Raw genomic sequence first — 71,519 nt, 5'->3', positions numbered from 1 at the left:
GCTCCAGCGACTCCTGTGGCGGGCCGGGCGCAGTGCGTGCTAAACCAAGGGGGCCAGGTACACGGTGTTTCCTCCGACACATTGGTGCGGGTGGCTTCCGGGTTGGAGGCGCGCTGTGTTAAGAAGCAGTGCGGCTTGGTTGGGTTGTGCTTCGGAGGACGCATGGCTTTCGACCTTCGTCTCTCCCGAGCCCGTACGGGAGTTGTAGCGATGAGACAAGATAGTAATTACTAGCGATTGGATACCACGAAAATTGGGGAGAAAATGGGATAAAATGTATAAATAAATAAATTTAAAAAAATAAAAAATATCTGACATTTATCACTCGGCCCCCTTCATTGCCACACATCTCCCCCCTAGCTTTGACCCCCGAGGTCGGGCTACCGCAGCAAAATAGGCGTGCATGCGGGATAACCCATCCCCATTTCCTTCCCTGCTCTGTGTTTTAAATCAAAGTGAAACGGTTGGAGACTCAAAAAACCCAGCATCACCCGAGCATTCTTCTCTTTAGCCCTATGCATCCAGTTGAGTGGGGCATGGTCACTGATGAGGGTGAAGTGGCGCCCTAGCAGGTAGTATTTCAGGCTTTCTAGAGCCCACTTTACTGCCAACACCTATTTCTCAACGACTGAGTAGTAGTTCCACCCCTACTACGGGAGAGCACGGCTCCCAAGCCAACCTCTGAGGCATCTGTATGAACAACGAACTTGCGCTTAAAGTCTGGTACCACCAGCACTGGATTACAGCAGAAAGCCTCCTGTAATGTCTGGTACCACCAACACTGGATTACAGCAGAGAGCCTCCTGTAATGTTCTAAATGTTTTGGTGGCCTTTTCATCCCATTTGACCATGTTTGGCCCTCTGGCTCTAGTCATGTTGGTGAGTGGGGTGGCCACTGTGGCATAACTTGGGATGAACTTCCGGTAGTAACCGGTCAGCCCTAGGAAGAATCGAACCTGCTTCTTATTTACTGGTTTCGGCCATCCTCTAATTGCCTCGACCTTCTTAAATTGGGGTTTGCTTAACCCTCTTCCCACGGTGTATCCCAGATACTCTGTTTCCTCTAACCCCACGTAACACTTGGCAGGGTTTGCCGTGAGCCCTGCCTTCCTAAGGGCATTTAACACTGCCTGTACCCGGGGTAAGTGGGATTCCCAATCAGGGCTGTAGATCCCCACGTCATCTAAATAGGCTGCGGCGTAAACTCGGTGCGGTTTTAGGACCTGGTCCATTAGCCGTTGAAAGGTGGCTGGGGCCCCGAGTAAGCCGAATGGCATGACGGTATATTGAAACAACCTGTCAGGGGTTGCAAAGGCTGTTTTTCTTTGGCCCTGGGGGTCAGTAACCAGTAACCTTTGGCTAGGTCCAGGGTAGTAATGTACCGAGCTTTACTAATTTTCTCAACAGTTCATTTACTTGGGGTAGGCATCAAACTTGAAGATTTAATTTACCTTCTGAAAATCATTACAAAACCGTAAAGACGCATCGGGCTTGGAGACCATCAAAACTGGGCTAGACCACTCACTATGTGACTCTTCGACCTCTCCATCTGCCAACATTTTCTCTGTCTCTGCTCTAATCCGGCCTGTCGAGCCTCGGGTACCCGATATGGCCTCATGCTCACTTTTCTCCCTGGGAAACAATATCATGAGCCGTAACCTCAGTTAGGCCTGGTATCCCTGAAAACACATCTCTGTTTTTCTGGATCAGGGTCTTTACTTCCTGTACTTGTCCTGGCGACAGAGTAGGTGAAACATGCACTTCGGCTGCCTCCTGACTGTGCGTGCGGTACGTGACAATTAGTGTTTCTCCCTCTCTTCGTGCTTTTAAAGGGTTAATGTGATAGATCTGTTCTGGGGGCCGACAACCTGGCTGTCAGATCCGATAATTAACTTATCCTATTCTCTCCAGCACTTCACACGGTCCTTTCCATGCGGCTAGTAGTTTACACTCTATCATGGGGACCAGCACTAACACCTTATCTCCTGGTTGAAATTCCCTCAGGGTAGCCTGCCGGTTATAAGTGTGCCGCTGGTGCTCTTGTGCTTGTTTCATGTGCTCTCTGACGATGGGCTTGACTGTGGCTATCCTGTCCTGCATTGCAGTGACATGCTCTACAACACTAGTGTAAGGGGTGGACTGGTGCTCCCAGGTTTCCCGGGCGATGTACAAGATTCCCTGGGGGTGCCTCCCATATACCAGCTCAAAGGGTGAAAACCCCAGCGAGGCTTGGGGAACCTCACTAATGGCAAACATCAGATACGGCAACATGAACTCCCAGTTTTTCCCATCCTTATCGATTACCTTCCTGAGCATTGACTTCAGGGTCATGCCCATTTCCTGAAGAATTGCATTATGGGCCCTAAAGTACGGGTATAGTGTCCATTGGGTGTTTACTTCATATTTTGGCGAAGTTAGTACGACATCCGGGAACTTTTGCCATACTAACCATATCAATACTATATAGTCAATTCACATCACAAATAGTACGGTTAGTGCGGTTAGTATGGGTATTCGAACAGAGCTCATGTCCATATTATGGCAAAATAGCTCAAATAAGAAAAGATAAACGACAGTCCATCATTACTTCAAGACATGAAGGCCAGACAATGCGGAACATTTCAAGAACTTTGAAAGTTTCTTCAAGTGCAGTCGCAAAAACCATCAAGCGCTATGATGAAACTGGCTCTCATGAGGACCGCCACAGGAAAGGAAGAACCAGAGTTACCTCTGCTGCAGAGGATAAGTTCATTAGAGTTAACTGCACCTCAGAAATTGCAGCCCAAATAAATGCTTCACAGAGTTCAAGTAACAGACACATCTCAACATCAACTGTTCAGAAGAGACTACGTGAATCAGGCCTTCATGGTCGGATTGCTACAAAGAAACCACTAAGCAATGGACATTAGACCGGTGGAAATCTGTTCTTTGCTCTGAGTCCAAATTTGTGATTTTTGGTTCCAACCGCCGTGTCTTTGTGAGATGCAGAGTGGGTGAATGGATGATCTCCGCATGTGTGGTTCCCACCGTGAAGCATGGAGGAGGAGGTGTGATGGTGTCGGTGTGCTTTGCTGGTGACACTGAGGGTGTAAAGGCTATTTGACCAAGAAGGAGAGTGATGTAGTGCTGCATCAGATGACCTGGCCTCCACAATCACCCGACCTCAACCCAATTGAGCTGGTTAGGGATGAGTTGGATCACAGAGTGAAGGAAAATCTGCCAAAAAAAACAGCTGCCAGTAAATGTCAGTTTGCTTTTCATAGCCGATCATTCAGAGTATCTCTACCGCACCTGCTGTCTCTAGAGAGTTGAAAACAGCAGGTCTGGGACAAGGAAGCACGTCCTGGTTCCATATCCGTTCTGCCTGTTCCCGCAGGCAGAACAGTTGAAACTGGAGCAGCAGCATGACCAGGTGTACTGGGGAGTCATCAGGCCAGGTAGTCCTGAGGCATGGTCCTAGGGCTCAGGTTCTGAGAGAGAGAGAGAGAGAGAGAGAGAGAGAGGGAGAGAGAGAGAGAGAGAGAGAGAGAGAGAGAGAGAGAGAGAGAGAGAGAGAGAGAGAGAGAGAGAGAGAGAGAGAGAGAGAGAGAGAGAGTACTTAAATTCACACAGGACACCGGATAAGACAGGAGAAATACTCCAGATATAACAGTCTGACCCTAGCCCCCCGACACATAAACTATTGTAGCATAAATACTGGAGGCTGAGACAGGAGGGATCAGGAAACACTGTGGCCCCAACAAGTGCTCAGCATATGTGGGAACTCCTTCAAGACTGTTGGAAAACTATTACAGGTGAAGCTGGTTGAGAGAATGCCAGGAGTGTGCAAAGCTGTCATCAAAGCAAAGGGTGGCTACTTTGAAGAATCACAAATATGAAATATATTTTGATTTGTTTAACAGTTTTTTGGTTACTACATGATTCCATATGTGCTTTTTCATAGTTTTGATGTCTTCACTATTATTCTACAATGTAGAAAATAGTCATAATAAATAAAAACCCTGGAATGAGTAGGTGTATCCAAACATTTGACTGGTACTGTTTATAAAACATACCATTCTTTTTTGTTACCTAATGATTCTGGTGCTTAAAATCTCAAAATCTGCTAAAACTGCATCAAACCCTCAGATAAGGCACCGTATTCATGCCTTTCTTTCCATCTTTTCAAAACCTTTACAATCTTTGACGAGCCCGGCAGTTATTTACTCGTCACTTGTTAACGGACAGAGTCAGCATAGGTGTCGCTGCTTTCCCTAGTTTGAAGTAGCGGATTTCATATTTTGCGTGTATGCATATTGCCTAAACATGTTGTGTGGGTAATGCCTGGGGTAAGCTCTGCACATTTGGGCGTGTCTACTTAATTTGTCGTTCGCATTCCTTGAACTGAACAAAGCTAACTAGCTAGCAAAAACAACCTATCAAATCAAAAATGTTCCAAGTTGGAATAATGTAACATGCCGTATTGAGGGTTCGAACGGGGGACGTCAACTATAATGAAAGTTAAGAACATTGGCAGTATGCAGGAGCTGTACAAGACGTGGCATGACAGGCAACAACCATCTCCCTCATTGCTAACTGTCGGACAGGTGAACAGTGAGTCCTGGACTGACCACTTGTCTGAAACGTCATTACCAATGAATACCTTTTCACCCTGATTTTACACATCTTGGACATCTACTTGTACTTCGTGAACGTAGTGGGAGTGGGGCTTCTCACACCACTCAATACGGGCCAGAGCCTTGGCTTCTACAAGATGGATGTGACTAACCACGCTACAACTATTCTACGTGAGTGGCTGCATGGGGGCGCGTGAGGAGTCTGCTCTCCAACCGGCTTGAAGCCCTATCAGGGATCATCAACTAGATTTAGCCCCGGGCCAATTTGTTCTTCAGCGAATGGTTGGGGGGCGGAACATAATATAACAAAAAATGGACTGCAAATTGAATGCAAGAAGCCTAAACATATATAATATTTGACTAAAACATAATAATTTCAAATCTTGATTATATTTGGGAACATTGCCCTGTATAGGGTGCCGTCTTTCAGATGGGATGTTAAACGGGTGTCCTGACTCTCTGTCGCCACTAAACATCCCATGGGGCTTATTTTAAGAGTAGGGGTGTTCACCCGGTGTCAGGGCCAAATTCCCAACCTGGCCCCATTCCATAATGGCCAACTAATCATCCCCCTCATTCCTAATTGGCATATATCCCTCCTCACCTCTCCACCATAGCTAATGTGTGGTGAGAGTTCTGGTACAACAAATGGTCACTGTCCATCACTAAGATGTGTGCTACACATTGATGGTGGATGAGGTGAGTTCCCCCTACTATGTAAGGTGCTTTGAGTCCCTCAGTTGGTGCAATAGTGCTAGATATAAATCCAATAAATGATTATGAATTCTTATTATTTGTATACGATCACATATGTCTCTCTATTATGCGTGGGAATACTTGGGAACGGATTAACAAAATTAAAATCACTTTGAGCTGATTTCCTGGTGTTTTTACAGTCTTTTATGTCCAATAATTAAATATTTGTTTTTTTTAGCGCAGAAAACATTGGGGGCCAAATAAAACCACCTGCAGGCCACCAGTTGGGGAACCCTGACCTAATGGATGGAGCTGCCTACCTGTGTGCTGCGTGGGAGAACTGTGCTACTGTTTGTGTGCGTGACGTTTTGTGTTAGTGTGAAAACCGAAGGAGGCCTTGGAGATGCGTCTCCCACACAACCATGGGCCTGTTGTGTCCATGCAGAATAAAGTCATGGACATGTGGTTCTGCTGTGAATTCTACAACGCTGTCACTGAGAGGTTCACCCTGAAGGACAGATGAAATGACTTCATTTACAACAACGTAGGGCTGAGAATGCATTTTCCGTTGCAATTTTTAGGGTTAACATCTCTTTGAATGTGTTTGATTTATCAAGCCAAAATGTTGTTTTGATGAGAGACTTCCACGTTTTTAAATGTATTTTTCAGTCATTGATTGTTGATATGAAATGTAGTTAAACCCTTATTTATTATACAGTTGAAGTCGGAAGTTTACATACACCTTAGCCAAATACATTTAAACTCAGTTTTTCACAATTCCTGACATTTAATCCTAGTAAAAATTCCCTGTTTTAGGTCAGTTAGTTTATTACCAGTTTATTTTAAGAATGTGAAATGTCAGAAAAATAGTTGAGATAATGATTTATTTCAGCTTTAATTTATTTCATCACATTCCCAGTGGGTCAGAAGTTGACATACACTCAATTAGTATATGGTAGCATTGCCTTTAAATTGTTTAACTTGGGTCAAACATTTCAGATAGCCTTCCACAAGCTTCCCACAATAAGTTGGGTGAATTTTGGCCCATTCCTCCTGACAGAGCTGGTGTAACAGAGTCAGGTTTGTAGGCCTCCTTGCTCGCACACGCTTTTTCAGTTCTGCCCACAAATTTTCTAAAGGATTGAGGTCAGGGCTTTGTGATGGCCACTCCAATACCTTGACTTTGTTGTCCTTAAGCCATTTTGCCACAACTTTGGAAGTATGCTTGGGGTCATTGTCCATTTGGAAGACCCATTTGCGACCAAGCTTTAACTTCCTGACTGATGCCTTGAGATGTTGCTTCAAAATATCCACATAATTTTCCTCCCTCATGATGCCATCTATTTTGTGATGTGCACCAGTCCCTTCTGCAGCAAAGCACCCCCACAACATGATGCCGCCACCCCCGTGCTTCACGGTTGGGATGGTGTTCTTCGGCTTGCAAGCCTCCCCCTTTTTCATCCAAACATAATTATGGTCATTTTGGCCAAACAGTTCTATTTTTGTTTCATCAGACCAGAGGACATTTCTCCAAAAAGTATGATCGTTGTCCCCATGTGCAGTTGCAAAACGTAGTCTGGCTTTTTTATGGAGGTTTTGGAGCAGTGGCTTCTTCCTTGCTGAGCGGCCTTTCAGGTTATGTCGATATAGGACTCGTTTTACTGTGGATATAGATGCTTTTGTACCCGTTTCCTTCAGTATATCACAAGGTCCTTTGGTGTTGTTCTGGGATTGATTTGCACCAAAGTACGTTCATCTCTAGGAGACAGAACGTCAACTTAGTGTATGTAAACGTTTGACCCACTGGAAAAGTGAAATAATCTGTCTGTAAACAATTGTTGGAAAAATTAGTTGTGTCATGCACAAAGTAGATATCCTGACCAACTTGCCAAAACTAGAGTTTGTTAACAAGAAATTTGTGGAGTGGTTGAAAAACAAGTTTTAATGACTCCAACCTAAGTGTATGTAAACTTCCGACTTCAACTGTATATATGTGGGTAATAATATTATTAGTGTGTGTGTGTGTGTGTTTGCTTGCGTGTAGTGCAGTGCATTGTAAGAATTGTAAATCCCTTGTAAAAGGCTATGGGGTTTTAAATGTGCATATATTGGTATTTTAGTGCCACCTATCAGTTGTAACTGTGGATGCTACATAGGTCTATGGCTGAGCTGAGTGGGGTGTCATTTTGTCAGATACGAAATATGCTATCACTTGTATGTTTTGCCTACATTGATATTTACATTTGGTGAACATTTTTGTAAATTTTGTCACTTTGGTTGTTGGAGCTATCTGTTGTATGGGGAACTTGGGCTTCATCAAGGTTTATTTGTGAATAAATCTGGCTTTAATAATAGCCAGTGACTACCCATCCACCGACCTCACCACAAGTCACTCCATGCAGTCCATAAGCATCTATTGTACATTTCTCTGGGTATGCACAAACTATTCTAACATTTTATTCTGTGTTTTTCAAATGCCACCTCAGCAGCAGCCATTACAAAAAAAATACTATACGTGAATAACAACAAATGATTCAGAAGATGAACCAAAAGAAAAAACCTAACCCCACCCTTACTTTGTATTCTTACAGACAATAATTAAAAAACATCACGATATCAATGCACCACTGCATTGTGGTAATATGTCACTAATTGCTTCTAATTATTCAATACAGGATAGGGGAATATTTAATTGAGCACACGCCCTTTAAACTTGGTGGTGAATGCCTGCCACTGTGATTGGTCGGCAGCCACGAATGACAGCACCTGCGTAGCTACTTAATCAAAACTGACAAGAGTTGAGGGAGTTATAGGAAGCATCATACCCTCTCGGTACTCACTCTCGTCATTAATGCGCGGTTCCATACGGCAAAGATATCAAGTTGAACTTAATTCAAAAGTAATATTTTTCTAAATTTCCTTTTTTTTGAGTGCGTAATAGTGCAAATGGAGATGCTACTTACATTTTCTTTAGCGCTCTTTTTAATAGCGTTTCAGCAATTATTGGCGACAGATCCAATCGAATTTCACGAAATCCCTCAAGACATACATTTGAACCAGCAGAAAAGACGACTCTCACTGCAAAACACAGGTAAGTGAATGCTGCTATGTATTGCATGTCTAAAAAAAAAAAAAAAAAATACAAAAATCCCTGCTTGAATTCTGAGGTTCACATTCTGTCACGTTGTCATAAAATGCCATTGTGTTTTTGGCTCATGTCCTTTGGGGTAATTTAGTCTCATGTGGAGTAGTTTTTCAATGTGGATTAAACTGTCTTTTTACGAAATTGCGAACCCCCCCCCCCCCACCTGTGGTCGAAATGTGGTTTTATCATAGTCTCTTCCTACGCAGGTACCCAGTGATCTCTAGTTCTGTCACTTCACTGTAATTCCATACGCCTAGTGGCCAGCTCTTATCCAAGCACCTTCCCGTTCAAATGCCAACAAGCTCTGACAGCAAGCTGTTTTTACCCCCGGCGCAGGCACACCAGCAGCAATATGATAACAACCATTTAGAAATTGTAGCATTGTTATGATACATTTGCATGTCTTCGAATATTTTATTTGCGCCCTATATGACCTATAAGCAGTTTTGCTAAGAAACATAAATGCCAAGATGGTAGGTTGTGTAGACTACAAAGGAATGATTATATTGTTTTTACATATTTCTAACTATAGGATACTTGAATGTTTGCTATTGGGTTGATTTTTAAAACGCGCAAGTAGCCATTTGTGCGCAATTACGCACAAATACATTGAATGGAAGCCCATGTTTTATTTCTTTCAAAGCTGTTCTGACACTATAAGCAATGTACCTTTGCGTATCCCCTGCGTTTATGTAATCACCGATGCAATGCCACATGGCGTCGGGCACTCGGGAATGGTCCCAGCATTCCATCGTCCTACTCATCAACACTGGTCTAACCCTATTGTAAAAGCCATTTGCGTAATTGGCTACTAAATCATGGACATTAAAACATTTTTAATATTTACTGTATTTTGAACTTGATCATTATTTATTGAAAGTATCAGTAAAAATTAGGCCACTTTTTTCTCATCCCCCTAGCAACCACAACATTGGCACCAGGTCAACTTCTGCATTATTATTAAAAAGCTACTGTTCCCTTGTAGATTTCCCTTCTAATGAGACTACTAACATGTTCCCTCCATCAGCGGAGATCCAGCACTGTCTGGTGAATGCTGGGGATGTGGGCTGTGGCATGTTCGAATGCTTCAACAACAACTCGTGTGAAATCCAAGGCCTACATGACATCTGTATGACATTTCTGCACAATGCCGGCAAGTTTGACTCCCAGGTATATCCCACTTCTTCCAAACCTCCCAACTAACTTCATGGATTGTGAGTGACTCAGGAGTGTGCTTCTATCGTAGAGGGTGAAAAAGTGACCGTATCCCAATGCCCTACCACAGCCTACATACAGTACATGCTTTATGGAACTGTATAAACATGTGTTATGCTTATTAGTTATAGCACAACACAATTTGGAAATTGCCACTTCAGATGTATAGCTGTGACGATTATGGAAATTTGGTTTATGAATATTTGTCATGCAAATTGCCACAGTTATTGTCATAATTGCTGAAAAAGTGTGACCTCATAATGCTTCTTTGAAAATGAGCTACAACATACCTAGCATTGGGCCAGTAACCAAAAGGTCGCTGGTTTGACTTATTTGACCACTTGGAACTTTCGTAAATTAAGCTTCTCTCGACTGTGCCGTTCTGCTCGAAACTATTACGAACTTTAGTATCATCATGTAAAAATGAGACTGCTATTGGGTGAACTATATCTAATTGAAAATGAAGTTGAATCCCCCCTGCTAAAATACATGTAAGAGGATATGACGATTACAACTTTAGTTCACGGTTATTGTCCGTAATTGTCAGCTATACTATTGTGCAAGCCCTAAGGTGATGTCAACTGTTATGTTGAACTCTGAAGGGGAAGTCCTTCATCAAGGATGCCCTGAAGTGCATGGCCCACGGCCTGAGGCACCGGTTCAGCTGTGTGAGCAGGAAGTGCCTGGCGGTTAACGAGATGGTGTTCCAGCTGCAGCGAGAGTGCTACGTCAAACACAACCTTTGTTCTGCTGTCAGGGAGAACGTCAACGTCATGGTGGAGATGATCCACTTCCAGGACCTCTTCCCCAAAGGGTGGGCATGAGGCCTTCCATTTCATACTAAACCCATTCGGTGTAGTACGTTTTAATGGTCCAGAGTCCACATGCTCTGAATTAAATTACTGTAGTAATCTGCATTCAGAAATATAATTGTTCCTCTTCCTATGTCAGGCCTCATGTGGAGCTGGTGAACATCCTGCTGGGCTGTGGCGAGGAGGTGAGGACGGCCATAGCACGGAGAGTGAGGATGCAGTGTGAGCAGAACTGGGGGGCCCTGTGTGGCAGCCTGAGCCTGTGCTCCCTGGGCCGCTCAGATGACCCCCAACACATCACCATCCCTTCCGCCACTCTGCAGGGCAGGAGCACACTGCCCCCTGCTGGCCAGCTCTCCCTCCCCAACACCGAACAGGACCAACCAAGAACAGACCAGCAAGGAGACGAGGGGAGCCTTCACCCCTCAGAGTCTCGGTCATAATCCCCTGGATGACGCCACAGACCCTGGGCTCGCTGTGCCCAGTCAAGCACCCAGTACCGCCGTCCAGGGGTGAAACTGAGTGCAAGGTCCCTAGCCTGAACACACAACAGATTAGCCCCTAACCTCTGACCCACATTTCCCCTCAAGCAACCCTACTACAGACTACCTCTGACCCCCTTTCCCCTCAAACAACCCACTACAGATGACCTCTGTTGTAAACAAGGGAGAGTAATGACCCTGTACCATGCTTCTCCATTCCTACTCTCCTAAATGGTACAGGTGACAGGGTATGTTTGGTAAGATGTAGATTTGAGGCCTTGTTTTTCAGTAGTTCCTTAATTGTTTTAATTATAAGTGATATTTGAAACGTATTTTAAAATAACATTGATTTCATTTGATTCCTTTTAAAAGTAAATCATGGGCATATCAAACTTACAGTATAAACAACTTATACAGATTCAGGTATCTATGATTTCAGTAAAGATTTAAGAGTTTGTCACAGCAAGGACTCTATTGGAACTGGTGTGAAGTTGTCTTACACTTCTTCCCAAAATTGTGACTGCAATATTCTAGGTTTAGCTAGACTAACTTGGTATTACACACAAAGTTATGACTTATAGTTTGATAAAATAGGTTTTAAAGAGACAATACCCTTAATTAAACTCACATCTTGGATGGCTGACTCGCTCCAGGTCCTATTTTTCTAGGTATCCAGAAGTTGAGGTAAATTATAAGTAAACGGTCTATTGTGTTTTACATTCTGTCAACTAGTTTCAATACTGCATTTGTTTGAACCAAATACTATCGCTACCGTAAATAAACTTGTGTAGAGCATTGTGCTTACGCAAGCTGTCAATGTTTCTGCGGAAACTTTTATTTGCAGTACAACAGTGAACCGTACAACTCAATGTCACATCAACTCTGCAAAGAGTTGATCAGGAAAGCTCAGTATAAAGAATTCTCACGACCATAAACTCAAACATGGTAATGCGCGTTCACTCAAAGGCAAACATCAGGAAACCTCAGGTCAAAACAATGAGACCCATCAAAATGTATTAGTTAAATGGAATGTTGTGAGTCTTAGCCTGTTCTCACTGAGGCCTTCACTAATATGTATCAGGGTCTACTGCAATGCATTTCAACTTTTTTTTTTTCACACAGGATGACCACAGAATGTCTTGTCAAACATTTTCAAATCTGACACTTTGAATGTTTTTACTAGCTTTTTATCCAGCTAGCTTGTTTAGTAACCTCATCAAAAGTACTCCAAGGAACCTACCTCACCTCTCACCAGTCCCGCCAGCTCTAGAGATGTTTGATACTGGACACATTGAGGACATTGAACTGGTATGAACACAACAGACACTCCGCTATCTCACACGGTTCATTTTTTTTTTTTTTACACATTTTGTACGGTTGGCTTGTATGATGTGGATTTTCTTTTGGTATGTCAGTTGTGCATGTGTAAGATGAGCATCAACTGCCCTCTACACAACTTCTGTCAGTACTATCAGCTACATGTAATCAAGTGGATGACTGCGTTCACAGACTCTGTACTTGAAAACACCAACTTATTTCTTACGAAGTTTGTTTGTACTCTGATTCAATGTCTGTATTTAACTTGTATTTATTTTGACTACTTTTCTTAAGCTATGCATTACCTTTTTTGTTGTTTATGGTTAGGCCTTGATACAAGCGAACTACCATTTTATACATCACTTTTCATTTGAGTTATTTTGGACTTTAAACATTTCGGATACTTTGCCATTTTAAATCTATGACAATGCATTGTAATCATTGTATAAGCATATTGTTGAATAAACTAACAAATTCTACTAGTTGGCTTGAATCTCAACTCAGATTTCACTATTTGTACTAATTTAAATAACTCTGTTCTGCTCACGTTAGTGTCAATCAACAACCTTGCGCAAAAGTTGTACCGCGTCAATATTGTAACATTTGCTAAAATCAGATGTACATAGACACCATCTGTCATAATACTGTTGCTTACTGCCATCTACTGGTAATACACAGAACACATATTGGAGGAATCCAAAATGGACACTTCAGATAGCTCAAGATTTACTGAGGGAGGGACTGGTCACCCTCAAGTTGTCCTTGTTTTTTTTAAATGCACCCCCTCCCCAAAGTTAAATATTCACATGACCCTCCTAAATGTCTTTAACACCCTCTCATAGACTTGACTCATGTTTACGACCACAAATAACCGTAGCGACCCGGTTTATGAATATCGACTTCTGTGGCACAGTCGCTGCTGCTACGGGCAGGAAGGTTGAGGGTTTCCGATCACCACAGATGAGAACTCTCCCTGGCGCCTGTTTCATTACACTACGATCAGAGCCGGCTGCAGACAATGATCAGCTAGGGGTTAATCAGATTTATAGTTAAATAAAATAGATGCAACAATTTCCAAGTTTCTCTGCACCTACCAATAAACAAAGCATACCGACACTTCAATATCATGGTTTGCGTTTTCAACACCATAATAGACTACGTTAATCTCAAACTAAATGCATCCCTCCATACCTTGTAGGTTTACCCAGTATCGAAAGCTTGGTTGACATTTTCCGACTTAAACTTTTTGGTGTTTTGTAACATGTCGCTTTCCGTTCAATTGGCCGCTGCACAGTTTGGATTTATTTTATTTGTCAGTTAAATAATATTTGTATGTATTTTTAAACTGACTCGGATTGCATAAAATTTGTGACTTAATTCTATTGTGGTCCCTTATTTTTTTACATTTATACTGAACAAAAACCCAAATGTAACACACCAATTTCAAAGATTTTGACTGAGTTAATACTGTAAATCAATCAATTGAAATAAATTAAGCCCAATTATATAGATTAAACATGATTTGGGCAGGGTTGCAGCCATGGGTGGGCCTTGGAGGGCATAGGAACACCTACTTGGCACCCACAAGGGATTTATTACAAACACAAATACCCCCCTCATATGATCCTGCTGGTGAAGAAGCTGCATGTGCAGGTCCTGGGCTGGCTTGGTTACATGTGGTCTGCGGTTGTGAGACAACAGCTTTGGTAGACATTCCTACAGTTAGCATGCCAATTGCATGCGCCCTCAAGGGATGTAAACATTTGTGCAAAAAATGAGAGAAGCTTTTTGTGTGTGGAACATTTCTGGGATCTTTTATTTCAGCTCATGAAACATGGGACCAACACTTTACATGTTGCTTTATATTTGTGTTCAATGTAGATAGACACAAAAAATGATCTATGTAATGTGTATCAACCTCCAGATAAATATAAGGGGAGAGTTTAAGTACAATTCTTACAAGCTTGTTTGGGTGGTAACTTATTCTTTAGACGTTTGGGGCTGCTGATGAATCATGATGTGAAGGCATATTCAAAGTGACACTGGACTAGCGAGTTGCCGGTGTCTATAGCTAGGTTTCCTTCCAATTGGCGACAGATTTGTGAATATTCAAAAATCTTCATAAAAACAATATGCCATTTCAGAGTTTCCTTTAGGAAAATTTGGCACCGGACAACATGACAGGGAAGATTTTAATTTACTGGACAAATTACAAATTTAATGGACATCCATATGCATTCAGATCCAACACAGCTAGCACCATCAATAAACAAGGGATGTTTGCCAAGTGAGACACATTTACATGTCCTTAACAGCCTATGACAAAAACCCTATTCCTTGTGTTTCGATGTGTAGCGTATGCAAAACTTTATAGCCTATAACTTGGGGCGATTCCTAATACAATAATTGTCCACCACAGAGTTCAGGTCTCAGATTTGAGCACTAAATGTATCAGGGCACTGCATGCAAAGACCTACAGGCTTAGTTGTCTATTGTATGATATTCATATTTTAATAAATATATATAGCCTATATATAAACAAAGAGAAGCTTAGGCCTAACCCCAGAGAGATGGAGATGCATTTCTTAATGTCAGATGGCTACTGCATCTGCTATACAGATAGACATACAGAAGGAGGGTAATTTGTTAATTTCTCTGAATATTTTGTATAAAGATAAGCATTATATTATAGCATTAACTCTGGTAGGTCTGAAACTTCCTCAAGTTCAACTGTTATTTGGAGCGTCAGGGCGCACGGCCTTCATATCATAGGCCTGAGTAACTAAAGCTTAATAATAGCCACACCAAACGTTTCTAAACTTTATTAGGGTAAATGTATATCTGTCCCTATGTCATGTGAAAGTGGAGACAGATCTTTGAGCTAGTTAGCAATAATTAAAGAGACAAACATATTTGTTTATTCAAAATGTTGTAAAACAGTTGATTCTTTTATACAATAAGTAGTCTCTCTCACAACAATTTAAGTGTCCCTGCCAGCTATGAGCCCTTAAACAAGGTCATTCCTCTGTGGTATAGATAGATAATGCATGTCAGTCTGACACAGTTCTGGGCCAGTAACCGAAAGGTTGCTAGATCGAATCCCTGAGCTGACAAGGTAAAAATCTGTCGTTCTGCCCCTGAACAAGGCAGTTAACCCACTGCTCCTAGTCCATCATTGTAAATAAGAATCTGTTCTTAACTTACTTGCCTAGTTAAATAAAGGTTAAATAAAATAAAAACAGTCTGACAGTTCTGTAGACAGTCTGGGGAAGGTGCATAATGGAAATGCACAAGACTGTATGGCAAGAAAAACCCATTGAAAGGTTAGAAAGGCATGCCTGCAGTTATATTACAGACCTAGTTGTGGACAGAAATATCAAGGGACAAAAAAAATTTAAGAACAGGAAACTGCTCACAATTTTCTCTAAATGAATGGGAACAGCCTTTTTTTCAAAATGTACAAGACAGTTGCTAAAAACAAAGCTACTGCTAGAAAGATGAGTAGTTTGTCAGTCAATTCTCGTCTGTTATATTTTGAGATCAGTTTCCTTCCCAAATGTATGGTTCCTGTCATGGCTTTGAACTCTTCATCCGTTTCCAGGACTGTTCTTGAAGACGTAGCTACATACAGGAGAAAATGTGTACATAATGACTCATTTATCCTAGATTAGTAAGAGCGTTGCTGGCATGAATTACAATACGTGCTGGAAATGCAAAGTGTTCTAGACTAGTGGACAGAGCCTAGCACCAACAGGGACACTAGGGGCAGTATGCCAAAGGGACTAGGCTATGTGAATATTTGTGTGCTCACTTTCCAGCTATTTTTGTATTGTACTATAGTGTATTGACTTTGTGTATTTTGTATGTGAACATAACATACATTTTCAGATAAATGGACAATAAAGTTATATCTTATATTTGATTGGTTGTAGGTTCGATTCCCGGGACCACCCATTCGTAAAAATGTATGCAAGTATGACTAAGTCGCTTTGGATAAAAACATCTGCAAAATGGCATATATTATTATAGGTCTGCAAGCCCTAAACATTGGCACCCATTTTGTGACCGTTCTCCCTTCCCGAATGAGCAGTCTCTTACCCAGAGTGCCGATGGTCTCCTCGCTCTGCGACACCGACTGAGCCATCATACGACTGATGCTCATCAGGCTCTCTGTGATATCACCGGATGTCTGGACCAAACTCTCCTTAGTTGCTTTTCTGAGAGGACACACACACTGCAATTAATTCTAATGCAATTCCAACTTTCTGTCCCTGTCACCCTGTCAAAGGGGTATTTTTCCACTTGCACGTTAATAAGTTTCTTGAAAAAGTACAGAAGAATGAGGATTGCAGGAATAAGAAACTGGACATATAAATAGAGGGTTAATAAAGCAGCTGTGCATGAAGAGAAGAGCACCACACACCGTTGTCGCACAGTGGAGTCTCCACCATACAACAGCTCATCTTTCTCAAGGTTGTCAATGGACAGTTTACATGCCAGGTTTGCCTTCCTCCAAGCTGTCTGGTTACTGTAGAGGGAATATTTTGAAAATATTCAGTTAAGGAATTCCAAGAGGAATTGTGAGATCAATGACATTTTAAATAGGAATCTGGATTCCAGTCTCATACCTCAGCATCTGTCTACGATTACTCTCTGTCTCACTCAAGATGGCTTGTTTTTCTGTTTCTCTGTCTTGTTCCTTGGCCATTTGCTCCATATTCTGTGAATTGAATGTATAGTTCAGAAGAGTTTTATCTAGCTGATCACAATGAATGCGATGTAAAGTAAGTTAAACTACTGCATTGAATTACATACCTGGATTCTCAGTCGCAGCTGATTGAATCTGTCTTTTACTTCGGAGTTGAAATCCATCAACACACTTTGTGGCCCCGGACATTCTCTAATGTCCTAAGCAAGATAAGATACATACTTTTTTCAATTTAACTGACCATTCAATATAATCCACATTTGTTTAATAGTTTATTGCATTGCTTTCTCTCCACAATTACAGTAGCTAGCTAGCCAACATTAGCTAGGCTAGATTAGCTTGCCAAATGTACACTGACAAATTGTCCCCCAATCACAAATTGAAATTACACAAAATGAATAAAGAAAATATGTAAACTGTTATTAAAATATAGGTACCTGAATGAGAGCTTTAATTTCGAGATCATATTTGATTATTTCTTGTCCACAAATTCGGACGTGGACATCCTGGGAAGAGGCCATTTCTGTTGTTGTTGTACGGCAAACCACAAATCCAAAAAGCCCGTGCTATTTGAAGCGCGTTTTTAAATGAAAATATTGTCTGTTCAATATAAATGGGAAATGCATTATATGCAATATCAATATAACTAATGAACACATCGTATTAAAAATATATATAGAATAAGCACCAGTGCATAGTCTATATATGAAAATGTACTTCTTTGAATAATCTTTTTTTTTCTTGTGCATTTTGCTATTTTGCTATTTGCCTCATGACTCCTGCATGCTTTGTTGACTACAAACTTTCTTTACCCAACCGTGAGACAGACTATATTTGTTCCCACACTCGGGACTAATCCTGATAGATATCAGTCTTGTGTTTTCTGTAATGACCTTAGTGATCACTGTTTTATAGCCTGTGTTCGTAATGGCTTCTCAGTGAAACGACATGTCCTGATTTGTCATAGACACTTGCTAAAAAACTTTAATGAGCAAGCCTTCCTTCGTGAACTGGCCTCTGTAAAATGGTATAGAATCAGCTTGATCCCCTCCTTTTTTGATATTTTCAGTGTTATTGTTAACAAACACACCCCATCAAGAAAATGAGAATTAAAAACAGGTTCAGCCCCTGGTTCGAACGTGATCTTGCAGAGTTACTCCACCTCAAGAATTGCATTTGGTGAAAGGCTTGGCACACGCATACTCAGGCTGACTGGCTCTCGTTCAGGCAAATGAGAAATAAGTGCACTCAGGCTATCCGGAAGGCCAAAGTTAGTTACTTAAGGACCTGTTCTCTCTCTGTGGGTCTAACCCCAAGAAGTTCTGGAAAACGGTTAGAGACCTGGAGAATAAACCCTCCTCCTCAGCTGCTCATGTCCCTTAATGTTGATGATGTGGTTGTTACTGACAAGGAGCACATGGCTGAGCTCTTTAATCACCACTTCATTAAGTCAGGATTCCTATTTGACTCAGCCATGCCTCCTTGCCTGTCCAACATTTCATTATCTGCCACCCCTTCTAATGCGACTATCCTCGATGCTTCTCCCTCTTTTTCCCCTGCCCCGCTACAAAGTTTCTCCCTGCAGGCAGTCACCTAGTCCGAGGTGCTAAAGGAGCTCCTTAAACTTGACCCAAAAAACATCTGGGCCAGATGGTTTAGACCCTTTCTTCTTTAAGGTTGCTGCCCCTATCATCGCCAAGCCTATCTCCAACCTTTTTAACCTGTCTCTCCTTTCTGGGGAGGTTCCCATTGCTTGGAAGGCAGCCACGGTTCGCCCTATATTTAAAGGGGGAGATCAAGCTGATCCTAACTGTTATAGGCCTATTTCTATTTTGCTCTGTTTATCAAAGGTGTTGGAAAAACTTGTCAATAATCAACTGACTGGCTTTCTTGATGTCTATAGTATTCTCTAGGGTATGCAATCGGGTTTCTGCTCAGGTCATGGATATGTCACTGCAACCTTAAAGGTCCTAAATGATGTCACCATTGCCCTTGATTCTAAGCAATGTGCTATTTTTATTGACTTGGCCAAAACTTGTGATACGGTAGACCATTCCATTCTTGTGGGCCGGCTAAGGAGTATTGGTGTCTCTGAGGGGTCTTTGGCCTGGTTTGCTAACTACCTCTCTCAAAGAGTGCAGTGTATAAAGTCAGAAAATCTGCTGTCTCAACCACTGCCTGTCACCAAGGGAGTACCCTCAAGGCTCAATCCTAGGCCCCACGCTTTTCTCAATTTACATCAACAACATAGCTCAGGCAGTAGGAACCTGTCTCATCCATTTATATGCAGATGATACAGTCTTATACTCAGCTGGCCCCTCCCCGGATTTTGTGTTAAATGCTCTACAGCAAAGCTTTCTTAGTGGCCAATAAGCTTTCTCTACTTTTAACCTTGTTCTGAACACCTCCAAAACAAAGGTCATGTGGTTTGGTAAGAAGAATGCCCCTCTCCCCACAGGTGTGATTACTACCTCTGAGGGTTTAGAGCTTGAGGTGGTCACCTCATACAAGTACTTGGGAGCAGTGGCAGATTTAGGTATAGGCTACATGGGCAGCCGCCCAGGGCGACGTCTTGCCGGGGTCGGCACGGGGAGCTGTGGGTCAATTAACCTTGTCGGAGTGGGCGCCCTGATTCTATTTCGTGAGCTAGGCAGGCTACTGCCTGGGAAGGTCTCCCACACAGAAGTACGAGATGGGGAGGGGGCGGGGGTAGGTTGACCTCAGGTCTCCCCACTGGAAGCCCGAGGTGGGGGGAGCGGGGGAATCTAGCAAATAGCGCACCTCTAACTTTGTACAGTACTAATGCAATTAGTAAAATCCGTCACACTATGAAATACTACCAAATAAACCACAATTAATTCATAATACTGTGAATATATAGTTTCACAGACATATTGTTGCATTTTTTTCTGGTTTGTGTGAAATCGTTAAGAATAATATAAAACCAGTCTGCACACCACCAATGTGAATTGGTTTAGTCTTTACTCTTGGTTGACAGTGTTGGGGGATGGGTAATGTAGTCTTGACTCTTGGTTGACAGTGTTGGGGGATGGGTAATGTAGTCTTGACTCTTGGTTGACAGTGTTGGGGGATGGGTAATGTGGTCTTGACTCTTGGTTGACAGTGTTGGGGGATGGGTAATGTAGTCTTGACTCTTGGTTGACAGTGTTGGGGGATGGGTAATGTAGTCTTGACTCTTGGTTGACAGTGTTGGGGGATGGGTAATGTAGTCTTGACTCTTGGTTGACAGTGTTGGGGGATGGGTAATGTAATCTTGACTCTTGACTCTTGGTTGACAGTGTTGGGGGATGGGTAATGTAATCTTGACACTTGGTTGACAGTGTTGGGGGATGGGTAATGTAGTCTTGACTCTTGGTTGACAGTATTGGGGGATGGGTAATGTAGTCTTGACTCTTGGTTGACAGTGTTGGGGGATGGGTAATGTAGTCTTGACTCTTGGTTGACAGTGTTGGGGGATGGGTAATGTAGTCTTGACTCTTGGTTGACAGTGTTGGGGGATGGGTAATGTAGTCTTGACTCTTGGTTGACAGTATTGGGGGATGGGTAATGTATTGATGCTCCAGTATCAAATCAACACAAATGGATAAGAAAAGGTCTAAGCCATCAGGTGCCCAGTTTAGGAAAAAGAGGAAAGAAGAGGAGAAAGTCGCAAAATATGAAGTTATGCAGCTAAGTCCTCTCTTTATGAGTATAATATTATGCATGTAATGAAATAGGCTAGTATAACACTTAGCCTATGTTGCTTTCTATGCTATTACACATAGGGTGACAATATTCTGTTTTCTGTCCAACTAGCTTACATAACATTGGATATCATTTCACACATTTTCATCATGATAATGTGTGTAGCCTGCAGCAAAACGATTACAACCTAACTAGCACATTATTGATTTGGTTAACGTTCCTTGAGGTGACATAAAGGTATTCTGTGGTTGTATTCACTAGGTCCTGAGTTCAGTCAGGGGAATTTCCAATGCTGTAGGCTGACTTAAAAGACATCTATATTATGCTGATATTTTGTATCTTTTGTGATATATTGAGTCTTTTGGGGTGTCTTATGCCTAGAATTAGCCAAGGAGGTTGTATGGTTCATTTGGTTCCTATTCTGAAAGTTTGATAAATTGTGCATAATGACATGTATATTTAATTGTGCAACAAATGTATTTAGGGTGTCAGACTCAAATACTGTATTTCAATGCAAATTCAGGGGCACTTCTGAAATATTTTGGAGCACCCTCTGGCACTGGCCAGGATGAGGAGCCATCCACCTCCTCAGCCACACAGGCCTCTTCAGAAATGATCTCGGAGCCTCAGAATGAGGAGCCATCCACCTCCTCAGCCACACAGGCCTCTTCAGAAATGATCTCGGAGCCTCAGAATGAGGAGCCATCCACCTCCTCAGCCACACAGGTGTCTTCACAAATGTTGTCTGAGCCTGAGGATGAAGACCCATTTGCTTCCACTTCTACCCAGCAGGATTCTTCAGGTGTGTTTGTGCGCACGCGCATGTGTGTGTGGGTACAACGTTTTAAGTTTCCATATTGTAGGTAACAATGCTAATTTTATTATTACTGGGTATGTACAGTATGTGGGATGTTCCACCGCTATAAATGCTGTGAATAACGTGTGTAAACTAATGCCCATGTGCTCTCCATTAGAAATATCTGTAGCAGCATCCCCACCAAACCCTGCTGCTGAGGATGAACCACTGTCTACAGACCCTGCTGACTGGCCTTCTGTTCTGACTGACAGAATTTGGACACAACTAGTTTGCAGAGGACCAAGTGAGGTACCACCTAACTTTGTTTTCCCAAGGAATGAGAGTGATGGAAGTTGCCACCACCAGTATTTCAGGAAAACCTTGGTGAGTGGTAAAAAAATCTCTAGAAGTTGGTTGGTGTATTTTTTAAAGAAACAACAGCCTCTTCTGCTTCTAAGAAGAAAATGAATTTAGCAAACTCAGGACTGACAGACTGAAAACATGCAAGTTCTTTGCTGACTTCCCACGACAGCAGTCCAGAACACCAAAACATGGAAAGAACTGGCAATGAGGGTAAAAAAGGGAAACAATTGATAAGCATGAGATGGCACTTATGGGGACTGAGAGCATAAGAGAGAGGTGTTGACACGTCTGACTGCTATTGTGCAGTCTCTGGCTATTAGAAATCTGGTACTAAGGGGCCACAGAAAGACTGTACTCTCCATCAAATGGTAATTTCCTAAAAGAGGTTGCTCTGATGGCACAATTTGATCCAGTCATGAAAGAGCACCTTAACCGTGTCCAAAAAGGGACCTCGAGTCACACCACCAGCTACCTTGGCCACCAAATACAAAATTAACTCATTGATTTGTTGAGCAGCAAGGTAATTTCAATAATGGTGAGTGACATCAAGCTGGCAAAATTCTTCTCTATCATTCTAGATTGCACCTCAGATGTCAGCCACACTGAACAGTTGTCAGTTGTGATTAGAATTGTGTCACTGAAGGAGGAGCCCCGCATAAAGGAACATTTAATGTTTTTTTTGGAGGCAGAGGAGTCCACGTACATTTGGCATCCTTGATTCTCAAAAGATTAGAGGAGCTAAAAATTCCTTTTGAGGACTGCAGAGGACCATCTTATGATAATGGGGCCAACATGAGAGGCAAAAACCAAGGTGTCCAAGCCAGACTCCAGGAAATGAATCCAAGAGCTCTATTTGTGCCATGTGGGGCTCACACATTGAACCTGGATGTGGCTGATGCTGCTAAAAGTTCTGTTGATGCCTCATTGCTAATAATTATATTTTTTAGGGTTATCTAAATGTATGTATTACCATTAGTATGTTACCATAAGTATTTATATAGTCCTGCTACCAGTCATTTTTCAGCCCTGTTAACGCGTACACAGTGTACAAAACATTAGGAACACCTTTCTAATATTGCGTTGCACCCCCTTTTGCCCTCAGAACAGCCTCAATTCGTCAGGGCATGGACTCTACAAGGTATTGAAAACATTTCACAGGGATGTTAGCAGTCATGGAAAAAGTACCCAATTCTCATACTTGAGTAAAAGTAAAGATACCTTAATAAAAAATTACTCAAGTAAAAGTGAAAGTCACCCAGTAAAATACTTCGTTTTAAATATACTTAAGTATCAAAAGTTAATGTAATTGTTAAAATATACTTAAGTTTATCAAAAGTTAAAGTATAAATAATTTCAAATTCCTTTTACTAAGCAAACCAGAATGCATCATTTAAAAAATATATATATTTACAGATAGCCAGGGGCATGTTCCAACACTCAAACATAATTTACATATGAAGCGTTTGTGTTTAGTGAGTATAAGTTATCTACATTTTTGCAAATAGAACCATTTTTGCAAATAGAACCAGATGGAAACTTCTAGTCCCAAGCTGTAGATGTCCTCGTGCATCTCAACCGTTGTAAGAGCTTTCTGCGAGTGACATAATAAACCACTTGACCATTGCTTTTGTTTGCTTCAGTTAAACATTGTCATGTCATGCCGACTCTGACCAGTAAGATCTGAGATGATACTGGCATCCACACAAGACAGATATTGAGAGGAGATTGTATTGTGATTCACACTAACACCAAGTGAAGCTGCCAGGCTATTTGAACTTGCTTTTCAGTACAGTTGGTCAGTTCATAGAACTAGAATGTGATTGAATTTCTATGATTCAGCCTCTAAACATCAATGCTTATGCAATTCAATATTATGTCATATGTCTGGACTGGATTTTAACTATGCTTTGTAGTATGGAAGATGTAGGTCATGAATGTCTTTCAAGGTGTTAATCATACAAATAAACTGATAGCCCAAATAAAACATACAAATGGTAAAAGAAGGCAAATAGTGGTTTTCAAATGTTTTTATTTTGATATTAAAATCGACAATAGAATCATGGTTACAAGCAAAATTGGGTTGTGGCTAGATTGAGTACGGCTACGGACCAAGAGTCGCATCGGGGTCAGCTGTAGCATTTTTGCTAACCCTTACCCTTTTCCTAACCTTAACCTAATTCTCTTAACCTGCTACATTAATTCTCCTAACCTGCTACGTAAAGTCACTTCAGTCCATAGCTGTACTCCACCTAGCCACAACTGTGGTACCAACTCCTGGCTGATACAATTCTGTGAGAAAAAGTATGATAAAAAAACTAAACTAAATGAAGGAGAGGCACAATTACACAAGCAGACACATTTTTCCAATCAATCATAACTGAACCCAACCTACATCACATCTGTACATTTACAAGGATCATTATCCAATAACTGTTCTCCAACTAATTGTGCCTCAAAAAAAAAACGGAAACAAAAATAAGAGCAAGAGATCAAACGACAAAAGTATAAACCCAGCACAACATTTAAAACAACATAAATATAAACAACTGTCAAGATATTATTGAATTTGAACAGGCATATATGTGAACTACAAATATAGACATTTCTAATAGGATCAAGTCACTGTTAGTTTCAGCAGGATACAGATTTGTTTATGAGTATCACCCAAGAGATTCATTACAGAGCACTTAGCAATGAAATACAGCCTTCCTACTGTGACAAATATTTTTCACTTGGGGAGTACACACACAGTACTAACTACTTAAAGTTCCCATGCTACATTATCTATTGAAATACCATACGACATCAGAAGCATTACATCAAGGGCATGAATTGTGTAGTTTTAAGAATGGGTGAGATCTTTAAAAATTGTCCTCATTGGGGGTTGTATGGATTTCCCCCAAAAATAATTTGGCAAGTTTGGAAGGAAAATGTAAATCATTGCAGTGTGAATATGATGTGTATTATGGTGCTTTGAAAGAGGGTTATCTGTTTTCTCAATGTAATTGGTAAATCATTGAATTGGTTTGCATGTGTACTATGCAGGAACACATATTCAAACAATTCAGTGGAGATGAGAGATCTCTGCCCAGCAGCCCTAGTGACCCTTACCGATCTCTATGCCTTTTCCTGAAGCAAAAAAATAATAAATCCTATCAAAGCTACCAGCCAATCCACTTCAATTACATTTTTAAAAACACGGTCATCAACCACCATTACTGAGGACAAGGCCTTACTGACACCGACACTGCAGTGGCTACAGCAGGTCTTAAAAAGCAGTCAGTCACTGTCCAAAGTTCACTGGGAACTGGTCAAGATTTGCAACACCCCTCGGGCAGCGTTCCAACACAGCAACAGGGGCCGAGTGGCAGCTCTTGAGGAAGTTCAAGTATGTCTTTGAGATTCAGCACCATGGCTGGCGAATGGTGCCTCCTATCAGCCGTTTGCATTGTCTTGTTTTAAACTCACTCTCCAATTAGTGCACCCTTCAATCTTAAGTTACAAAGAACTGTGTGGTGGCACTTTGGAGCAATCTGGCGAAATCAAGGAACCTGGATTTGTGCAGATGCCCATCACCATCGCTTTAAGCGTTATACAGGCGTTGCCCCGTTTAAAACGCCGCCTACCCCTGTGTAATTACCATCGAGGTTTCCTGGAACTCCATGGTTAACATAGATCTATGTTGAACAATGCAAACCTCAACATGTGTCATTAAGAGTTGCTGTTTCAAACCTTGTTTGTTCATTGAAGAACGGCTGCTAAAGCCCATCTGCTTCTTTATGTGACACTGCTCCGGGTAAAGTGAAACCCAGCCGTTTGTGGAACAGTAGAAAATGAGGACCAGAGGCACAATTATTTTGATCATTTTTGAGGGGACACAATAGGTTGGTAAATTGACAGTTTTTGCAAAGCAGATCTAGCGGTTCTATAGAAAACTCAACTAAATCAATCACCATTGGTGAATGCTCTGGGTCTGATAAATGTAATTCAGCAAGAACATATAGCTCGCTGCAGTATCATGACTATCTAAAATAATTTCTATAGGTAAACTAGAGGAAATATTTCAAATGAAATATAAAATAAATAGTATGGCAAGTAGGTAAGGTCTAAGTAGAAAAGGCAAAAAAAAAATATTTAAAAAATTCAAACGTGTGCAACAATTTACTGATTTTGAGCATAAATACAAAAGAAATAAAAAGGTTTACAGAAATAAGGACAACCATACAAAAAAGTTCAAATTCCTCTGATTCATGATTGCAGCACACTTTGGATAGTCTCTCTCACCCAATGTTACACTGGGAATCTGGGGTATAAACATATCCTTATATTGAATTGAATCCTTTGAAGGAAGACTACATTCCACTGATGAGAAAACTGTCTGAGGCAAAGCAGCATCAATTTTCATCTGTACATGAGATCACTGTTAAAACACCAGACAGAGTAAATGTCAGAATTCTTGGCATAGTGGGCAGAAAGATAGTAAATCTTGTATCCATACAAAACATCAAGACTTTGAAGGGTGTAGATCACATTTGGATTCAATTTTTTTTTTTAAGGCACCTGGTTTAGCAGGCATTGTATTAAAATTATGTTTGACATTTTGTAAAACCAAGTGAGTTGTGGGTATGCTTCTGTTTGTACGATTTTGTTTTCATAAAAACAGTGGGTAAGCAATGGAAAATAGTTTGATCTGAATATGTTCAACATCCAAAACCAAATCTCTCTATGCTTGTTAAGTTCAAATACCACGTGGACATAGTCCTTGACACTTACAAAATCCTTGAACTCAGGGTGAAGATACACCCATTACTCAGTACATTTTGACCCAGTAACAAACATATCAGATGAGTGAGATTTTCATGCACAATGGTCATTCCCTACGCATATTCTCTGCATTTAATTATCCAACAATATAATACATCAAAACGGTTATACTGCATAGAGCATATAACCTTTGAGTATGGGGGGAGTTGAGCAATATGGGGGGAGTTGAGCAAGTTATAATACGAAAGAATGGGTTTGAAATGCTTCTGCAATGCTTGAAGCGGCAATCAGCAGTTGAAACAATAGCAAAGCGTCCTCCCCACCATTGTTTCGGGAAAAAAAACTGGGGGATGGGGTTGGAAAAATGTTAACACTAGCGCTACGCGATTAGTGATTTTTGAGGTCAGTTCAGTTTGATTATTAACAAAATGTTTTTTGATTTCAATTATTTTTTAAACATTAAATGCATTATGAAATAATGACAATATTTTAGAGCTTTTTAATGGAAATTCCAAAGCCAAAAATTGTTAACATTCAATTGCTAAAAAATTGAAAATATTCCATTGTCTCCATCAGGTCCACATTAGGTATGACATCAAAAGAAAATGACGATGAAATAAAACATTTCAGATGTGTATATTACTTCGTTTTTATTTGATGACTTCATTATTTTTCATTGTTTAAAGTCCTATTCTCTGCTCAGGCAGTAGCAGCAAGACAACATTCGCTGTGCTTCCCATACTGTACTGTCTAGTCATCCTTTTTTAGCTAGGCTAGCTTGCCTAAGCGTGCTGCAGAGCTGTCTGATGAAATAACTGTACTTGTTTTTCAAAGTAGATAAGGCATACTTTCACGAACTGTCTATCTCTCTCGTAGTCGTGTTGTGTACATTCCTCTCTCATGTAGCCTGTGTGTATCTAACCTAACATAGCAGGTGTAAATTGTATCCATCTCGGTCCAAGATGGAAAAAACAGGCGTAATGGATTATGGTCATTGTAGTTAATTACCAAATTATTGCGCTGAACTAGGTTGAATGTTTGCTTAATGAAAACTACAACTCCCTTCAGCCAAGTGTCCCACATAATTCCTGACATGATTTCTCTCGTGAATGATTTGATTTATCTCAAGAAAAACAACGAGTTGGGCCACCCACCAAATAAAACAAACTAAATGGAATTCAAGTAATTTAACTGACGTCGGTCAATTAGTTGTTTAATAACAATTAGTTGTTTAATAACAAAAAAATACCAAAACGTAGGTTAATCGCTGAGCACTAGTAAGCACTCTCAAATTCAAAGAGCTATGGATGCAAGGACTGACCATCCATTATATAAAAAATATAGTTTTAACCATGTTTTTAGGCTAAAAACAGTGTTTGTTTACAAACATTGGAGTAACAAAAATGCGTATATTTTGGCTTCCGATGGGTTACGACAGTTGAACTTACCTCATGAGGCATTTTTATAAGATATATTCTTTAAGAAACAAAGGATACGTATCATTAATTTATAAAAGGTAGCAACTGCTGAGTGCCCGCCCCTTTAAGCATTGAAGCAGTGATATACGCAATATACAGCCCATGACAAATCAGCTATACAAGTGTTAATACTTTAAGTTCTCAATTTCTATAGATACTATGGGTGTAGGGGAAAAGGTATATATATATATATACATACACACATATAAATAAATAAATGGCAGAATGCAGGTCCTTTGAATGACAGTTTAAAGCAAAAAACAAAGCATTCAACTGGTTAGATAAGATGGAAAGGAACATACTCATCTAGCAGTTATTAGACAGGTCTTTCTCCGTTACACATGCGTGGCTCCTCCATTGTCAGAGGAAATAGCTCCACTCATTCCCCACCTGCCTATCACCACTAGGAACACCTCCATAGGGTTATGGAGACAGGGTAAGAGTCTTTGTATAAAGTCAATGAAAATGCTCTGCTCAGACACGAGACAGCTGAAAACTAAAGCAACACACTGTCTTACCCAAAAACAAGTAAGACATGCATAGTGCACAATTTAAGAACATTGTCATCACATACACTACAAACAACTACATAACAAAGCAAGCCAAAATCATATCAGGAATTGAAAGAAAGAGGACAAATACGCTTGCCGCCTCCTCTAGAGTCTACTGTAGCCATTTGGGAGAATTGGAATAAATCGAGATCGGTCTCATTGTGATCCAGCGGTTTGGTAATGCTACCATTAGACATCTATCCACAAGGTCTAAGACTATAGCATAAGGTTAACTCAAATGTGATCAAAGCGTTAATAATTTGTTAAAAAGTTAAAAAAAAGATCTGTTAAGCATAGACATATGTAATGTATAATGAACTATCATCTTTTTAATACAATATAATCCATGAATAACCAACCCATACATGAGCAGCAGCACAGTAAAACAGAGGTTGGATCAAAACTAGAAATATCATTTATTTCCCTTTTGAATAATAATTAAAAAAAAAGTTTGTACGTTTAAATTTGTTAGAGTATAAAGAAAAACTAATCTAGGTAAAATATTTATACTTACAAATCCATTGGCCTTTGTCTATTCTTATCCTGTAGAGAGCATCGCACCATTTTGTTTTACATTGAATCTCTATTAACGCACACAGAGTTATTGAACTGCAGAAATAAAAAAATCGCAACGTTAACTGGAATACATAAATATATTTTCCTTTGATTTACTATTCTATTAGAAGAATGGTAGTTACCCTGATTCGCTGCAGAAGAGACCATTATGGATTCAATTATCAGACGAGACTAGCACATAATTACACAATCTATTATCTGTTTATATGTTTGATGTCAATAGAGCAGAAGGAATAGTTACTGGCTTTGAATGTCAACCACTTCCTTGACTGTTAAAATGCCACAGAGTCTCCTGGTTAGAATGTAAAGTTGCACAGCTTGCGCCCATCATGTTAAATGTGAAAACCTGCGTGGACACACACACCCGATGCTGGAATCAGCCTCACAACACTATGTTCCACTAGCTTCTTACACAACATTAATTCCCCTAGCTCAACCTCACTTGCCATCAGTGATCCCAATGGAGAGGCCATCGTTGATTTGAGCATATCACCAGGTTGAAGGTCTTGATTGTAGACAGTACAATATTGGCCGAGATCGGTTGCCATAGCAACACCGCTTTGCAATTGAACCCACTATTGGCCATCTTAAGTGAATGGATGGGTGTTTGAGAAGGCAAAAAGTATCCCGGATTAAATCTCCACTGCAAATTACTTGCCATACAGTACAGTGATATAGTTTTCCTTCTGAGGTACTCACAAAAGAATGTGGGCTGTTGTGAGTACCTCAGTCTCCCCCTCCCCATTAAGTACAAGTTACAAGTACAAATTACTTTTAAAATTATAACAATATAACTCTCTGGCAAACGCCCAGAATAAATGTGTCTACACTGTACATCAACCTGAAGAAAAACCCAAAGCAGAATTTGTTTTTCCATAGGAAATCTCTACTGAAGGCAAATGAATTCATGACGGTAGAGTCATTCAGAACATAGGGGCATTGTAATCAAAGGTTGATTGCCCTCTTAAGACCTCCCCAACACACTGTTCTGGTCAGGATACAGAAGTCAAGTACTCACTGCAGCATTCAAACAAGGTCGGCTTAGCAGCAAATGGAAGGAAAAATGCTTTTCTTCATACTTTTTTTTTTTGTTTTTTTTTTGAACAAAGTGCTTTCTTTTTCATACATGTAATATAGAATATACTATACAAATATAATATTTAGAAGATAAATCCATTTACAAAATGAAACACTACAAAAACAAACCATGGACGGTATATAGAGAATATTTACTACACTAACAAAGTAAGTAGAATAAGATATCTTATCAAACATATCATTCTAGTTTCAGAGAAAGTGTATTTTTCCCCTTTTTAATTCAATCAAAAATAGTTGGAGTATGGCATGCAGTGCGGAAACCTGCTTTGCAGAACAATAACACTGTTTTTCTACAGCAAACAAAAGGCATGTTCAGATATCTTCAGTACTGAAATAAGAAAATGTTTACTAGATAAAAGAAAACATTTTCAATTAAAACAGGCCCTTTCTCAGAATAAGGACAGTGTTACTTTTCCGCAGTGAGGATTTTCAGCTGTGCCGGTTTAATTGAATTCAGCCTCAAGTCTCCTTGTTCTCTTGAAATGAGCAAACCTAGTGTTTCAAATGGACAACATTGACAAGTTACAGCAGAGACGCTAGACCTCTCCATAAGCTGCTCGTCTCATTTCCTCTGGCCTGAGATTGTAATACAGGTTAAGACTACAATTGCAAGTATTCAATTGAGACTTATCATCCATTCATTTTCTATCAATCTTCCCCATGACTCAGCGCAACAGAGGAGCTTGTGTCAAGAACTGAGGCGGAGGGCACAAAGAAACCAGAATGATATCCATGATATTCAATCCCTTACTTTCAGAACAACCCCTAAAAAACTAGAGCCTCTTCACAAAGATCACAAAAAACAGGAGGAACCCCTCCCAGTCACCATCCAGAAACCATACCCTATCTCATGCAGAGTCACCATCCAGAAACCCCACCCTATCTCATGCAGAGTCTCCATCCAGAAACCCCACCCTATCTCATGCAGTCTCCATCCAGAAACCCCACCCTATCTCATGCAGAGTCTCCATCCAGAAACCCCACCCTATCTCATGCAGAGTCTCCATCCAGAAACCCCACCCTATCTCATGCAGTCACCATCCAGAAATGTATTTCTCTGAACATCTCTCAAATGACATACATGCGCACCAACAGAAAAAGGCAAATAGTACAAAAATGTTTGTTTTTTCATTCCATTTTTTTTTTTTTCAAAGTTTCTCTGAATGTGAGGATAGGCCTTAGAAATGTGTCATGCTTATTAACGTATCAATTTGAAAAAAAAAGTGGCAATTCACAATAGATAGATATGTGTATGCATGAATGGACATTACTATAAATAGGCAACACTTAATATGACATATATGTATGTGTATTCGTCTCACCTACATAAATTATAGAAGTGATATACCTTTTGGTTATTTGTGACGTTTTGACAAACAGTCAAAATAAAATTGTATTATGCAATTGTTCTCCATCTCTTTTCTACTTCGTGCCAAAGCACAATAGAAGTGGAAGTATTACATGTAACGTCTGGAATCTATCAAATGTTTTTAAAGCAACTAATCTACTTGAGAAGCCAACTGACAAGAGACGTTTAGAAAAAGTTAATGAATGCTTCTTTCAGTACGTAATTGGACCCAAGCAAATTTCACAGTTCAATGAAAATCCCTGACCCTACCACATTTCCTACATTCAATACGGTGTCAGGTAAGCTGTGCAAAACCTTACTTTATCTGGCTAGTCGCCGTTTTCGTTGCATGTGTCTTTGGTACAAAAAGCAATCAAAATATAGTGTGCAAATATTTTTTTTAAATTCTATACGAATATCCTTTTTAACCCTCCCATTCCCATTCCCCTGCCCCAAAGTCCAAGTACCGATAACCAAAGTACATTTTTGTCAGAGCCATCTTATAATACAATGCACAGACTCTGTGGCATATATCTACATGTTCCATGTTCATATGTACATTCAGAATAGCTTGAAAGAGCAGAAATACATAACAAACCTCTTGACCTTCCCTGCACCATGTTCTGCTCTCCCTCAGTGTAAAATGGTCCACTATCCTTCAACCACTTGTGTAATCATCTCACTTTAAATACAAGGCACAATGAACAGTACTGTTATTAAATACAAATATGAACACACCAAACTAAGGAACTTCAAACTATTAGCCCTCTCATCCCTACTTTGCAAGAAGCCAATGGCGTTTTCATTTGAAGACGCTTCAACCAAAGGGTATATAGAGGAAATGGTTTGTTATGATCACATCATCTAGCTTATAGTCAGATGACTAAGAATTTTCCCATGCAAAGGATGGGAATATAGTGGCCTTCTGCTCAAGTCTATTTGAAATATCTTCTCAACTGCAAAAACACAGGACAATGGAATTGAAAAATCAGGCCAAATCGCAAAACAACCTTTCACTGCATTCCTGTGTATCTCCCCCAACTTCTACTTATTTTTAGCGTCATTCTGTCAAAGTAGACTTTCTTAATGTTAGTAGTAATTCAGGTGTGTGTGTGTTTTTGTTGCCTTATAATGTGGTTGGCAGGTTGAGAGTATTGGGTAACATCATCTCCTCCTATGTGAATGCCACGGTGCTAGAATGGGAAAGCAGACAACAGGTATGAAGCGTTCCCTATACCTTTACAACAGTAGACACTATGGAATACCCAGTGGCTGTTTTAAGTTTTTTCTTTCATCTGAGAAGCACAGTTCAGTAAAAGGTGACAAGGACATGGGATTGACAAGTTACTATTTAGGTTTCAATAGCAAATATCTCGTGCCGTCCCGTCGTCTCACTCTAATTATAACGGCATCCTGTGTTGCCTTTCCCACCCAGGTACGCAGGCATGAAACGGGTCGTTTGAACGCTACAGGAAATGGCTACAGCTAGAACTGATAATCATTCTGTTTTGCTTGATTTTTTTTTTCTTCCAACAAACATTTCGGGAGGTATTTTTCATATATTGGCTTTGAATTCGCAAACACTGCGGCCCTAAAGACACTAGCCACGTGCACTAGCCATGTGCACAAATGGCGAGTAACAGACTACTAGTGCAGAGATAGATACTAAGTTTCATTTCAGCGCATGCTCACAGTGTGAAGACATACATACGGAGCGTGGTATGTATGTCTTCCCACAGGGCATGGTGATGCGATTCCTGGATGGAATGGTCATGCAGAGGGTGAGCCGTTACAGTGTGGGACTAGAATGGCGCGGATGGCTTTGAGTATGCCATCACCAAACCTCTACATGGTCCATCTACACTCTAGACGTGGGTACGCGCAGCCCGACCAGTCCTCCAGTGGGATCCCCCTTGCCAGTGTTCTCTAGGATCTGGTTAACAAAGTCAGACGTCTGCCCGGCAACTGGTGACTTCACTGCAGAAAGAAAAAAAAAGGACACGTTTATTTAAACAGCCATTGTTTAACTTTTTAGGGATAGGGGGCAGCATTTTCACTTTGGATGAATAGCGTGCCCAAATTGAACTGCCTCCTACTCTGTCCCAGATGCTAATATATGCATATTATTATTACTATTGGATAGAAAAACTCTGAAGTTTATAAAACTGTTTGAATTATGTCTGTGAGTATAACAGAACTCATATGGCAGGCAAACTTCCAAACAGGAAGTGGAAATTCTGAGGCTGGTCGATATTCAACTCATCGCCTGTTCAAATCCCTCTAAGATATGGATCTGTTTGCACTTCCTACGCCTTCCACTAGATGTCAACAGTCTGTAGAACGTCGAATGAAGCTTATGCTGTGTTGTGGGGCCGGATGAGAGGGGAATGAGTCAGTGGTCTGGCAAATTGCCAGTTCCTGGTCACGCTCTTTCCTCATGATATCGCCTTGCGTTCCATAACTTCTACAGACACGAAGGAATGCTCCGGTTGGAACGTTATTGGATATATATGATAACAACATCCTGAAGATTGATTATCTACTTAGTTTGACCAGTTTATTCTACCTGTTATATAACTTTTTGAAGTTTGTCCGAGTTCGCCTGGACCGGCGCGAGCATTTGGATATGTTTACTAAACGTGCTAGCAAAAGTAGCTACTTGGACATAAATACCGGACATTATCGAACAAAACAACACTTTATTGTGGAACTAGGATTCCTGGGAGTGCATTCTGATGAAGATGATCAAAGGTAAGGGAATATTTGATGTAATTTCGTATTTCTGTTGACTCCAACATGGTGGAGAAATGTTATTTCTGAGCGCCGTCTCAGATTATTGCATGGTGTGCTTTTTCCGTAAAGTTTTTTTAAAATCTGACACAGCGGTTGCATTAAGAACAAGTGTATTTTTAATTCTATGTAAAACATGTATCTTTCAAAGTTTATGATGAGTATTTCCCGTTATTTGATGTGGCTCTCTGCAATTTTTTCTGATATTTTGGAGGCATTTCTGAACATGGCGCCAATGTAAACTGAGATTTTTGATATAAATATGCACATTATCGAACACAACATACATGTATTGTGTAACATGATGTCCTATGAGTGTCATCTGATGAAGATCATCAAAGGTTAGTGATTAATGTTCTCTATTTCTGCGTTTTGTGACTCCTATCTTTGGCTGGGAAAATGGCTGTGTTTTTTGGACTTGGCGGTGATCTAACATTATCATATGTTGTCTTTTCGCTGTAAAGCATTTTTGAAAATCGGACACGATGGGTAGATTAACAAGATGTTTATCTTTAATTTGCTGTATTGGACTTGTTATTGTGTGAAAGTTACATATTTCTAAAAATTATTTTTGAATTTCCCGCGCTGCCTTTTCAGCGGAATGTTGTGGGGGGGTTCCGCTAGCGGAACGTGTGTCCTATTTCTGTTGCTACTTACGAAAAATACATCATCATCTTACCAAGGGTCTCTTGGATGAGTTTGTCCAGAGTTTCAGTCATGCTAGTTCCCTTGTCGTCGCAGATATCCTGCACTCTGTTCACTATCTCTTCCTTTATGGTGTTGATGACAAACAGAAGCCGATCTGGAACAAACAATAAAACAAGGGCAATGTAATTGTTATTTATTTTCAGAGAAAGAGATTGGCAATAAAGCTATTTACAAACACAACACATAATAAACTTCCTTCCCTAAACCACTAATTATACAGAAGGACAATTGACAGTCTACCAATTGCACAATGTAGAAAACGGAAACCAAGTGGGAAATCGACTATGGGAAAAGTGTATTATTCAACATAACTGATCAACATACCGTATTCTGTGCCCAGACCCCACAGCTTGACTTTGTTGGCCTCATACTGAGCTTTCTTCTTCAGCCGACAGGCCCTGAACAGAGACACAAACAGCTTGTGTAAAGGTATACATATAACAAGAACACCCCTTATGTAGTAATAGTAGTAGAAGTAATAGCAGTAGTAGTAGCATTGACAGTAGCAGTAGTAGTGACATTAGTAGTAATAGTAGTAGTAGCAGTAGTAGTGACATTAGTAGCAGTAGTAGTGACATTAGTAGTAGTGACAGTAGTAGTAGTGACATTAGTAGTAATAGTAGCAGTAGTAGTGACAGTAGTAGTAGTAGTGACATTAGTAGTAGCAATAGTAGCAGTAGTAGTGACATTAGTAGTAGTAATAGTAGAAGTAGTAGTGACATTAGTAGTAATAGTAGCAGTAGTAGTGACATTAGTAGTAGTGACATTAGTAGTAGTAGTAATAGTAGCAGTAGTAGTGACAGTAGTAGTGACATTAGTAGTAGTTGTAATAGTAGTAGTGACATTAGTAGTAGTAGTAGTGACATTAGTAGTAGTAGTAGTAGTAGTAGTGATAGTAGTAGTAGTAGTAGTAGTGATAGAACTAGTACTAGCAGTGTTAGTAGTAGCAGTGATAGTACTAGCAGCGATAGCCCTAGTAGTGATAGCAGTACTAATAGTAGTAGTGATAGCAGTACTAGTAGTAGTAGTAGTAGTGACAGTACTAGTAGTAGTGACAGTACTAGTAGTAGTAGTAGTAGTAGTGACAGTACTACTAGTAGTAGTAGTAGTAGCGTGTATCAAATTTAACTGTAACAAAGCAGAAAGAGAAGGTTCTGGAGAGCAAGAGTTGAACAAGGTTTCAAGGTGAGTATCCAGTACCTGGACGCCAGTTTGTTCTTCTCCTTGCGGGAGCGTGGGCGGGCTGTGAGGGGCAGCTCGCTGACCGGGGTCAGATCACTGATCACTTTGTTGAGCTTACGCAGCTCGTTCCCGATCTGCAGCAGCTTGCGAGGGTTAGGGGTCAAGTCCTCCACATCTGTCCGCCGAGACTTCTTCAGAGTGTACTTCCCTGTTCACACAGCCCATCACCGAGCCAGTTAACCACTGAGACATGTCCCTTAGTCAGCAGGGACAGTCAGACACATTTGTATCTCAAATGGATTCATTAAAAAAACCAAAATGTACACTATAAATAATGGAACAACAATGTTACATTTATAACCTACATACATTATCAGGGTAGAATGTACTGTATGATGTGATCTACTGTAATCGATGAACTATGACGAGTGTGGCTTCCATCAACTGTATGTGTAAATGCGGGAATTCATACTTCTTCACATGATTGTAGTGCAATAGATATTTTGTGGTGTGTGTTTGTACATGTCACCACTTACCAGATGTGTGTGTTTATGATAAAGTGTGTCTCACCGTGGTGTGGGCCATTCCTCTGGTACATGTTGCTGGGCAGGGTCTCCCTGTCCCACTCAGAGGGCTTGAGCAAGCATTCCTGCTTGGAGGGGGTGAGCTGCTCGCTGTACTCCCAGAAGTAGCGGCGCTTGCCCCTCTTCCTGGAGATCCCTGCCGTCAGCCCCTTCACGTCCTCCACCGCGTCATTGTCACATCCTGATCATAACAGGGAGGGAGGGAGAGAGCGAAAGACACAATTGAGAGAAAGAAGGACCAGAGAGAAAATATTAGCAAGGGAGATAAGGGTGAGGGTAGAGAGATGAAGATGGAGAGAGAGCGAGGATGAGAAAATGGCACAGGGTCAGTCGATCAGAGAGCCTTCCACATATAAAACAGCTTAAATAAACCCTTGATTATACTGTTCCATCTCAGAGCATGGCCAGGGTCACACTAACATCCACCCAAAGCAGAAACATGACCCCATTCTCAAGATCCATTTATAATCCTGACTCACTGGACCACAATGGGCCGGGCCAGGCCAGGAACTCCCAACAGGGAATAAGTTCACCAATCACATATTTCCTTTCTGTGGGACTCTGCAGCTACAAAGATATTCCCATCTAAGTGATCATTACTATTACAGGGAGCTGACATTTGTAATAAACTGCCGGTCTGAAGAGAGCACATTCAGCGACTCCAACCTCACTTCACATGGAAAAACAAAATGGTTGCTATAAAAGGTACATGCTTGGACTTTGGCCTCGGGGCCAATGTGAGTCTCAAAAAAGGTGAATGTCTACCTGATATATGGCTACCTGGCTCGGAGAAGGCGTCGCTCATGTCATCATCTTTATCCCCCTCATAATCATCGTCCTCCTCATCTTCCTCATCATCATTCTCAGAGAGCTCATGCTCACTGCCAAAACCCTCATCATGATCTTCATCGAGATCTTCATCCAGCTCCACCCCCTCAGCATCCTCTTCGTCCTCCCCCACCTCCTCCTCTTCCTCCTCCTCCTCCTCTTCCTCCTCCTCCTCCTCCTCCTCAGTGAGGGCTTTCCCAGCCAGCCTGGCTCGGGTTAGGAACAGGGAGTAGTTGTGCTCCTCCTCCTTCTTCTTGTCAGAGACTGGGTCAGTCCCACTGGCAGTCACCAGGGTCTCACTGGCCCCAGCCCCAGCTACAGGGTAGTGTAGCATAGGGGGCACAGCTCCAGACGTGCCCACTGAGGCGGGTGGCATCTCCCGGCGAGGCAGCTCTACCGTCTTCTCATAGGCCAGGGTGCTGGCGGAGGCAGAGGCGGAGGCTGCAGTAGCAGGAGCAGCCACGGGGGCAGCACAGCCAGATGTGGTGGCCAGCTCTGGGGGCTTGCTGCTGTATGTGAAGTGGTTTTCAGCCTCAACCTGATGGGAGGCCATGGGCATGTCGACTAGGGGCCGGTGGGGCATGCTGATGCGAACCTTTGCCTTGCGCACGTAGTCATTGCAGTGGTAGCCCAGGGTGGCCATCTTGCTGGTTCCCTGGGCCTTGGACATTGTCTCTGTGCTGGAGGGGACAGGCCAGGTGGCCTTCTGGGAACCCTTGGCAAAGTCGCCCAGGGGGTTCTTGACCAGGTTGGAGCAGGAAGAGGAGGGGCCCGGGCGGGCGGCTGTCTTCTTGCTCAGGGAGAGTGGGTGGAGGGAGGTGTGCTGCTTCTGGCCCCCTATCAGCAGATCAGGGTGGTAGAGTGTGTCACACACAGGGGGCTGTGAGTCCTCGCTGTTGAGCTGAGCCAAGGTGGGGGTCCGGGCAATCACCTCCTCGTCTTGGTAAGGGCTGGAGAAGTCATCCAGGCCTGCCTCCTTGGTGCCCCAGATGTCACAGCTGGTGAAACGGGTGTACTTGGTCAGGTCCTCCCAGTACGTATCCCACTGCTCAAAGTTCGAGCTGTAGGCCGGGTCGCTGTCCACCAGCTCCATGAGGTGCTCCCCACACTCCATCTCCTTGCAGTCCCCCACCGTGAAGTGATCAACTCTAGGACTTAGGCAAGCAGTCATTTCTCTGTCCTGGGGAGGAAAAGAAAATACAGAGATGAAAATAGTGTGGTAAGTATGCAACCATCTTCAATCAACAATATTCTGTGTAAATAACGTTACATTTTTTTTTATTGTATTGTCATAGCATGTTGTGTTCTCTACTACACCACCTGTCCTGCCTCTCTGTGTGTATTTATTATGAATCCCCATTAGCTGTTGCCAAGGCAGCAGCTACTCTTCCTGGGGTCCAAACACATTAAGGCACTTACATAACACATAAAACAAAAAATAAAACAGTACATCATATAACATTATTACACCACTACAATACAAAATGTATAATACCACCATACAACAATATTACAATGTACGTGTGCTAGTGGGTGTGTGTAAGTATGCGTGCGTCTGTACCCGTGCGTGTGTGTCTCTCTTCACAGTCCCCGCTGTTCCATAAGGTGTATTTTTATCTGTTTAAAAAAATAATAATCTGATTCTACTGCTTGCTTCAGTTACCTGATGTGGAATTCCATGTAGTCAAGTATTGTACAAGCATTTCACTACACCTGCAATAACTTCAGCTCAATATGTGTATGCAACAAATTTGATTTCTATGTAGTACTGTGCGCCTCCCGTAGTATGTTCTGGACTTGGGGGATTGTGAAGAGACCTCTGGTGGCATGTCTTGTGCTAGTAGTTTAAACAGACAGCTCCGTGCATTCAGCTTATCGACATTTCTTACAAAAACAAGTAGTGATGAAGTCAATCTCTCCTCCACTTTGAGCCATGAGAGATTGACATGCATATGATTCATGTTAGCTCTCTGTGTACATTAAGGGCCAGCCTTGTTGCCCTGTTCTGAGCCAATTGTAATTTTCCTAAGTCCCTCTTTGTGGCACCTGACCACACGACTGAACAGTAGTCTAGGTGAGACAAAACTCGGGCCTGTAGGATATGCCTTGTTGATAGTGTTGTAAAGAAGGCAGAGCAGAACTTCATTATGGACAGACTTCTCTCTATTTTAGCTACTGTAGTATCAACATGTTTTGACCATGACAGTTTACAATCCAGGGTTACTCCTAGCAGTTTAGTCACCTCAACTAGCTCAATTTCCACATTACTCATTACAAGATTTTGTTGGGGTTTAGGGTTTAGTGAATGATTTGTCCCAAATACAATGCTTTTGAATTAAATATTTAGGACTAACATTTCTTGTCACCCATTCTGAAAATAACTACATCTCTTTATTAGGTGTTGCAGTAATTTCAGTCGCTGTAGTAGCTGACGTGTATAGTGTTGAATCCTCCGCATACATACACACTGGCTTTACTCAAAGCCAGTGGCATGTCGTTAGTAAAGACTGGAAATAGTAAGGGGCCTTGACAGCTGCCCTGGGGAATTCCTACTTCTACCTGGATTATGTTTGAGGCTTCCATTAAAGAACATCCCTCTGTGTTCTGTTAGGTAACTCTTTATCCACAATATAGCAGTCATTTCTATAAGTGCTGTGCTTTTGAATGTCCTCCCCTATAAGGGTGCTAAAAGTCTGTTGTCAATTTGTTTACTGTATAATAGCATTGTATCTGGTCAAACACCATTTTTTCCAAAAGTTTACTAAGGGTTGGTAACAGACTGATTGGTCGGCTATTTGAGTCAGTAAAGGGGGCAGCGGAATTCTTGGGTAGCGGAATGACTTTTGCATCCCTCCAGGCACGAGGCCACATACTTTCTAGTAGGCTTAGATTGAAAATATGGCAAATAGGAGTGGCAATATCGTCCTCTATTATCCTCAGTAATTTTCAATCCAAGTTGTCAGACCCTGGTGGCTTGTCATTGTTGATAGACAACAATCATTTTTTCACCTCTTCCACACTCACTTTACGGAATTCAAAATGACAACGCTCGTCTCTAATAATTTGGTCAGTTATACTTGGATGTGTAGGTTCGGCGTTTGTTGCTGGCATGTCATGCCTAAATTTGCTAAACTTGACAATGAAAAAGTAGTTGGCAATATCAGTGGGTTTTGTAATGAATGAGCCAACACTTACCAGTTCGTACATGAAGTCTGGGTCTGTGTTACTCGCCAACAGGTCCGTGCTGGTCAGCGCCTGATCAGCAAAAGTATAATTTTGAAAGAAATCCCCAAAGGGAAGATCCATTCCACTGATGCCGGGCTAAAGGGAAATAAACATTCCAAACTATTCAACCTGTTGCAATTCCTGTTGTCCTGTTATAATACTCTGAAGAACATGTTTAAATACAGCTTTTCCATTTCAGAGTGAAGGGAGATAATTATACTGAACAAAAATAAAAATGCAACATGTAAAAGTGTTGGTCCCATGTTTCATGAGCTGAAATAAAAGCGTATTTCTCTCATATTTTGTGCACAAATTTGTTTACATCCCTGTTAGTGAGCATTTCTCATTTGCCAAGTTAATCCATCCACCTGACAAGTGTGGCATATCAACCTTGTGCTGGGGACAATAAAAGGCCACGCTAAAATGTGCAGTTGTGTCACACAACACAATGCCACAGATGTCTCAAGTTGAGGGAGCGTGCAATTGGCATGCTAACTGCAGGAATGTCCATGAGAGCTGTTGCCAGGGAATTTAATGTTACATTTCTCTACCATAAAGCCGCCTCCAACGTCATTTTAGAGAATTTGGCAGTATGTCAAACCGGCCTCACAACCGCAGACTGTTGCCAGGGAATTGAATGTAAATCGAATGTTTACCACAACAGGCAGGACCTCTACATCTGGCTTCTTCACCTAAGGGATCGTCTGAGGGGGGAGGGTGGGGTTGCTGAGGAGTATTCCTGTCTGTAATAAAGCCCTTTTGTGGGGACAAACTAATTCTGATTGGCTGGGCCTGGCTGCGACCCTATGCCCTCCCATGGCTGCGACCCTGTCATGTGAAATCCATAGATTAGGGCCTAATTTATTTATTTCAATTGACTGATTTCCTTAAATGAACTGTAACTCAGTTAAATCTTTGAAATTGTTCCATGTTGCATTTATATTTTTGTTCAGTATAGTTGTAGTTTAAAGAGGCAATCTGTTTTAAACTAAGGTCATGAGGCAATTATAAGTTACATTCTGTAAGAATCAATGGGTATATATAAAATTAACTTAAAATTATTATTTTTTAAATGTATTTATTTTAATTAATGTATGCACCAACCGCAGATTGCCCCTATAACATTTAGTTAAGCATGGAGAGTAACAGTGAACAAACAACATTTGTGGGGTTGGGTCAGCATGGATAAAAAGGGGAATGTTCCCATGGACGTGGGAAATCGCCATAAGCTGTCTGTCCACTGACAGCTGTATCAAAGACTTTTCTAACTAACCGGCTCATTGTTCCATCTGTGGCTATATCATCCACAGTGTAATTGCAGGGCAACTAGACTGAGGTCTGTCAGTTTTAGGCTACAGACTGTCCATTAACTGTCCAGCAACCTAGTTGTTTTCACTTCAGAAGTTGGTAAATTGCAAGACTATGGAAAAACAACTGCCTAAAGCTGGACCACTTCTAAAGAACTTCCCTTCCATTACCTGAGGCATCGCCGAGCACCAATCTCTGTTCCTTATTGGGAATTTTTCCTCCGAACTCGTGTCCCAGTCGTCTTCGGATGATGTCAACCGACAGTAGAAAAATCTATGAGTTAAGTAACAAAAAGAGTCTTCTTTATTGTGGAAAACTCTGTGAACTCATGGAAGTCTAGTTCTCGTCTGATGCCTGGTGTCTGGAGAGAGATGAGAACACAGGGGGAATGGAAGGGTTCAATTAGTAAAATATTACATATGTTTGCACATTTTCCCACTTCCCCGCCTACGATCTTATACGCCTCAAACACATAATACTGTCACTTAGCCTGCAAGCTGAGATTCTGTGCAGATCGTCAAACACGGCTTCTAAGAGCGACTGTCAAGACCGGCTGTTCATTTAAATCAGAACACATAGCCTACTTCTATCAACTCTAGTGTGATATATCTTAACTCATGACTGTGTTGGTTACACTCAGTGCAAAACTGGGGGGGGGGGGGGGGGGGGGGGGGGGGGGCTTCCATGTTTGTAAAAGAGACATAGTCGAAGCCGAGCAAAGTTGCCGACATTGTCCGGTTGCAGCATTTCAGATCCAGAAAATACACTGGGAGCCCTCCCTGCAGGCAGCAGATTAGTTTGATGCGAGACAGAATGAGCATTGAATAAACACTGTGTCTAGGCTATTTTTAAATCGACTCTAGCTAGCTACCATTCCCCGCTGCCAACGAAGAGTCACAAAGAGAGGGAGCAGAGTCGCTGGACCCCGTTTGCATAACAAATCATGAGAAATATGCTGGGGAGGGAGGGCACTGTGGTGGCCAGCTGTGACACAGAGCAAAACAACCCAGCTCCTCTAGTGGCGGATGACATTCTCCACCTGGTTTGCCAACTCAGTCAAATGAGCTTCTTATCACCCCTGTCTGCTTTTCACACAGCAGCTTTTGCCCGCAGAGGAAAAACACCAACAGAAAAACACCACCTCCTCTTCTCTCTGCCTGCCACAGCATCACACGGAGACACACAGACACGGCAGCATAGCCTGCAAAACAGAGCAGTAGCCCTGGCTGAAACAAGTTACGCATACCTAGTCAGTATGTTATTGGTTACGTATACCTAGTCAGTATGTTACTGGTTACACATAGCTCACCTTAAAAGCGAGATGTGTTGAGTTTTAAAATGCCATGCAAAGGAAAAGTAATGTGCTGTGAGTGCAGTACTGGTCCTGAAAATACACCCACCTGTTAGAGCCACTCAGATGAGGGCGATTGTGTTTTGGGAGGCACTGTGGGGAAGCCCTTGCTGCAATGTGCTGATGCCATGTGAAACTGCCTGCCAGCCTGGCTACTGCACTCTGCCATTTTAATATCTTTGTCCTCTCTACACAGAAACATCCCCCTGGACATTAAAAACACACTGCGTGATGCCTTACTGCAACAGTTTCTAAAATGCACGCTACAGAGTAGGCCTCTCTCCTACGCTTACGATTGACCACTCACTTCCTAGTCAGATTTCTCTGATGATAAGTTTCTGTTGACGGCAGAATATGGAGATGAAAGGAAGGCCGAAATAATGCCCCACACCCAGTATTGACAGCACTGTAGTCCATCTAGATTAGGGCAGGCTACATGTCTTAGCCTTGTTGGCGCAAGATTTTGAAATAGGAGATCACGACTAAAGCATAATGGGCTCTTCAGTATGCTATGCAGACAGGTTAAGTCATTTTACCATGGGCACTGACATATGGGTCACAATCAATTATTTATATATACACTAGATGACAGACAGGGAGCACTGTTCTGAAGCCACCGCTGATCCATTTTACTACTCCCCCATCGCTGATCCATTTTACTACTCCCCCACCGCTGATCCATTTTACTACTCCCCCACCGCTGTAAAAAACATTTTGGAAGCTATAGAAATGCATTTATTAAAGTCTACATTGTTTTTTTCCATGTTTATTCTATCACAGACACCTTAAAGCATCCTTTTTAAAATTGTGTTATGTGAGCTATACATGCAAATCAAAAATATAGCAAAGCCATTTTCCTTAAAGTTGAATTTTTTTTAAATATTAATGTTACTGTCCCCACTCAAACCCCCCAAAAAACATAAATACATGTAAATTTGTCCTTGAAATATTTCATTGAAATACTGTGCAATTCCATTCATTCCTATGGAGGACTGCAGCTGAGGATTACCAATATGGCCGACCGGTGGCTTCAAAGCCTCTCATTGGCCAATACATAGCATCAGCAATCTAGTTTTTGTATATATCATTGGTCACAATGGATGTCACAAGCTGCTCCTGACGGACATTAAACTTCACTATGCATTAGCTGGCTTCAAAAGGTCTCAACACAATTGGAAAGGCATTAAGCCATAGGCATTAAGCCACAGGCCTTAGGAAACATGAGCCCACTTCACAATCTGATTGTGTGGGGAAAGAACAACAGATACAAGGGACAGTCATACTCCTGAACCAGCTTCAGGGTGGGAGGGTCTCACTCACAAGCACACAGAAAACATTGAGGCTAAACCAGCCTACCAGCAAATTGACCATTTAAAAGGGGTGGGGGGAGGGCTCTGTGTTAACTTAAACCAGATATAAAGTATGTAGAAAATAATGGACCTACATCTTTTTTATAACATACTCTTTACAACCATGGAAAGGGGGATACCTAGTCAGTTGTACAACTGAATACATTCAACTGAAATGTGTCTTCTGCATTTAACCCAAATTCTCTGATCCCTGACAACAATGAGTACAGTTCCATGCACACAATAATAGAAAATCAGGCCTTCTTGGTCAAATTGCTGCAAAGAAACCTCTACCAAAAGGACACCAATAATAATAAGAAGAGACTTTGCTTGTGCCAAGAAACACGAGCAATGGATATTAGTCTGTCCTTTGGTCTGTCTGATGAGTCCAAATTTGCAATTTTTGGTTCCAACCGCCATGTCTTTGTGAGACGCATAGTAGGTGAATGGATGATCTCCGCATGTGTGGTTCCCACCGTGAAGCATGGAGGAGGTGGTGTGGGGGTGCTTTGCTGGTGACACTGTCAGTGATTTTTTTTTTTTTATTCAAGGCCTACTTAAAGCATGGCTACCACAGCATTCTACAGTGATACCCCATTCCATCTGGTTTGCGCTAAGTGGGACTATCGTTTGTTTTTCAACAGGGCAATGACCCAACACACATCCAGGCTGTGTAAGGGCTATTTGACCAAGGAGGAGAGTGATGGAGTGCTGTATCAGATGACCTGGCCTCCACAATCACCCCGACTTCAACCCAATTGAGATGTTTGGGATGAGTTGGACCGCAGAGTGAAGGAAAAGCAGCCAACAAATGCTCAGCATATGTGGGAACTCCTTCAAGGCGGTTAGAAAAGCATTCCAGGTGAAGCTGGTTGAGAGAATGCCAAGCTTGTGCAAAGCTGTCATCAAGGCAAAGGGTGTAGCAATGTTTTAGACTTGAGGAATCTAAAACATATTTTGATTTGTTTAACACTCTATTGGTTACTACATGATTCCATATGTGTTATTTCATAGTTTTGATTATCTTCACTATGATTCTACAATGTAGAAAATAGTAAAAATAAAATAAAACCCTGGAATGAGTAGGTGCCCAAACTTTTGACTGGTATTGTATATAAATATCGTCAAAGATAATATTGTGATACTCTACTTTATCAATTGCTACCCCGTCACCAACTGATATGCTTCACAAAAAAAACATTGGTGTAAAGGCCAGCATAGGTATATTTTAGAAACACAGGAAGGGACCTCTCCTGTGCCCCTTTTGCAGCACACCAAAAAATCTATCACCAGCATATCCAAGTTTCATAGTATTCTGCTAATATTGAAGGTAGCATCCTACAGAGAAAGCTCCGCTTCCGTGCTGAACTGAATCCTTGCCACGTGTGTTGGCTTTATAATATAATAACAGAGAGATAATCATCTCAAGTGTGATAGGCCAATTTGGTAGTGGTAGCAGGAATTATTTGTTGTCATCTCTATTCGCTAATTAATTACACAGAGAAATAGTTATGTTCTCTACAACTACAATAGAAAAGTAGGCTATAAACATGGCAAGATGAGTCACGCAAACTTAATACTACCGGGCAACTTCTATCAATATCATGCAAGCATATTTATAGGTCTAGGGCCAATACCAAAACAAAACCAGGATTTAAATGCAGCACCAGCAACCTTATAATAATTAACCGACTACGCCTGAGAGACATACCATTAAATGTTCAGTGTACATCTACATAGCCTAGATGTTTTAAATTGCATTGATTTTGTCTGCAAGGCCTGCAACATTTGAGATACTGTACTACCAATATACAAAATGGACTGTTTCAGGATTATTGTTGAATTTCTGTAACAAGGATGTTTAGGTCTGTTTTATTATCTCAGTTATTACCATGTTATTATTATCACAAAGTTAGCCAATACACTGAGGCAGACATCTTTCTTTCATGTACTCTGAAGGATATCCTCCTGGTCTAACCACCACAGCTGGTAATGACAACCTTGCTTTGAGGACATGTTGAGCAAAGAGTCAAGACAAGAATGTGTGTGGTATTCTCAGCATGCAGCGCACTCCACATCAAATTTGCAACACTGGTCACCCCTAAGTTTACAGGGGCAAATCGATCATGTGGGAAAGAATTACAGCAGAAATGGGCTAAAAGTCTTCAGATCTACCACCTATAAACTACGCTGAACAAAAATATAAACGCAACATATAAAGTGTTGGTCCCATGTTTCATGAGTTGAAATAAGATCACAGAAATGTTCCATACACACAAATTTAAGCATTTCTCCTTTTCCAAGATAATCCATCCACCTGACAGGTGTGGCATATAAAGAAGCAAATGAAACAGCATGATCATTACACAGGGGCACCTTGTGCTGGGGACAATAAAAGGCCACTCTAAAATGTGCAGTTGTCACACAACACAATGCCACAGATGTCTCAAGTTTTGAGGGAGCCTGCAATTGCCATGCTGGCTGAGGAATGTCCACCAGAGCGGTTGCTGGAGAATTTAATATTCATTTCTCTACCATAAGCTGCCTCCATTGTCATTATAGAGAATTTGGCAGTATGTCCAACCGGCCTCACAACCGCAGACCACGTGTAACCACGACAGCCCAGGACCTCAACATCCGGCTTCTTCTTCTGCATGGGGTGTATGTACTGAGCAGTATTTCTATCGGAAATAAAGCCCTGTTATGGGGGGGAAAAAACTCCTGAGTGAGTGGGCCTATGCCCTCCAAGGCCCACCCATAGCTGCACCCCTGCCCAGTCATGTGAAATCCATAGAATAGTGCCTCATTTATTTAAATTGACTGATTTCCTTATATGAACAGTAACTTAGTAAAATATTTGAAATTGTTGCATGTTGCGTGTATATTTTTATTCAGTATAGATATAGGACTAGATGTCTAGCGTTACACGCGATGACGATGGACGATCTAACATTAACTACTCAGCATAATACCTCTGCAATATCTGACTTTCGGAAGAGACATATGGCCAAATGTATATATTCGAGTACAGGATTGTAGTGAGCAATCAACAACAACAAAAATACAATCACTAATCGACTGAATGAATAGTTTTAGGCTGCCTCAACATGGATCCCAACACAAACAAGTACAACGTCAAACTAACGTACTACTATCCTGGGCCAACACCCACGTAATCCAACAGCCCTATTGGTCAAAGCGCAGTTATAGCCCGCCTCCAGATATGCACGAATGGTCGGCTTTGCTGTCAATAGCAGGAGATTTCATTGTAGGTTGAGACTGAAAACAACAAGCAATTTAAAAGGATTGTTTTTATGGCCTAAATAGCTGACTAAATACATGCAAAATGACCCCTTGACAGGCAGAATTCGCATAGGAGATCATTTTTACTGAGGTCTATGTAATCATCTTATCATAAATTACTGAGGGAACACGCATATCTAGTTAGTCAATATTATAAACACACGACGTGGATATCTCGGTGACACTGAACAAAAGTAAGCATCGACAACCGTCCCGACTAGTTGACGCCCTTCAATCCCCGAAATGACAATTTGTCAACAAACTCGGTCAAATGCTGTCTTTATTCTTTGCTCAATTTACCTAGAATGTTCTAGATCTTTTTCTCGAGCTCTGTAGCAGCATGGTGGGGGTGGGGGGCGTGTACCCTAAGAGGATGTTGATTTTACTTGACCCAAAAAGCATTAATGGGGTAATGCCTGATTCACAGCACCTTGTTTCAACACCCGCATGATCCCCCAAAAAATAAATCACAAAATGTCAATCTTGCAAATAAAAATAATTTCGTAAACAAATATTCAAGCTATTGAAAGGAGCTACATTGTGCATGCACATATCTACAGTTATCCTGATACAACAAAAAATGGTTTGTCAAATAAGTAATCCGTTTTAGTTCAGCAGGATTTAACGCGAAAATAGCTCAATCTTGTTCCCTACCAACTAGCTCCAGTATGGCCTCCGTCCCGCCCCTCTCACAGCCGCACGATATAACCAGCTAACCAAGACAAGATGTAACAAGCATACAACGAAGAAACATTATCCACAAAGTTTGGCAAATGGTTTTAAAAACGTTCAGCTCACCTTTAGAAACCCCATATGAACGTTTTGTGTCGTGTTTCGCTTCGTGTTTATTCCTATCTGAGCAATAACAAAGCAATTTCAATGGAGTCCACGCTGCCTTTCTCTTGCGTTTGTTTTGTTTTTCTTCTTCCTGACGGGTTCCTTGGAAAGCGCGTGACTACCTAGTCACGTGGTCCTTCACTGACCAATCGCACTGAAGCTTTAAGATTGACCCAAAACATTGCACCTAAATTACAGTATACTACTGCACACAATGCAGAGCATTGCACACACTTCAGATGCTATAATACAGTTATCCAGACATTTTTATAATAGGGAAGTAATATAAATAATTCAATAATGACACTTATATATTTCCAAAGGCTCTAGGTTACTTGCTTGGTGCAAGCATGAAACTCAAGTCATTAGGGTTTACAAATATTATACTGTACAGTATGAATACCATCTTTGATTATATCTGCCATAATGCTATATGTTATGTACTGTGCTTTGACATTGTTACTATGTTGGGAAAAAATTGTCCAGGGCAAGATAAACATGGAACATACAGACAAGGTTAACTCATTTAGTCAACATTACTGCCTGTACAGGAAATGCTTGGGCACATTGTGTCCCCATAAATGTGCATACAGTACAAAAACAAAATCACAAAGTGGATTTTGAGGCGCCTTCAAATATTAATTGTAACAGACAAGTTGGGTGAGATAAATAAACAACACGAGTTTTGAGAAACACAAAGCTGATAGGATGAGCAAGGTAATGTGAATCCAATCATCGCTGAAGATCCTATATCCTACATTGAAAGAGCATTTAACCCGAAAATACTTAGTAACTGTGTGGTTAATAAAATAAATATAAACAAAGCCAAGGATTCCATTGGTGGGAGGGTCTGAGCTCAGGGCCTGTGGGAAAGTCTGGAGGACTTAGATCTGCCTGCGCTCCCCGGCCACATGCCAGCCCCCCTCTATCAATAGAAGAGGCTATTACTCAGCAGTAAGAAATAAAACAATCACTTTCACTCAATGTGCTTGCCCCCTCATTTTCAAATTCCTACATAGATATAGCTTCCCTAGATGTTGCTAACTGTTTTACAGGCTAGCATGACTTCCATCTGGCAAGCTATTTCAGTATATTTATTACCATTATCTTAGGTAAACCAAGAGTCAGATATAAAGTTAAAAAAGCTAAATGGACAGGTTTATGATGCCTTTGGTCCTCCTGTGCCTTTCTCAGTCATTGAGGGCAGAGTCGAGGGCAGAGTCAGCGCCAGTGGAATTGCAGATACCAAATAGTGTCATTACTCAAAGCAGGTCCAAACAGTGGATTCAGCTGGGAGAGAATGGCTATCAACCAGCTGTGAAAGAACAGGGACGAGAAAAAATAAACATTATGATGGCCTTACAATTAGCATATTCATTATGCACTCTCCTCATCTGCTTCAAGCACTCTTATCATCTTTGTGTTGAATTCATCTTTAATTTGAACAAAGCCAGAATGTGGATTGTTTTGTTTTTTAGATCCAATGATGTAAAAAAAAGAATGATGCAACATACAATAACAGTATGTACTGTGGAGTGATCAATGAAATACCGTTTAAATGAGAGCAAAGAAGGAGTTGTTCAGCAAACCTCTCTCCATCATGAATTCCCAACATTTTACTGAAGAGACAATGCACTGTGCTTGTTTTGTACATTTTCTTTCAATGTTGTGGCCAGCTACTGTCGTCAGCTGGTTCATTAACACAAAGGCTCAGTAACACACAGGCATAGGCTGCTCCACAAGCTCAATATTTATCAAAAAGAGTTGCCATGTAAATAGATGCAGCAGACAATCCAAGTAACTGTTTGCTGTTTGTTTTGACTGTTTCTTGGGTCCGCCTGGATGGATCTGACTGTGCTATACTCAGGCCAGCTGTCATATTTGGCAGCAACTAATAGCCCACTCTCTGGTATTTGTTCTGAAGCACAGAGACCTTTACCTTATCCATTAAACACTGATAACTGGCAAGGGTGGTTTCATTAGGCAACATAGTTTGAAGGGAGAATCTGCAATCCTTTTTTCCCCCACTTTTAAATTGATTATATAGCCATTGATTCTTGAAGAATATAACTTAGAATTTCCTCACGTACTTTGTTGAACTTTCTAACCCAGAACCCAAATTAGCTTGTTTTCCTCTGTTGTTTGAAAACAATTTAATTGTAAACAAACAATATATAGCCTCAAAACATGATTAAAACAATACTTTTTATATCTTGTATCCATAGCTCTGTCTATTAATTTGAGAGTGGTTACATTTCTCTAGCCCCGTCCCTCAGCTGTTTACAGAAACAGTGGTGGACTGACCGCTTTGTAAATAGTTTGAACTGCAGATTTCCCCTTTAAGTGGTGTTATCTGTAAAATGTGAATACAGGCTAAATAGACAAAGTGAACAGAAGATTCATAAATACTTGAACAGAGCCCCAATTAAAGACAGTGGATTTGTAACAAAGACGTGGCTTATTGAGCTCCTTGCAACTTCTCCCAGTTTTTCAGGGCAAAGTTCACCAATTTGATCCTCGTGTGAATCACACTGGTTTCTCACACACTTAAATACAAAAGGCTATTCTGTTTCTTTCACATTCTTGGCAGAGCTATGGAACCAATGAATGCACACGATGCCTTGTAATTACTGCCCCCTACCGGTGGAACAATATAGCACGTATGCATGCCTGTCACAATGTTTTTACATTTTTTATTTTTTTTATTTTTTTATTAACAACAAATCAATACAAAAAGTACATGGGGAACAGAAGTATATATAAAGAATATACAAAGGACATTTGGGCTAGGGGCGGGGCTAGGGGGTACAATATCACATTCCAGCATCACAACAGCTTTTTTTGTTTGTCTATGTGTCTATTTAATTGTCTTAAAATATAGTTCAATTTATTTTTGCAAGGTAAGAAAATGTGGTGTTTTGTTTGTAAATTACATTTGTGAATATGAAATTTGGCCAAAAGAATAATGAAATGAATTACATAAAATTGTTTCAACTTATTTCTATCATAAGTAAAGAATACAAGCAGTACATCTCTCCATAATAGTGTAAAATCTTCATAAATGTGTACAATTATAAATCTACTGATGTATTGCCACAGATTCCTTACATGAATACAATGCCAAAAAAGATACAACATTGTTTCTGGGTGGTCATTACAAAAAGTACAATTTGAATGCATGTTTTTTTTTTTACTTCTATATATAGTGGTTGGCAGGATAATATTTATGAATAATTTTAAAAGAAACTTCCTTAAATGTTGTTAATAAGTTAATAAGTAGGTATGTGTTTGCCTGTCACTAGCTAGCTCAGAGGTCACTAGCCTGGCTGACGCGCGACCCACGTGACTACACTGCTCTGTCGAGAGAAAAAAAAGAACACACAAGTTGAATGAAGCCTGTGCTATATAGCAAAACATCTATACATTTCACAAGGGATTTAAAAAAAAATCGTGATACTTACAAGTAGCAGCAAACTGCAGTCAATACTAGCATGGCAATGACGACCCTGTGAGAAGCAGATATGGCCATTCATACAGTAATGCAATGGAATTAACATGTTATTTTTTTAAAGTTTAAAGCCACACCATCAAAGAGTGGGCTATTACAAAAACGTAATTTGCTTATACATTTCATGAACTTTTTGTGATATAATATTGATATTATACAATAAAATCCGACAGCCAGGATTATTTTTCATTCTCATCTCTTTCACATTTCCTGTACAGTAGAAAATTAATTCTGCCCCGCAATACTCCATACTCACCCTCTGTTTGGTCCCTTCGGAATAAACCATGGTACCACCCCTCCAACAAATCCCCAAAACAGTGTAACTATAACCATAGGAATGGCAAAAGCCATGTTGCGTCTTATGATTTGTTTGTTGATTTAAGAATGTTGAATTCACGAGAAGTCCATGAGAACTACAGAACTTTAGTAGCACATCGGGAAGTCAGGTCACATGAAGAAGCGTCTACGTCAAGAATCGCGACGCATAATGTAGCCCATTGTTGATACATTGTAGAAAAGCGTAACAAAATTAATGCAGTAACAAGTATTACGTTTGAGCTCCACGCTCTCTGTTTGCAAGTTACGGGCAAGTCCATGGACCGAATGTCCCTTCCGCTTCCGAAATTCGAATGACGCGAACAGCTGCGAAATCGTGATTTGTCCAAATAACCAGTGATGAAAAACAGAAGCACCAAACTATTTCTGCTAATTATCTATCGAAGGTGCCCATAGTTTAAAGACAGATCTACCGTACCGTTTCTGTTTACGTAGCTTGCCCATTACTGGCAACCTTTCAGCAAGGTTCCATAGAAACAAGGCCGAGGCTGCATATCCGTAGGTAACCGCCGCGTTCTGCCCCGGTCCCGCCCCTGGAAAGAACTGTATCATGTTCTGCACATGTGTTTATTTTAACTTTTACTTTACGCACACATTTTTTTGTTGTCACCCCCTCACACATTTCTCACTGTCAATCGTGAAAGATAATTCTTAAAGTTTTACAGGTGAAACATCCATGCAGCATCTGCATGCAAACCATTTGATCTCAATTAGTTTCATGGAAATATGCATTTAGATCTTATTTGTTATGTACAGTGTTGTTTCGAGTTATGTACAGTGAGCGAATTTCAGAGCAGATAGTGTTAACAAACTGTAGCCTACCTGTGTTTAGTTTCAAAGCACATATTTTGCCTAGTGGCAAGCAGTGTTGAGTTGAGGCCGCATGAGAGTAAAATGCCAGCTCTTGCATGCCATCTGTAAATATGAATAAAATTGTTAAATTATGAGCCTAGTTGGTTTAGCCACAGAAAAAGTGAGCAACCTTCCCGCTAGCCATGATTGGCTGAGATAATGAGTGGGCTGGACATGCAGAGAGATGAGTTCGGATTGGTCTGCCATATAGCCCGCTTCTGCCTGAGCTGGTCAGTATGTATAGCTAATCCAAGTCTAACACCGCTTTAAAAAAAAATGTATCACGTAGTAGAAATGCAAACGTGTGGCGCTCCACTTTCTGGAGGACCGAGTTTTGAAAACAGGGGAATTAGAGTATGATAGCTAAGAAGATGGAGAAAACACCGGATTACATCTTCAAACTAAGGGAAACTATGGCATCCGTGACAGGGAGAAGCGTCCATCCACGATGTATACGGATGGGTAAGATAGTCTAACTAACTACATTTCAGTTATTACACGTTTTTAATTTTGACAGAAAGTCATTTTCATTTCAAGTTAGTGTACTGTTAGCTAGCTAGCTAACGTTAGCTGGCTGGCTCGCTAGCTAACGTTACGTGTATGATCTTATTATTCGTATATCAGAGCCATTTGCTTTGCTAGTTATAGCCTAATGTTATCTAGCTAATATTGAACCTGGTTGATTAGTTATTTGCAGATTCATGCAGGGTAGTAACGTCATGAGTTGGGATTATGGTTCATTGTTTACCTAGCTAGCTAGCTACATGTCTTAAAAAATACTCCATAAGGCAAGTAACTATTTCAATAGAATGTCACTGCGACAACTGTTGATAGACGTAGCTGGTAAATTCGCTCTGGCTATCTACTCCGATTTCAGAGCATGAGTAAGATAGTCTAGCTAGCTAAATTTTCAGATATTACACGTTTCTAATTTTGACAGAAGGTCGTTTTCATTTCAAGTTAAAGTGTACTGTTAGCTAGCTAGCTAATGTTAGCTGGCTGGCTCGCTAGCCAACGTTAAGTGTATGATCTTATTATTCGTAACTCAGAACCATTTGCTTTGCTAATTATAGCCTAATGTTAGCTAGCTAACATTGAACCTTGTTGGTTAGCTACCTGCAGATTCATGCAGGGTAGTAATGTCATGAGTTGGGATTATGGTTCATTGTTTCCCTAGCTAGCTAGCTACATGTCTTAACAAAAGACTCCACAATGCAAGTCATTATTTCAATAGAATGTCACTGTGACAACTGTTGATAGACATAGCTGGTAAATTCGTTATGGCTATCTACTCTGAGCGCAAAATAACTGATTCATTTACGAACGCTCAACACCCGTTGAATATGGCCGGTGTCAGTAAATGTTGGCAAAAAAGCATAAATTGTTGCCAGCAGCACAGTTGCTGTCACCAACGCTCTGGATAACATAAAAACAGCCTAACCAGCTCTGCTAGGGCAAGTAAATTGGTCAGTGAGCTGTTCTCTCATTTGTGTCTGGAAGTAGCTAGCACGCTAGCCAATGTTAGCCAGTTAGCTTGGGTGCTTGACTGTTGTTGTTGTTGTTAAGACAGAACGCTCGGATCAACCCTTAAGGAGATGGGTGGTGCTAAAGCTTAAGAAGGTGTGAACGATGCTCAATGGGTGTAAACAAAGAAGAGCTCTCCAGTAGGTACGGAAATATTCAAAGGACATTTTCTCAAAAGTGAGGTTACAAGTTTATCAACTTTTAAAGCAGAATTACTTTCCCATTGTTCAAATTTTGTGACATAAGACTTTATTAAAAGAGCACCATTCGCCAGAGTAGCCTATTCTCTACTAGTAGAGCTGAGACTGTGCGTATGTAGAGAATCCGGCACATGTGCAGAAGCTTTGGGACCTTTAGCCCCTGGGAAGAGTGGTCCAGAAAAGTCAGATCGCAGCCACTCCGTAGAAACAACCCCTGCAGCTACCCTGAGTCTGAGCCTGTGGGGGTGGGGTGTCGTAGCTCAGTCTTTATCTAGTCCATCAGATCTTTCTGGTCGACCATCTCCAGCTGCCTGCTCCAGCGGTGGTAAGCCAGCAGAGCAATGTTCTTGGCAGCACTGAGCTCATCTGGGTGGCAATAGATATTCCATAAAAAATCTGCCGTTTTCAGCTACAATAGTCATTTACAACATTAACAATGTCTACACTGTATTTCTGATCAATTTGATGTTATTTTAATGGACAAAAATGTGCTTTTCTTTCAAAAACAAGGACATTTCTAAGTGACCCATAAACTTTCGAATGGTAGTGTATTTTAAATAGTTTAACACTTTTTTGGTTACTACATGATTCCATATGTTATTTCATAGTTTTGATGTCTTCGCTATTATTCTACAATGTAGAAAATAGTAAAAATAAAGAAAAACCCTTGAATGAGTACGCGTGTCCAAACTTTTGAATGGTACTATATATACACTACATTGCCAAAAGTATGTGGACACCTGCTCATCAAACATCTAATTTCAAAATTATAGGCCCTAATATGGAGTTGGTCCCCCCTTGCTGCTATAACAGCCTCCACTCTTCTGGGAAGACTTTCCACTAGATGTTGGAACATTGCTGCGGGGACTTGCTTCCATTTAGCCACAAGAGCATTAATGAGGTCGGGCACTGATGTTGGGCGATTAGGCCTGGCTCGCAGTTGGCGTTCCAATTCATCCCAAAGGTTGGGGTTGAGGTCAAGGCTTTGTGCAGGCCAGTCAAGTTCTTCCACATTGATCTCGACCAACCATTTCTGTATGGACCTCGCTTCGTGCACGGGGGCATTGTCATGCTGAAACGGAAAAGGGCCTTACCCAAACTGTTGCCATGTTGGGAGCAAAGGATCCTCTAGATTATAGAATGTCATTGTATGCTGTAGCGTTAAGATTTCCCTTCGCTGGAACCCTGAATCCATCTCACTCTCCATTGAATACAGGCAGTTGACATCAACCCCTCAGTGAATATTCAAAAAAGTATTAAAATAACAAGATGTATCCACCATTCCAAAGAGAGGAATATGCGGGAGACTGACAGCCCGCTGTTCCACACTGTGGACAACAATAAGCTTTTCGTCATTATATCCAATCTCTGACCCTAGTTTGTTTCAGGTGGCAGCATCGTATTAGTGGAAGCATAGATTGTTCTCAGTGCAGGCCTGGTTGCATCTGGGACAATTTTAGCTAACCCGAACCTCATTTTCCTAACCTGCCACATGAATTATTCTAACCTGCCACGCTAATTCTCCTAAGCTGCTACGAAAAGTCACTTCTTCTGCTAGTCAAAACTAGCAGACCTGCCCTGAGAGCAGTGTGAGTATACACTGATGCGATATAGCTTTCAGGTGAGAGCTTTCACATGGTCCTTTGTTTATAGGCTGTGTTGGTGCTTTGCTAGTCATTTCTGTGAGAGCAACCACTTTGTGACCATGACATTTTAAAGTATATATTGAAAAAAAAGTGTTTGTTTATTTGTATCAAAGTTTAATTAAATGTTAAAGGTTATTTACTAGTAGTTGACCAATTTCCCAAAACTGTGACCCAAAAACTATTGTAAGCAAAACTACTGCATTATATACTGAAAGAACATTTTGAAGCGGGGGGGTGGAGTATTTCTCTGTAATAATGCCCTTTTGTGATTGGCTGGGCCTGGCTCCCAAGTGGATGGTCCTATGCCTTCCCAAGCCCACCCATGGCTGCGCCACTGCCCTGTCATGTGAAATCCACAGATTAAGATCTATTATTAAGGTCTAAATGAATTTAAGGTCTAAATGAATTTATTTCAATTTAATGATTTCCGTATATGAACTGTAACTCAGTAAATCCTTTGAAATTGTTGCATGTTGCATTTATATATTTTTTCAGTTTAGAAAGAGCTGGTACTAACCTCGTGAAGGTACTAACCTCGTGAAGGTACTAACCTCGTGAAGGTACTAACCTCGTGAAGGTACTAACCTCGTGAAGGTACTAACATCGGGAAGGTACTAACCTCGTGAAGCATTTTCAAGTTATATTCTTCAAGAATCAATGGGTATATAAATTAAAAACCAACCGTTTAATATCTAAACATTTCCAAACTCTTTTCACATGAAGTTAAATGGACAAGGAGTACCAATTATGTTTGATGTGCCTAGTACAAGTACATTCAAAATGTAGAATTGTCATGCATCCTCTTCACTTAAGTGTCTTTCTATGCCTTAGGCCAGCTAGATCTTCAGATATTTTGTGTGCGCCTCTCCTGTTTGTGTGACCTTCTGTTGTGGCTCACACCGCAAGACATGCACAAGTGCATGCAGAGATGTCATGATTCTTTCTCTGTCACACACACACACACACACACACACACACACACACACACACACACACACACACACACACACACACACACACACACACACACACACACACACACACACACACACACACACACACACACACACACACACACACACACACACACACACACACACTTGATTGATATCACAAGATAAACAAGACTCAACCTCAATGGTTTCACTGAGGGACATTCCCAGGTATTGTGCAAGGCCATTGAGCTCCATATGTTGTTGTTTTCCAGTAGAGCTGGAACAAACTGTTCATAAAGATGGATGTCCAGCTACATTTTCTCTATCATTTTGGAGGCCAGAGGTTGCTCTCTCCCTCATCCCACTCTCTCTCTCTTTGACCAGAGGTTGCTCTCTATCCCCTCCCTCCCTCCCTCTCACTCACACACACACACACACACACACACACACACACACACACACACACCCACACCCACACGTAGGAAAGCAATAATTATTGTTGTCATGCTAAATGTATTTATTTGGTTTATTTTGTTGATCAAGTCTAACCTTGATCACAATTGATAAAAACAAAAGAAAGACAGCATAGTCATCAGTGAAGATTCGATCTAAATAGATGTCTTATGGTGGTTGGTACCAGGTCACAGGATTTCCCCGTCGCAACCCACGGAGTTTACAGAGCGGAAACGCTGTATCGAATACTTAACCAACATTTCCTCCTGTTCCGGCTTCTGGCGTTTTCTCAACAGACATCGGTTGAAACCCACCATCCCTGTATGTTTACATTAACATGAAAATGGAAAAAACTAAATTGTTATTTGTCCGATGTTGCAATTTATTGACAATTATTGAAAATTATGTCTGTTTGGATATGCGCATGTACGCGTCATGAGCATTGTCATAGAGTTGTGCAATCTCTCTATGTGCAGTGGGATAATAAAAGGGACTTTCCGTGACTATATTGGAATATACGCCGATGCAAATGAGCAGTCGTCGCTTCCCTTATATACCAACTACTATGTGAGGCCCATCATGAACGCTGTGAGTTTGGAGAAGGCGGCTAATGATCTCCCAGTGCGCCTCTTTACCCAGACAGCACGGCAGGATGATTCAGCAGTGGCACGGCGGTGATGCTGACAGCACTGTTACCAAAATGACTCATCCTGATGATGAAGCCAAAGAAAGAAAAAGGAGAGAGAACCTCATGGTAAGTACAAAAAGAAAGTGACTAACTACCTAATGAAAAAACCCTAGGCTATAGGGGTAAATGAGAATGGTCTAAGCTGTCTAATTTGTATTCAAATTCATGGTAATTTTATTAAGAGTTCTAGGCCTGTACTGTCTATTGGCCTCTATTTAAATAAACCGATTAATTCGTGCAGAATGCATTCAGAGGTGAGGTTACTGCATTTAAGGGTTTAGACTATTCTAACATTAGGCTGCCCATCTCCCTACAATGTTAAAGTGCAATACTTTATAGTACTCTATAATATGCATAGGCTACGATAATGTAATTAGAGGATAATCACATATATAGCGTCATTAATCCACCTGAAATAGACCCATGTCTGATAATGTTGTTGAATCATCAAAAATTATTGCTAAAATGGAGACTATAGCCTAATTAAAATTTTAAAAACGCATGGCAAGAGATTGTTAAACATTTTATATTCGATACACAATTATAACCCTAGTAATTGTAACTTATTGAAACTTTTTCTAAATATGTTTGCAACTAGTACAATTTTCCTAAGACAATTTAGCGACTACGAATAACTTCTGATTAAATTGTTCAATTACTAACATATCAACCAACAAACTGCTATTACAGTTTATGCCACAACTAAAGGTATCCTTTTTTGATTTTAAAACAGTTTCTGAGAATTCATGTGATACATGATGGAATACCACAACACTGTGTTGTTAGATAGTAAAACCTTTAATGTAAAGTCATTTGCTTTGAAGAAAGATAGGTCTACTTCAGCTCTAAATAATCAATTAGTATTGTTGCCACAATAATAACAATAATAAACAGAAACAAAAGTAATATTCAGATAAATGCACCTATTCTTGTTATTTTATTAGCCTAGTATTTTTTATATATTTTTTTTTATTGCATATTAATTAATTATTTTAATTTATGGGCAAATATCTGCTTTGAAAATAGTCAAATTAAAGAGCAATGTCCAGATTTAATTTAATTGTTCAAATCTTTGAACAGGCCTTTCATTTAATATTTTCTTAGTGAGTTCCTGTTTTTATACTGGATGTTTGGCAATTGGCACTATTGTGTTTCAGTCACGTTGAAGAATAGTCTGCGTTGAAGAATAGAAACCTACAAAAATATAAAGTTCTTTAAAAGTTAACATTTTACACTGGAAAACCTGGTATCGGTCATCGGCCTACATTAAATAGGGACATGACAGTGTTTAACTTCGGTACAGCATCATGGGAATGTAATGCACCAATTCTGCAAATATACAAGTGATCCTTGGAGGTAGCCTACAATAAAAATAAAATAAAGTCTGACATATTTCTTTTTCAAGGGATAGTCTGTTTTCTCAGTCACAGTATCATGTCATTTGTACATAAAGGTATTACAATGAGACAGAATCAATCACCGAATACTTTTCAAATTTGGGAATAGTCTACATATTTGACATTTTCTTTCATACTGATGTACCTTTTTAAAGTGAGCTATTTTTTAATTTAACTCATGTACTAAATAAACGGTATGGCTGTTTTTTTTGTTTTTGTTTGTTTGATTGCATCACTTTACAGGAAGGATGAGCTGTTCATTCATCTGTAAAGAAATGCACTGAACACACCCTGAGTTCTTAGCTTTGAGAACTGAATTCCAAGGGTTGTATTTCTGAAGTCAGCCCATGGAGCTCAGTTCTTAAGCCTGGACGCTCCCTAATCTTGCACAGACAGATATGTGACCAGAGCAACCTAAAACAGCAAGAAATAACCCAAAGTAAATACCTCCATTGCATAGTATTATTACTCAAACATTAATCTTGTAAAAAAAAATGTTTTTAATCAAACCCTGGATTTGATTATTATGCTGTACACATTTGTCTTTAACCCCCAACATTTGTGATATTTTCTTGATTTTAAAGTGTACTTATGTTGCAGATATCACCTGCCTTTTCTTATGCTGTGATGGTCTCTAACTGATGTTTAAGTGTCAGTTTGAATGTTGCTGGACTATTCTCTAAATGGGCTCTATGGCTCCTTGTTGTCAGCAGGCCTGATAGAAGATATTGTAGATTCAACATAAATAGACCAGATTTTAGCCCCAAATATTGTTTCTTTGGTTTACTCAGAGCTCAAGACGGTTGCTGCCGATTCTGCTGTGTCAGCCTTTTTCCATGGTGAGCTCATTTGAGAATGTACAAATTAACAATGAAAATGTCGTAATATTATTATTAAATATTTTGTTTCTGTTCCACAGCTGAAGAGGACATGGATCAAAGCATGATCAACTCACTGTGGAACCTTCTCACCCTCCTTTATAAAACAAGTCAAAGTATCCATTCATTAATCACTACTCACCCAGCACAAATAAACAGCTGCACCAAGTATCGACTATATGTATTGTAAAGCGGAGCATGGTCCAATATGGGCAGCCACAATGTGTCTCCCCTCTTTTCTCTAGTTTGGCCTCAAAACTGACAGTTGGTAGATTAGTTAACCAACACAAATGCAAGTAATTCATCATGGAGACAGGGTTTTAATGTAAACAGTATGTTGCCCCTAGAGGTTGTTTCCATGACGATGAAGGGAGGAGATGAGCTAGATGGATCTCTGCATACGATTTATGACGCCAATAAATCAGTATAAATGCATATGGTTCCACGACTGACACGCACACGCACACACACACACACACAATGTTTTTTAAGAAGTTCCCAAAAATAACAATGTGTCCAGTTCATTATGTTATGTAATTGACAGAGGCAGAGGGACTGGAGGGCATGAAGTTACTTTAGCCCTTTCGTATGACGATGCTACACTTTGGAAACAGACAGATGGCTCCTGTTCTCCACACCCTGGAAACTGTTACTGATTTTGTAATATAAAAAAACCAAACAGTTATGTTAGTAGTAAAGGGGACTGGATCCACCTGTTAATTAGTAGGGAAAACTCAGTTGTCAGAGCCCAGTAGATGGATCTCCACCAGGGGGTGTGTGGGTGGTAAAGCTGCTAATGATGGCTATTAGACACCTTATTAATGTGCTCCGTTGGAAACGTTTCTTCATTTTCTGTGATCCGACAATAATCTGTGTATTCTGTTCACTGTGTGCCGACCACAGTTAAAAGCGAATGCAGTTTATGATATAATGTTTGGTAAAATGACAAAGAAGCCTTTCAGAGAATAACAAGGACACATGTAAAGTGCTTTTTGTGTGGTCATTGTTTTTATATTGTCATTAAACAATACTGTGTCATACATTCTTATAGATGTGCGCCTGATACCTTGAATGACTCAGGAGAGAGGCAACCTGCCACACTAACGGATCGAGTGGACAGCCTGCTTGGGTAACGTCATCAGTATCTGCCCATATGCTGTGTTTTTAGAGGAGTTCAAATACACAACTCTGGGCCTGTTTGAACTAAATAAATTGCATCCACAGAGAAAAAAATCACAACATTTTGTCAATTTTGCTCCTATGGTGTTGTAATCGAATGGACACTTTTATCAACCAAATCACTGACAAAGATATCTGTGTAACTGCCAAAGTAATCTGTCCCATTTACATAGGTGTATGGTTGGATAGATTGAATAGAGACTAAATTAACACATCATGTCAGGCCTTAAAACCTTAGTTTGCCCTTGTACCTTTTTAATTGTTACAGCAAGTGTGTTTTGTATTTGTATTGTATTTATTATGGATCCCCAGTAGTTCCTGCCAAGGCAGCAGCTACTCTTCCTGGGGTCTGGCAAAATCTTCTTCGGGATCGGTGTCCCTTCCACGGGACGGTTGAGCTAACGTAGGCTAATGCGATTAGCATGAGGTTGTAAGTTACAATACGTTTTTCCAGGAGATAGTCATATCTGATATTGGCAGAAAGCTTAAATTCTTGTTAATCTAACTGCACTGTCCAAATTACAGTAGCTATTACAGTGAAATAATACAATGCTATTGTTTGAGGAGAGTGCACAATTTTGAACATGAAAAGTTATTAATAAACAAATTAGGCACATTTGGGCAGTCTTGATACAACATTTTGAACAGAAATGCAATGGTTCATTAGATCAGTCTAAAACTTTGCACATACACTGCTGCCATGTAGTGGCCAAAATCTAATTTGCACCTGGGCTGGAATAATACATTATGTCCTTTCTCTTGCATTTCAAAGATGATGTTACAAAAAAAATACAAAAGAACAGTTTTTTTTTTCTTCGTATTATCTTTTACCAGATCTATTGTGTTATATTCTACTACATTCCTTTCACATTTCCACAAACTTCAAAGTGTTTCCTTTCAAATGGTACCAAGAAAATGCATATCCTTGCTTCAGGGCCTGAGCTACAAGCAGTTAGATTTGGGTATGTCATTTTAGACTAAAATTGAAAAAAAGGGCGGATCCTTAATTTGAAAAACATTACAATACATTCATTACAGAATTCACAACACACTGAGTGTGCGTCTTCAGGCCCATATTTCACTACCACATATCTACAACACAAAATCCATGTGTACGTGTATGTATATGTCCCCAACTAGCCATGTTTCCGTGAAACGGAGTATGTTACAATCCCGGATATCTCTTTGGAAAGCAACTCTTGCCCTGATTTTGTTGATTTTTTAACTAGGGACTGGACATTAGTGAGTAATATACTCAGGAAGCGGTGGGTGGTGTGCGCGCATCCGAAGCCTCACTAGAAGACCGTTCCGGCACTCTCTCCTCCGGCGGTGTTGTTTTGGGTCGGCCTCTGGAGTCAGTTCAAATGCCCTGGGAGGTGCAGACAAAGGATCCTCTTTGGGAAAGTTGTATTTCTGGTCGTAGTGCTGGTAAGTTGACGTCTCTCTGATATCCAATAGTTCTTCCCGGTTGTATGTAATAACACTTAAGGTTTTCTGAGCTAACAATGTAAGATATAATACATAAAACAATACTGCACAGTTTCCTAAGGACTAGAAGCGAAGCTGCCATCTCTATTGGTGCCATCTTGCTAAGCATATTGTCCATGTGAAAGTTCATAATATGGTCAAATATACTTGGATGTTTAGCGTTTTGTTGCTGGCATGTCATCCCTAAGTTTGTTTATCTTGCCAATGAAAAAGTAATTAAAGTAGTTGGCGATATCAGTGGGTTTTGTGATATATGAGCCATCTGATAAAATGGGGGCCGAGTTGGCTTTTTCCCCCAAAATGTCATTTAAGGTGCTCCAAAGCTTTACATTTTTTTTTTTTTTTTTTTTTTTAAACAAATGAGGCCTATCTACACACTCGTTAGCCTACACAAGTTAAGTAAACTCAGGGACTATAATATGGTCTTGGCAGTCCTGATGCCTTGTGACACTGGTCATTGGGCTACTGCAGACTGGAGATTTCACAAGAGTTATCCAGGGATTACCAAGAGCACAGACCCAGGCACTCCATGACTTTCACATGGACAATATGCATACGTTGATAGCTGCTACCTAATAAGTGAAAGCACCATTGGCTAATTATTCTATAAACCCTTCATCATCATCATCATCATTAAATGACGTCATGGCTGATTAAGGAGTGATAACAGATCTGGTTCAGATAAATAAGATATATTCTCTCTCCAAAAAGGGGCTTTGGAGACCAATAGAGACCCTCAGGCACAGTAGACAATTCTCAAGCGACCAACAGACGCAGCATGCTGCCATTGACAGACAGAGCAGGTGCTCCCATAGAGATAGAGGACTCTAGAGCCCAAAAGCCCATTTTAGCATGAGCAGCACCATTAAATGTTTTAGTCAACTGGGTGGGACTTCCTGTGGGTTAAATAAGGATCTATTGAGTCCATCCAGGTCATCAGGAGGGATCAGCCAATGAATTAAACTCATGAGCAAACATTCCATAACTGCAGGTAGCAGTAAATCGCAAACCTTGGCTTTACGCCTGTTCAAACAACACACTCTAGGTGGCAGTATGCACCCTTTCAGTAACTCATAGTAGTAGAAGAATAAAATGTACTACTTTAAAATGGAGATGGCTTCATTGGCGCTGCCCATGCTCTCACAGATGCCATAATGAGACACATACAATGGCCTAATGTCTAACATGCTGACCAGACCGCTCGCATGCACGTGTGTGCCATCGCACGCGTGTTGATTTTGTTCACCTACACCAGACGCGATCAGGACACGCAGGTTTAAATATCAAAACAAACTCTGAACCAACTATATTAATTTGGGGACAGGTCAAAAAGCATTAAACATTTATGTCAATTTATTTGCTGTTGCTAGCTAATTTGTCCTCGGATATAAATCAAATCAAATGTATTTATATAGCCCTTCTTACATCAGCTGATATCTCAAAGTGCTGTACAGAAACCCAGCCTAAAACCCCAAACAGCAAGCAATGCAGGTGTAGAAGCACGGTGGCTAGGAAAAACTCCCTAGAAAGGCCAAAACCTAGGAAGAAACCTAGAGGAACCAGGCTATGAGGGGTGGCCAGTCCTCTTCTGGCTGTGCCGGGTGGAGATTATAACAGAACATGGCCAAGATGTTCAAATGTTCATAAATGACCAGCATGGTCAAATAATAATAATCACAGTAGTTGTCGAGGGTGCAGCAAGTCAGCACCTCAGGAGTAAATGTCAGTTGGCTTTTCATAGCCGATCATTAAGAGTATCTCTACCGCTCCTGCTGTCTCTAGAGAGTTGAAAACAGCAGGTCTGGGACAGGTAGCACGTCCGGTGAACAGGTCAGGGTTCCATAGCCGCAGGCAGAACAGTTGAAACTGGAGCAGCAGTACGGCCAGGTGGACTGGGGACAGCAAGGAGTCATCATGCCAGGTAGTCCTGAGGCATGGTCCTAGGGCTCAGGTCCTCCGAGAAAGAAAAAGAAAGAGAGAAAGAGAGAATTAGAGAGAGCATACTTAAATTCACACAGGACACCGGGTAAGACAGGAGAAGCACTCCAGATATAACAAACTGACCCTAGCCCCCCTACACATAAACTACTGCAGCATAAATACTGGAGGCTGAGACAGGAGGGGTCAGGAGACACTGTGGCCCCATCCGATGATACCCCCGGACAGGGCCAAACAGGAAGGATATAACCCCACCCACTTTGCCAAAGCACAGCCCCCACACCACTAGAGGGATATCTTCAACCACCAACTTACCATCCTGAGACAAGGCCGAGTATAGCCCACAAAGATCTCCGCCACGGCACAACCCAAGGGGGGGCCCAAGGGGGGGGGGGGGGGGGGGGGGCGTATAAACATTGGGTTGTTATTTTACCTGAAATGCACAAGGTCCTCTACTCTGACAATTAATCCACAGATAAAATGGTAAACCGAGTTTGTTTCTAGTAATCTCTCCTCCTTCAGGCTTTTTCTTCTTCTTTGGACTTTCTATGGCAGTTGGCAACCAACTTTAACGTGCATTACCACTACCAACTGGACTGGAGTGTGGACCTCAGTTCATCTTTCAATCACCCACGTGGATATATGCTCCTAAAAACCAATGAGGAGATGGGAGAGGCGGGACTTGCAGCGTAGCAAGCGTCATAAATAGAACCAAGTTCTATTTTAGCGCCTGCCTACGCAGACACTCATTGACATGCGCGAGCAGCGTGGTCAGCATGTAAGTCTATGGGTGCTCCCCAGCCTCCCCTAAAATAATAACCCCGATGCTTCTGTCCTCCTTCCTCCATCAACTCCCTCCCTCCAGCGGTGGATTGGCCACCTGGCAATTCTGGAAAATGCCAGATAGTCTAGACCATTTTTGTTGTTGGTTGGGCTGGTCAAAATTGACACACACAAAAATATTTAGTTTTATATATAAGGGCCTGTTAAGTTTTACATTTTATTATAATTTTTGCGCAACTTCTCTGTTGTATTAATCTATAATTTGCCTTTGGCTGGTCAGTGGGCAACGGTCGGCCCCCCTACCAAGATGGGACGGCCCTGTTTTCTGTTGGGCTGAGTTGAGTTCACGCAAACTCACATTCAAAGTCCAATGCGGCATCAACAAAGAGACCTGTTCCCACTCTGTCTTCAGTTAGAGACAGCCAAGATCATGGATCGTAAAAGAGCACATTCTCTACTATTCTCTAACATTTCAAAATGCAATTGCGGGAAAAACACAACTTTGGAAGCTTCGTAAAGCTTGTCCCTGTCAAAGAAAAGAGTGTTTCAGCTTTCTGTAGGTATAATCTTTATTTCTCAACTCTCAATTTTGAGCTCAATAGCAACTATTTTACAACCAAGATATTTGATATGGCTTGGAGATACGGAGCAGCGCAGACACGAAATGCGCACTAGCCATTGAGGACATAGGCCTATTTAGGTATTTAGAGTTAGCAGTCTAGTTCATGTGTTTTGAGTTTCCACTTTCTCAGGTGTTGAACCCCAAATTAATTAGCCCATGATATTAGTGCACAAAAACGTGTCATTTCATCACCAACTGTACAAGTTAGTGGCACCAGAGGAAAATGTTAGTCTGCAACCCTGTAATAGTAATGAACACTTTGGATAGGTGATGATTCAGGGAAACATGTTAGTCTGGAGCCCTGTAATAGTAATTTGGTATTTTATTAGGATCCCCATTAGCTGTTGCAAAAGCCGCAGCTACTCTTCCTGGGGTTCACACAAAACATGAAACATAATACAGAATGATATAATACAGAACATCAATAGACAAGAACAGCTCAAAGACAGAACTACATACATTTTTAAAAAGGCACACGTAGCCTACATATCAATACATAGACACAAACTATCTAGGTCAAATAGGGGAGAGGCGTTGTGCCGTGAGGTGTTGCTTTATCTGTTTTTTTAAACCAGACTTGCTGTTTATTTGAGCATTATGAGATGGAAGGAAGTTCCATGCAATAATGGCTCTATATAATATTGTACGTTTTCTTAAATTTGTTCAACTCTTAGCCAAGAGAGACTGGCATGCATAGTATTTATATCAGCCCTCTGATTACAATTAAGAGCATATTGTGCCACTCTGTTCTGGGCCAGCTGCAGCTTAACTAGGTCTTTCCGGGCAGCACTGGACCACACGACTGGACAATAATCAAGATTAGACAAAACTAGAGCCTGCAGAACAGAAAAAACAGATAATCTCTTTATTACGGCTAGACCTCTCCTCATCTTTACAACCATTGAATCTATATGTTTTGACCATGACAGTTTACAATCTAAGGTAATGCCAAGTAATTTAGTCTCCTCAACTTGTTCAACAGCCACACCATTCAATACCAGATTCAGCTGAGGTCTATCATGTAAGGAATGATTTGTCCCAAATACAATGCTCTTAGTTTTAGAGATGTTCAGGACCAGTTTATTACTGGCCACCCATTCCAAAACAGACTGCAACTCTTTGTGAAGGGTTTCAGTGACTTCATTAGCTGTGGTTGCTGAAGCGTATATGGTTGAATCATCAGCATACATGGACACACGTGCTTAATTTAATGTCAGTGGCAGGTCATTGGTAAAAATAGAAAAGAGTAGCGGGCCTAGAGAGCTGCCCTGCGTAACACCACACTTTACATTTTTGACATTAGAGACGCTTCCATTAAAGAAAACCCTTTGAGTTCTATTAGATAGATAGCTCTGAATCCACGATATGGCAGAGGTTGAAAAGCCATAGCACATACGTTTTTTCAACAACAAGTTATGATAAATAATATCAAAGGCTGCACTGAAAACGAACAGTACAGCTCCCACAATCTTCTTATTATCAATTTCTTTCAACCAATCATCAGTCATTTGTGTCAGTGTAGTACATGTTGAGTGCCCTTGACTATAAGCATGCTGAAAGTCTGTTGTTAATTTGTTTACAGAGAAATAGCATTGTATTTGGTCAAACACAATTTTTTCCAACAGTTTGCTAAGAGCTGGCAGCAAGCTTATAAACTCAGCAAAAAAAGAAACGTCCTCTCACTGTCAACTGTGTTTATTTTCAGCAAACTTAACATGTGTAAATGTTTGTATGAACATAAGATTCAAAAACTGAGACATAAACTGAACAAGTTCCACAGACATGTGACTAACAGAAATTGAATAATGTGTCCCTGAACAAAGGGTGGGTGTCAAAATCAAAAGTAACAGTCAGTATCTGGTGTAGCCACCAGCTGCATTAAGTACTGCAGTGCATCTCCTCCTCATGGACTGCACCAGATTTGCCAGTTCTTGCTGTGAGATGTTACCCCACTCTTCCACCAAGGCACCTGTAAGTTCCCGGACATTTCTGTGGGGAACGGCCCTAGCCCTAGACCTCACCCTCTGATCAAACAGGTCCCAGACATGCTCAATGGGATTGAGATCCGGGCTCTTCGCTGGCCTTTCAGAACACTGACATTCCTGTCTTGCAGGAAATCACGCACAGAATGAGCAGTATGGCCGGTAGCATTGTCATGCTGGAGGGTCATGTCAGGATGAGCCTGCAGGAAGGGTACCACATGAGGGAGGAGGATGTCTTCCCTGTAACGCACAGCGTTGAGATTGCCTGCAATGACAGCAAGCTCAGTCCAATGATGCTGTGACACACCGACCCCAGACCATGACGGACCCTCCACCTCCAAATCGATCCCGCTCCAGAGTACAGGACTCGGTATAACGCTCATTCCTTCGACGATAAACGCGAATCCGACCATCACCCCTGGTGAGACAAAACCGTGACTCATCAGTGAAGAGCACTTTTTGCCAGTCCTGTCTGTTCCAGCGATGGTGGGTTTGTGCCCATAGGTGACGTTGTTGCCGGTGATGTCTGGTGAGGACCTGCCTTACAACAGGCCTAGAAGCCCTCAGTTCAGCCTCTCTCAGCCTATTGCTGACAGTCTGAGCACTGATGGAGGGATTGTGCGTTCCTGGTGTAACTCGGGCAGTTGTTGTTGCCATCCTGTACCTGTCCCGCAGGTGTGATGTTCGGATGTACCGATCCTGTGCAGGTGGTGTTACACGTGGTCTGCCACTGCGAGGACGATCAGCTGTCCGTCAAGTCTCCCTGTAGCTCTGTCTTAGGCGTCTCACAGTACGGACATTGCAATTTATTGCCCTGGCCACATCTGCAGTCCTCATGCCTCCTTGCAGCATGCCTAAGGCACGTTCACGCAGATGCGCAGGGATCCTGGGCATCTTTCTTTTGGTGTTTTTCAGAGTCAGTAGAAAGGCCTCTTTAGTGTCCTAAGTTTTCATAACTGTGACCTTAATTGCCTACCGTCTGTAAGCTGTTAGTGTCTTAACGACCGTTCCACAGGTGCATGTTCATTAATTGTTCATGGTTCATTGAACAAACATGGGAAACAGTGTTTAAACCCTTTACAATGAAGATCTGTGAAGTTATTTGGATTTCTACGAATTACCTTTGAAAGACAGGGTCCAGAAAAAGCGACATTTCTTTTTTTTAGGTCTTCTGTTAGAACCAGTAAAGGCCACTTTACCACTCTTGGGTAGTGGAATTACTTTGGCTTCCCTCCAGGCCTGAGGACAAAGACTTTCCTCTAGGCTCAGATAAAAAATATGACAGATAGGAGTGGCTATAGAGTCAGCTACCATTCTCAGTAGCTTTCCATCTAAGTTGTCAATGCCAGGAGGCTTGTCATTATTGATCGATATCAATCATTTTCCCACCTCTCCTACACTAACTTTACAAAATTCCAACTTGCACTGCTTTCCTTTCAGTAGGTGTTTTTTTTATGCATGAATACAATTGATTATAATTGCTCACTTTTCATTGTTGGCATTTTCTGCCTAAGTTTTCCAATGAAATAATCATTAAAATAATTGGCAACATCAAATGGTTTTGTGATGAATGAGCCAGAGGACAAAGATCTGGTAGACATCCGTACCCCTCTCCACCCCCACCTCCAGGCAGCCCTTTTGTCAAAGTATCCAATCGGGCCAATCGAAAGATTCTAGAGTTGGAGATGGAGATGAAAGATGGAGTTGAATTAGTCTTTCCGCCCATAATCTTGGAAAATCTACACATTCTAGTTATCAGATTCACATGGAATTGTTGTGCAATTTAAATGTTTAAATATGAAACTATTTGTGAAAAGATTAAATGTATTTTTAGTTTTTAAAATGAGAGAATTGTTTTCATAAGTAAAATTTGCTCCAACAGTGGCCACGCCCACGTGAATAGGCATTGGTTGGAAATGATGAACCAACCCCTTTTCTACATTTCTATAAGAGCCCCCGTGACCCAATTCACGGC

The 71,519-nt window shown here is 41.0% G+C and overlaps 4 protein-coding genes and 1 long non-coding RNA gene across 9 annotated transcripts; 2 read left to right on the top strand and 3 right to left on the bottom strand.

The window, feature by feature from the left end:
- The first annotated feature begins 8,138 nt into the window (after nt 1–8,138).
- LOC120056860 (stanniocalcin-2-like) lies at nt 8,139–12,776 on the top strand. The gene is made up of 4 exons (XM_039005107.1): nt 8,139–8,403; nt 9,485–9,627; nt 10,275–10,486; nt 10,624–12,776. Exons 1-4 carry the CDS (start codon nt 8,259–8,261, stop codon nt 10,925–10,927), a joined length of 804 nt encoding a protein of 267 aa, XP_038861035.1. The 5' UTR covers nt 8,139–8,258; the 3' UTR covers nt 10,928–12,776.
- A 1,414-nt stretch (nt 12,777–14,190) lies between these two features.
- On the bottom strand, nt 14,191–17,528 carry LOC120056859 (vesicle transport protein SEC20-like). The gene is made up of 6 exons (XM_039005106.1): nt 17,429–17,528; nt 17,099–17,191; nt 16,912–17,003; nt 16,707–16,811; nt 16,382–16,500; nt 14,191–15,904 (listed from the first exon to the last, which is right to left on the bottom strand). The coding sequence occupies exons 1-6, from the start codon at nt 17,510–17,512 to the stop codon at nt 15,708–15,710; spliced, it is 690 nt and encodes a 229-aa protein (XP_038861034.1). The 5' UTR covers nt 17,513–17,528; the 3' UTR covers nt 14,191–15,707.
- Nucleotides 17,529–23,867: 6,339 nt separating this feature from the next.
- Nucleotides 23,868–49,530, bottom strand: LOC120056856 (CREB3 regulatory factor-like). 4 transcript variants are annotated; one of them, XM_039005100.1, is made up of 9 exons: nt 49,097–49,530; nt 42,466–42,656; nt 40,958–41,083; nt 37,700–38,942; nt 36,921–37,115; nt 36,369–36,558; nt 35,493–35,566; nt 35,140–35,262; nt 23,868–33,647 (listed from the first exon to the last, which is right to left on the bottom strand). In XM_039005100.1, exons 2-9 carry the CDS (start codon nt 42,472–42,474, stop codon nt 33,529–33,531), a joined length of 2,079 nt encoding a protein of 692 aa, XP_038861028.1. In that variant the 5' UTR covers nt 42,475–42,656; nt 49,097–49,530; the 3' UTR covers nt 23,868–33,528. The 4 variants fall into 4 exon arrangements, with proteins under 4 accessions (XP_038861028.1, XP_038861030.1, XP_038861031.1 ...); XM_039005102.1 differs by having other exon boundaries at nt 37,715–38,942; XM_039005103.1 differs by having other exon boundaries at nt 40,958–41,017.
- A 117-nt stretch (nt 49,531–49,647) lies between these two features.
- On the bottom strand, nt 49,648–53,520 carry LOC120056858 (V-type proton ATPase subunit e 1-like). Of its 2 annotated transcripts, none has more exons than XM_039005104.1 (3): nt 52,900–53,520; nt 52,597–52,641; nt 49,648–50,450 (listed from the first exon to the last, which is right to left on the bottom strand). In XM_039005104.1, the coding sequence occupies exons 1-3, from the start codon at nt 52,992–52,994 to the stop codon at nt 50,357–50,359; spliced, it is 234 nt and encodes a 77-aa protein (XP_038861032.1). In that variant the 5' UTR covers nt 52,995–53,520; the 3' UTR covers nt 49,648–50,356. The 2 variants fall into 2 exon arrangements, 1 of the variants encoding a protein (XP_038861032.1); XR_005477846.1 differs by lacking the exon at nt 49,648–50,450 and adding an exon at nt 52,278–52,491 and having other exon boundaries at nt 52,900–52,971.
- A 5,546-nt stretch (nt 53,521–59,066) lies between these two features.
- Nucleotides 59,067–62,602, top strand: LOC120056855. Its single transcript, XR_005477845.1, has 2 exons — nt 59,067–59,343; nt 61,594–62,602. It is a non-coding gene; the product is annotated as an uncharacterized LOC120056855 (long non-coding RNA).
- Nucleotides 62,603–71,519: the final 8,917 nt, after the last annotated feature.

Source organism: Salvelinus namaycush, chromosome 12, assembly GCF_016432855.1.
Source record: "Salvelinus namaycush isolate Seneca chromosome 12, SaNama_1.0, whole genome shotgun sequence".
In the NCBI taxonomy this organism is placed as follows: Eukaryota; Metazoa; Chordata; class Actinopteri; order Salmoniformes; family Salmonidae; genus Salvelinus; species Salvelinus namaycush.
Note: the sequence above shows the minus strand (reverse complement) of the source record. Positions and strands in the feature narration are given on the sequence as shown.

Excerpts from the sequence above, each read along its gene's own strand:
- LOC120056856 (XM_039005100.1), bottom strand. Across the intron at positions 37,116-37,699 it reads GCCAGGTAGCCATATATCAG|GATGTGACAATGACGCGGTG; the intron begins GTAGACATTCAC and ends TGTTATGATCAG. Across the intron at positions 33,648-35,139 it reads ACTCATCCAAGAGACCCTTG|TGAAGTCACCAGTTGCCGGG; the intron begins GTAAGATGATGA and ends TTCTTTCTGCAG.
- LOC120056858 (XM_039005104.1), bottom strand. The coding sequence starts at position 52,994 with ATGGCTTTTGCCATTCCTATGGTTATAGTTACACTGTTTTGGGGATTT. Across the intron at positions 52,642-52,899 it reads CCGAAGGGACCAAACAGAGG|GGTCGTCATTGCCATGCTAG; the intron begins GTGAGTATGGAG and ends TGCTTCTCACAG. Across the intron at positions 50,451-52,596 it reads ACTGCAGTTTGCTGCTACTT|CTGGTTGATAGCCATTCTCT; the intron begins GTAAGTATCACG and ends GTTCTTTCACAG.
- LOC120056860 (XM_039005107.1), top strand. The coding sequence starts at position 8,259 with ATGGAGATGCTACTTACATTTTCTTTAGCGCTCTTTTTAATAGCGTTT. Across the intron at positions 8,404-9,484 it reads ACTCTCACTGCAAAACACAG|CGGAGATCCAGCACTGTCTG; the intron begins GTAAGTGAATGC and ends TCCCTCCATCAG. Across the intron at positions 10,487-10,623 it reads CAGGACCTCTTCCCCAAAGG|GCCTCATGTGGAGCTGGTGA; the intron begins GTGGGCATGAGG and ends TTCCTATGTCAG.
- LOC120056859 (XM_039005106.1), bottom strand. The coding sequence starts at position 17,512 with ATGGCCTCTTCCCAGGATGTCCACGTCCGAATTTGTGGACAAGAAATA. Across the intron at positions 17,192-17,428 it reads AAATTAAAGCTCTCATTCAG|GACATTAGAGAATGTCCGGG; the intron begins GTACCTATATTT and ends TATCTTGCTTAG. Across the intron at positions 16,501-16,706 it reads GACTCCACTGTGCGACAACG|AAAAGCAACTAAGGAGAGTT; the intron begins GTGTGTGGTGCT and ends GTGTCCTCTCAG.